This window comes from Microtus oregoni, unplaced genomic scaffold, assembly GCF_018167655.1.
Source record: "Microtus oregoni isolate MIOR12 unplaced genomic scaffold, Mior012 000002F_ref0000024, whole genome shotgun sequence".
Taxonomy (NCBI): Eukaryota; Metazoa; Chordata; class Mammalia; order Rodentia; family Cricetidae; genus Microtus; species Microtus oregoni.
The window spans coordinates 63,320,714-63,392,802 of NW_024543061.1; the positions used below are offsets into that span (position 1 = coordinate 63,320,714).

The following is a 72,089-nucleotide window of genomic DNA, read 5'->3' on the forward strand; positions in this document are numbered from 1 at the left end:
CCCTGTCTCGAAAAAAAAAAAAAACCAGTGCTGCCAGGAGCAGGGTCTCACGGAGTAGATGTTTTAACTTTGTCTTGATAAAATTAAGTAATTTTGGTTTTGTTTTTCCCATGAAGATTGAAAAGAAACTAAACAGCTGCATTGATGGAAATGTGGTAACTAACTTTTTCTTGCTAGTACATGTTGGTTGGTTGGGTGCCTGTTTTATTGTTTGGTTTGGAAAAGGTGTGTGTGTGGGGGGGGTGGGGGTGATCAACCCTAGGGTACTTAAACAGTAAAGGATTTATGTTTCTTTGGGTTGCAATATCCTGATTAACCTATTTCATTATTTCTTCCAGTTTAACAAAGCGCAACCATTCAAATGCATCTGCACTTTCTGCCTGTACAATGGCTGGGACCCTTCTGAGAATGCAAAAATTGGAAAAAAATAGGACCATCAATTCAGGGCTAAGTTGTGCGCTGCCCTTACGGCTGATAAGGCCATGCAGCCGATGTGAAAGGGTTTGCTGTTGTTTTTAAGATTAAACTGCAATAGTGAGTTCTGTGATCGTTTTATTCTTTTTCCTGGTGCTGGGTGACCTTTCCACACTTGTTACGGAAGTTTGAATGCATGTGAATGAATTTAATTTGACCTAAAGAATCAAGAGTGAGTCTCGGCTTGACTCAAGTCTGGGGTTAAGTTCAATAACTTGAAAGAATGTCAATAGAATTTGGGGGTGTTGTGGTTTAGAAGGTAATAATTGGTATAGATCTTTGGGTTTTCTTGTTCACAGAAATCTGTAATAAAGGCAATCTTGTTATCTTAATTTTTAGTAGTAAGTATAGCGAACAAATTAAAGTAGATCATTAGAGCTTACGTTGGAGTTCATTTTTCATGTATTCATTTACTGGATGTATGTGTGGGCATGTACATTCCACAGTGCGTGTCGAGGTCAGAATAACTGGTCAGTATTTTTCATACCTGGTATTAATCTCAGGTTGTCAGGTCACCAGGCTTCTTGGCGGCAAGCACCTATTCCCACTGAGTCATCTAGAAGGCCCCTTGTTTTATGTGTGTGTGTTTATGTTTCACAGTGACAATTGTCAGGGGTCAGTTCTCTCCTTGTGAATTCTGGGGATCAAACTCGTGTTACAGGAATATGGGCAACATGAGAGGTTTGAGACCTGTCTTAATATTCAGCCCTGGCTGGCACTCATTCTGTAGACAGGGAAGAAAAGGTGGGGAGCAAACTGAATAGAAATCTTTCCTGGTATATCTAAGGTCTTGGGGATTAGAAGTGTACTACCAACCCCTACTTATTAAGATAGGGTCTCCAGGAGAACTAGCTCACCTTTAACTACTGGTCTTGCCTCTAGTCCAAGTTTTCTAACACAGTAATGTGTCAGATCTGCAAAAAACGCCTTATCAATAAAATTTTTTCAAGACCAGGGTTTCTCTGTGTAGCCCTGACTGTCTTGGAACTTGCTCTGTAGACCAGACTGGCCTTGAACTCACAGATCACCTGCCTCTGCTGAGATTAAAAGCATTCACCACCACTTCCTGTTTACCAATAAATTCTCAGGTACAAGTATGTGGCGTTGTATTGTGACTGTCGCTAGATGACAACCAGAGCACAGTATTTTCATGCTTTGTCAAGAAAGGAGCTAGGAAGAGGGCCCCAGGAACTTGCTAGGCAATATGATATGTATACAAGATTTCTCTTTAAAGATCTAGGTGAGTCTTATAGCTAAGGCCAGCTAGGTTTCTTGATTATAAACTCCTAGAGATTAGCTCTGTCTTCGGGTTGAAGCTACCACTTCAGATGTTACAAGCCCAGGGTCGTGACCTGAGCACCCAGCTGAGCAGCTGTGTGTCACAATCTTCACAACCCCTCCTCTGGAGGAGAGCTGGTTGCCCGAGCAGATTCTTAAGGATGTTGCAAAGCTTGTAGATGAGCAGCCAGGTGGATAAGACGCACGGGGGCAAAAGTCCAGGAGAAGGGCTGGAGAGATGGCTCAGTGGTTAAGAGCATTGCCTGCTCTTCCAAAGGTCCTGAGTTCAATTCCCGGCAACCACATGGTGGCTCACAACCATCTGTAAAGAGGTCTGGTGCCCTCTTCTGGCCTGCAGACATACACACAGACAGAATATTGTATACTTAATAAATAAATAAATAAATATTTTAAAAAAAAAAAGAGTCCAGGAGAAGGCTGCACTAGTGACCCCTGGGTAATGTTCTGCAACTTCAGACAGGAGGTAGAGGACATCCTGCTGGAGTTGTCTCCTGGACCCTGTCAGGGTAGCAGGCTTGGTTAGCTCAAGCCCTTGGCCCACCAGCCAGCTCAGCCCAGAACTTACTCCTATTTCAGAGGAGCATTACAAAGAGGATGGATTTCATCCCTGACCATTAGTTGATAACCCTTGCAGCACCCAGAAGTGCATTTCCTAAACTGACCTTGAACTTCTGATCTTCCCGTGTCTAATTGGGATTACAGTTCCGGACTACTGTAGAGATGAGTTACTGGGAAGATTGCTCTATTTAACAGTGTCTTACTGCTGTGCCTATTTAAATGAGCTATCATAGGTTTGTACGTAAGCCTAGGAGTGAACAGTGTAAGAGTCAATGTTTCCGTGCATCCACTGGGGGCTAGACTAGCCATTGTTGGTAGGGAAGCTACTGCACACAAGAAATAGCATATCAGAGCCCAATACAGTCAACAGTGTCACAGGAGGGAGTGTAAAAGAGCATTTGTGGACAGAGCTATTAGCAATGGTAACCTCTGGGGAGTGACACCTGAATTCCCACAGCAGTCTAGACTTAGAGACAAGGTAGTGACTACACAGCCTCAGGCCAGCCTGAGCTATCTGCAGTTAAGTCACTGGAGTCTCACTGTAGCCCAGGCTGGCCTCCAATTAATTCAGGCTACAAACTTGCCCCTCATCCTTTTCCAGTGCCGGGATGACAGGGTCTGGGGCGACCTTGCCAGGCTAACTTAGACTGGATCTTAGAGCCACATAGTTGGACTGTTATGGTGTAGACCAAAAACTTGGGGGTGGTCCTCCTGTTTGTTTAACAGTGCTGCCAGGGCCGGGCAGTGGTGGTGTACGCCTTTAATCCCAGCACTTGGGAGGCAGAGGCAGGCGGATCTCTGTGAGACCCCATGTACACAGACTCAACTTGTATGTGTGTGTGTTGTCAAAACCAGGCTCGCAAGTGGTTCAGGCAGACATGCAGGCAGAACACCCTACACAAAGGCCATGCTGATGATGGCTAAGGAGCAGTTTTTGCCTGTTGGTATCCAGAAAGGAGGGCGGAACGATTAGCACTAGTTACAGACCCAACAGGTTGGTTCCAACAAATGACCAAAGCTCCACATGGAAAGACATGTTTTAGGAATACTGACATTGCCAGTTTCACCTGTAGGTGTTACTCTACCCAGAATAGTCACCATGGGCACCGTGTGGAGGAAAGCGGAGCCATCATGGATACCAAAAAGCCACCTTAAACTTTTTTTTCCTGTTTTTCCTGTGTTTTGTTTTGTTTTTGAGACAGGGTTTCTCTAGCTTTAGTGCCTGTCCGGGAGCTAGCTCTCGTAGACCAGGCTGGCCTCCAACTCACAGAGATCCACCTGCCTCTGCCTCCCAAGTGCTGGGATTAAAGATGTGTACTACCACCACCCGGCTTTTTTTCCTGTTTGGATTTAAGTTGCTGGCTAGTAGTACAAACAACCATCTTGTTTTGGCTACAATCACATTAAATTTATAGCTGGAATTTAATATTTGTGAGCAAGGTGCTTTCCACATTGCCTTGAAAGTTACAGGTAAGAACTGTCCATTAACAATTGTTGGCTTCAATTTGCATCATTATTAAAGCTCATAACAGGGGGCTGGAGAGATGGCTCAGAGGTTAAGAGCACGGCTGCTCTTCCAGAGGTCCTGAGTTCAATTCCCAGCAACCACATGGTGGCTCACAACCATCCGTAAGGAGATCTGGTGCCCTCTTCTGGGCTGCAGGGATACATGCTGGAAGAACACTGAATAATAAATCAATAAATAAATAAAAAAAAATTAAAAAAAATAAAGCTCGTAACAAACATAGACCACTTAACTCTAAAGAGTTAGCTGGAGATGGCCACTGTGATGCTCTGAGCCCGTGGCTTTCGTGCCTGAGTAAGCAACATTACTATGGTTCTTTGGGTTTTGAGACTACTCTGAGTACTCCAGGTTTCCAGCTCTCAGGATATGTCATCTATGCTGGGGGTGGGGGGCTTTTGGTAATGAAGCCATCTCTGAGTTGTTTCTGATGCTAAAGTAACCTTTCCCATACTCCTGTAAGTAACTCATTGATTTACCGAGTTTGGACTTCGGTCCACATGCAGTTCCTTAACTGCAGTGAGTAGACATTTGCTCATGTCATTTTTGGAATAATGTCTCAGAACACTGTAGCCCTGGCTTGCCTGGAACTCACTCTGTGGACCAGGCTGACCTCAAACGGAATCTGCTTGCTTCTATCTCCCAAGTGCTGTACTAAATGTGTGCCACAGGGGGCTGGAGAGGTGCTGAGTAGTGGCTACTTACTTCTTTCCATAGGACCCAGATTTGATCCCTAGCACCTAGGTATGTGGCAGGCTCACACCTTTAATCCCAGCACTTGGAAGGCAGAGGCAGGCACATCTCTAGCCAGTCTAGTCTATATGTGTGTTTCTGGACAGCCAGGGCTATGTAGAGAGAACCTGTCTCAAAAAAAAATTTTGATAAACTCGTTCCAAGTTATGTTTGACCTGGAAGTCAACTGAGCCAAGTCACTGTTCTTGGCAGGTTATTTTCTTCGTGAACTCCCTTAATTGTGTGTAGAAGAATTTCCATTTCATTTTTAACAGGTTATATAACGCAGGAGCTGTAGGATTCTATTCTTCAATACTCAACATTTTTCGTTTTTGAGACTGGATGGGTCTCTAGCTCTGTCTGGCCTAGAATTCACTACGTAGACTCGGCTGGCTTTGAAGTCAGATCCAGCTGGGACCAAAGGTGTGTGCCAGTGTGCCACCACCTCTCCACCCCAAACTCACATGACTTTTTGTTTGGTTGGTTTCTTTTTTTTTTAAAGATTATATTTATTATGTATACAACATTCTGCCTCCATGTATGCCTGCATGCCAGAAGAGGTCGCCAGATATCATTACAGATGGTTGTGAGCCACCATGTGGTTGCTGGGAATTGAACTCAAGACCTCTGGAAGAGTAGCCAGTGCTCTTAACCTCCGAGTCATCTCTCCAGCCCTTGTTTGGTTTTCTGAGAAAGGGTTTCTCTGTGTAACAGTCCTGGCAGTCCTGGAACTCACTCTGTAGACCAGATTGGCCTCAAACTCATATCCACCTGCCTTTGCCTCTCAAGTACTGTGATTAAAGGTGTGCTCCACTACCGCCTGGCTTTTTTTTTTTTCTCATGACTTTTTAACCTCTAAAAAGTATTTTAGCTTATAAAGCTGCAAGACTAGGCCAATGAGTTTCTGGGTACCTTTTACTTAGAGACATGGATCTATGGCCATTGTCCATTTCCTCAAAGATGTTCTAGGGGGTTCACAAGAAAGGAAGCTGAGGAATTAATCTGAAGAGTGATGTGATTTTGTTTTGATCCCTATCATCCAGATGGGAGGGAGGGGCCTGATTACTTCAGGGTATCATCTGACGTCCATATGTGTATGCATACACAAACAAACGCATGCACACACAATGAAGGGAAAGTTTTATTAGATTTGGAACATCGTGCACAGGGGCAGCGCCACGGCATCCTGAGAGGGGGAAAAGAAGCCTTCAGTTTCAAATTTCTCCTACAGTGTGTGTGTGTGTAAGGGGTGTTTCTGTATGTAACCTAGTCTACGGGCTCAGTCAAGTCAGGAAGAGAACAGATAAAAGCGGGTGTGTCCTGCCAGCACCCCGTGGCATGTGTGCCTGTGGAGGTCAGAGAACAATTTGAGGAGTTGGTCTCTCTTGGATCTCACTTTCAAGGGACTATTTCCAATGGTTAAATGTGGGCAATGGCCATAGACATTTCTTTGGCTGTAGTTTTCCCCACATACTGGCTTGCTGAAACCTATGGGTTTTGGTGATGTCTTCAGGAAGAATTTGGTCAGAGTGGCTGGCCTGTGTGTTTGTGGCACCAAACACCTCCCTTTAGCTTACAAATATTATTTCTTTTTTTTTTTTTAAATATTTATTTATTTATTTATTATGTATACAATATTCTGTCTGTGTGTATGTCTGCAGGCCAGAAGAGGGCACCAGATCTCATTACAGATGGTTGTGAGCCACCATGTGGTTGCTGGGAATTGAACTCAGGACCTCTGGAAGAGCAGGCAATGCTCTTAACCGCTGAGCCATCTCTCCAGCCCACAAATATTATTTCAATACTCTCCCCCAAGCATGCCTTGAATGTTGCTCTATCTGGTGCTCTGTGGCTTTAAAATTTAATTACTCACTTTTGCATAGTGGATAAGGAACCCAGAGTCTTGTACACACTAGGCTAGCGCAGTCCACCACTGAAGGAATCCCAGAACAGATTCTCTTGTAGTCCAAGCTGGCCTATGTAGCTGAGGATGATCTTGAACTCCAATCTTCCTGCCTCCACCTCCACATGCTGGGTCCACTGGCATGCCATCACACACCAGAAGTAGTTCTGTTTTCTCCTTAGGATCCAAACAAGTTCCTTCCGTTGGGTCCCTTTCATTCCCTTGCATTTTTATTGAAGTAACCAAGCCAGTTGTTTGACAAAACTCCCTATACTCCGAATTAGGCCAATTTTATCTGTTACATAATTGAGGCTGTCTAGAGGTGCTAGTTAAACAATTAAAAGGCAGGAAAGAATTACCAGGTGGTGGTGCACGCCTTTCATCCCAGCACAGAGGCAGGCGGATCTCTGAGACGGAGAGGTCAGCCTGGTCTACAGAGGGAGTTTCCTGGACAGCCAGGGCTATGAATGGTCAAAACAGCAGCTTCAGGACAACTAGAGTTTCAAAGGTAAAACAGAACAAAACCCAGATTAGACAGGCTGTAAATCCCGCAGGCACCTGGAAGACAAAGCAAGAGCCATGCAGCTGAGGCAGGGCGCCCCCAGGTGTCTTCCCGAGTCAGGTTTCAGAAAGATAAGCTGACCAGCCGAACCTCAGGGTGGCTGGGTGGGCTAGGGTGGGGTGAGGGGGCCCGGAATTCTGAAAATAAATGAAGACCCCGCCTTCCTAGGGGTGGTCCTCTTTAGACCGGCACAGTGCCTCTCCAGGTAGAGTTCCTTCTTGCTAGTCCCCTGTGTTTTTTGTAAACAGATTGTTAAAAGCCTGGGACTCGCCTTTAATTCCAGCACAGAGGCGGGAGGATCTCTGAGTTTGAGGCCGGCCTGGTCTACAAAGAGTTCCAGTAGAGCTAGAGCTACACAGAGAAACCCTGTCTCGAATAATAAAAACTGGCCGGGCGGTGATGGCACATGCCTTTAATCCCAGCACTTGGGAGGCAGAGGCAGGAGGATTTCTGTGAGTTCCAGGCCAACCTGGTCTACAAGAGCTAGTTCCAGGACAGGCTCCAAAGCTACAGAGAAACCCTGTCTCGAAAAACAACAAAATTAAAAAAAAAATTAAAAAAATAAACCAAACAAAACTGAGCTGATGACTGTTTTGTTATTTGTGGGTATGGAGGGGCAAAATTTCTGACAATGGTGCTTCCTGTGACATCACGGGGCAACACATGGACAACGTCGGTCATTGAGATCCCAGGTAGGCAGTGATGGAGTTTGGTTGTCTGCATGTATGTCTGCAGGCCAGAATGGGGCGCCAGATCTCATTACAGATGACTGTGAAACACCGTGGTTGCTGGTCAGGACCTTTGGGAGAGCCGCCAGTGTTCTTAAACGTTGAACCATCTCTCCAGACCCGAAGTTTGGTATTCTAAGGCCCCAGATAAGACACTTTAGCATTTGAGAGAAAGTAGGACCGTTTGCATTTTTCTTGCCTATTTTAAGCTGAAGATCAGGGCTTTTAGGGATTCTCTGCAGTTGGGTGAAGATGTCCCCACTATGCCGAGAAGAAGAGAACAAAGACACACAGAAGACACTGTGAGCCAACGGGGCTCACCGAGCTGTTGATTGCCATTTGATCATGTGTCTTTCCTGTCATCCTGCAGTCATACTTGGGTCGGTTTGTGTTTTAAACAGTCCACCTGCCTCTGCCTCCAGAGTGTGCAGGGAATAAAGGTGTGAGACACCACACCTGGATGGTTCTTTGGGATAGTGTCTTGGTTAGGGTTTCTATTGTTGTGAAAAGACAACATGACCATGGCAACTTGCTCTGTAGACCAGGTTGGCCTCGAAATCACAGAGATCTGCCTGCCTCTGCCTCCCGCATGCTGGGGTTAAAGGCATGCACCACCACTGCCCGGTGACCATGGCAACTCTATTTTTATTTTTATTATTTTATATCTATTTTTATTTTGTGTGCATTGATGTTTGGCCTGCACATTTGTTTGTGAGAGCGTGTCGGATCCACTGGAACTGGAGTTACAGCCAGCTGGGAACTGCCAAGTGGGTGCTCGGAATTGAACCTGGGTCCTCTGAAAGAGCAGCCAGGACTCTTAAGCACTGAGCCATCTCCCTAGCCCCCATAAGTAAAGGTTAGTTCCTGGCCGGGTGGTGGCACACTTCTTTAATTCCAAACCTCTAAAGGCAGAGGCAGGCGGATCTCTGAGTTTGAGGCCAGCCTGGTCAGGGTAGTCAAAGCTGTTACACAGTAAAACCTTGTCTCAAAAATTCAATAAATAAATAAAAATTATTATAAAAACAAAGCAAAAGATGTCATCTGGGAAACAAGATATGATCCTCTGTGCAATAATGGCTTCACTGTTGAGGCTGTAACCAGTCCTCTGAATGGATTTAAGACATGTTTCATAGGGGCCTGGAGCGGTAAGCATGGTTGACCATCTAGGCTGTGGAGGTGGTAGACCCATGCTGGGAGCATATTTATGGTGGGTAAATAGACTGATGAGAAGCAACCTGCCTTCTAAATGTCTTATGCTGATGTCCACAGACAAAAGCCCTTAGCCTTAACCAAAGAAGCCACCCCCCTACAAAAAAGCAGAAACTCAGGCCAGGCGATGGTGGCGCACGCCTTTAATCCCAGCACTTGGGAGGCAGAGGCAGGTGGATCTCTGGGAGTTCGAGACCAGCCTGGTCTACAGAGCTAGTTCCAGGATAGGCTCCAAAGCCACAGAGAAACCCTGTCTCGAAAAACCAAAAAAAAAAAAAAAAAAAAAAAAAAAAAAAGCAGAAACTTGTGGCTACCCAAGATGTAGAAAAATATGTCCAACCCTAACCAAGTCACTTCTACCACCCCTTTCAAGGCTTAGGGGACATTTCAAAAGAGGAAGTTGGACGTATATAAGAGCTAGAAGAAGAGTGGGTGCTGAAGGGCAGTGAACACCATTCGCAGAGACTCTACCTCTGTCGTGCACCTACCTGCACAGGGGGCTGATGGAGGTGGGTCTTGTATCTTATCTGCTGCTTTCATTGGTTAATTCTTATTCTTTATGAAAACTGCTTGGCCTGATAGGACAGAAAATTAGGTAGGTGGAGTAAACAGAACAGAATGCTGGGAGAAAGAAGCCGAGTCAGGCAGTCGCCATGATTCTCCTACTCCAGACAGACGCAGGTTAAGATCTTCCCTAGTAAGCCACCTTGTGGGGCTACACACATTATTAGAAATGGGTTAGATCAATATGTAAGAGCTAGCCAATAAGAGGCTGGAACTAATGGGCCAGGCAGTGTTTAAAAGAATATAGTTTCCATGTAATTATTTCTGGCATAAGCTAGCCATGCGGGAGCCGGGGCGGCCGGAATGCAGGCTCACCGCTCTTATTACAACAGAGGGCACTTGAGACCAATCCTATCCATAGTCAAGGAAGGGGGAGAGGCCCGAAGGGCTCTATACTCCTTATCTATGGCTGTCAGTAGATTCTGTGAGAGGGGAAACTGCCATCTTTGCTCACGACCCTCTGCTGAGCCCACGGGGCTCCAAAGATAAGCTCCAAACCCACAGTCACACAGACAACCATGGTTAATCTTGGAGGGTCACAGAATTCAGTGAACAGATGTGACTATTAGAGATTGGTGGTGAGGACAGACAGGAGGTGAGATGGTCAGTATCAAGGCATTCGCATGTGAAATTTGTAGAAAAAAAATATTTTTATTACGTGTGTGTGTGTGCGCATATGCCATCCTATTCATGTGGTGGTCAGAGCACGGCTTGCAACAGTTGGTTCTCTGCTTTCATCTTATGACTCCCAAGGGTTGAAGTCAGGTCATCAGGCCTGGTGGCAAGTACGCCTGTGGAGCCAGTTTTTTGTTTGGTTTTGGTTTTTTGAGACAGGGTTTCTCTGTAGCTTTGGAGCCTGTCCTGGAACTAGCTCTTGTAGACCAGGCTGGCCTCGAACTCACAGAGATCCGCCTGCCTCTGCCTCCCGAGTGCTGGGATTAAAGCTGTGTGCTCCCACCGCCTGACACTATTGATTTCTTTTTATTACACTGAGATCTGATGATGGATAAGACTTGACTTGCTGGGGGGCTGGAGAGATCGCTCAGGGGTTAAGAGCACTGATTGCTCTTCCAAAGGTCCTGAGTTCAATTCCCAGCAACCACATACATGGTGGCTCACAACCATCTATAATGAGATCTGGTGCCCTCTTCTGGCATACAAACATGCATGGAAGGAATGTTGTATACAAAATAAATAAATAAATCTTAAAAAAAAAAAAAAGACTTGACTTGCTGTGTCAAATGTGGTCTGTTTAGGGGACTATTCTGTGGGCTTCTGGAAAGAAAGGACAGTCTGTGTATCTTGGAGATACTATTCTACACTTAGCTCCTATTTCTGTTCGCATTGTGCTGCAGTTTAAGATTTTCTTTGTTGGTTTTTATTTTGGATGATTACCTAAATATGACAGTGGACCCTTAGCTCACTCGTTATTATGGTGCCATGCCGTGTATGACCTGTTCTGTCCACGAGGGGCTTGTTCTATGACTGCATGACCTTTGACCTTCATGGCTGATACAATTCTTGTCTAAGTCCACCTTCCTCATCTGAGTTGGCAGAAGGCAGTAAAGCAGGCTGTAGACCCCACATCCGCTGCAGAACAGATGGTATTGGCCAATACTGTAACATTCTTTATAGTATTGGCCAATACTGTAACATTCTTTATCATAGTTTTTTAACTATTGTATTTTTATTCAGTTGAATTTATGATAGGTGGGTTTTTCCTTTTCTTTTCCTTTCTTTTTTCTTTCTTCTTCTTCTTCTTTTTTTTTTTAGCCTGGGTCTCATCCCTGGCTGGCCTATAATTTGATATGTAGATCAGGCCTGCCTCTGCCCCGAGGGCTGGCATTAGAGGAGAGCACCTCCACTGCAGGCTAGACTAGTACTTTTCAAAGGGAGCAGAGTTGGGGCTGGCGAGAGCATAACTGAAAAGCCAGACACAGTGATGAGCACCTGTGAGAAGCCAAAGCAGGAGAACTGCCATGAGTTCAAGGCCAAGCTGGGTACAGAATGAGCTCCAGGTTAGCCTGAGCTATGGCAATGAGATCCTGTCTTTGAGGAGGAGGGAAGAGACAGAAGAATTTGAACTTCAAAGCAGGCCCAACACAGCTCAGCCAACTGGACAGAAGTGGGGGACAATGATTGACTGACTGAACAATAAGTTGTCCTTAGAGCCCCCAAAATAAAAAAAAAAAATGAATGGCCAGAACCATAGAAATCTTGAAAAACACCTGAGGGGGAAGGGCACCCCACCTTGCCTGTGACCAAAGGAGAGAAGTGCCCGCTACCTTTCTTTGTAGCCAGATCACACTGGTATTCAAGGCAGCTGCAGATCAATAAAAAACCCCAAGTAAGCAGACAAGCCGTTCTCCAATAGAAAGGAACCAAGTGTTGATCTGGCCACGGCTTCATCAAACATTAATTTGCTGCTGACTTGGGATGATCCTAACCCATCTAGCCTACCCATCTCAAGTACTTGCCAGAAGGAAGAAAGAGAGGTTCACCTTTAAGGGCTGATAGCCAGGTACCCATGGCAGTTCTACGACAGTTGGAACCCACAGTTGGTTGGCACGGCTTGTTTGGCACAGGTTGGTACGGAGACTCGAAAGAGGAGTGAACGGCCCAGAGAATCTGTGACAGAGGAAACAGGATGCAGAGCTGGGCAGAGGGTTTAAGAAATAACCTGTCGGGGAGGGGCTTGGGAAAGGACTCAGTAGAGAAGCAACTGATAGGAGCAGGGCCAGAGAGAGGGAGCCGGGAAGGGGGCACCTTCCTCTGCTGCTCTCTCTTTCGTAGACATTCTCTTCTTCCCTGGGACAATCAAGCCCCCAGGGACAGTACATTTTCCTCCCTCCTGTTACTACTATTTTCTCTTCCTAGGTTCCAAGATGTCTAACAGGATAAATACAGGGGGTGTCGTGCCCACAATCCTGCAGCTGGGCAGAAATTCCACGAATTTCTACAAGGGGCAGACAACGTGGCTTGTCATCTCTTTCCTCTTCCTTTCTGTCCTGTATATATCGCAAATGCCCTGGTTTAATAGGAAGAAAGACTTCCAGTGCCACGGGAACATCTCTGACGCCTGCTTAGCCGAGTGCTACAATAAACACTTCTCCGTGTCCGTGGTAGGAGTCTGGAACACTTTTGGCTTGACTGTCTATTCCATCTTTTTTATGATGGAGTTTTCAGTCTCCCAGAGTTTAAACGTAAACTCACCACATCTGCAGCAGTCCTTAGAGGAAGAATCATCCAGCGGCATGCTCTATCGGGACAAGGAGGCAGAGAGGGAGGAGATGATTTCGATCTTGTCCAAGGAGAAGCTCCTGCTGTCCGTGTTCCTGTTCTATTATCTGGTTCAGATGTCCATACAAGGGATCTTCCTGATCATCCTATGGCACTATCAGCGATCTCTGATGAAGGAAGATATCTTGTGCCACACAACCGTGTGTCGCGGGCCATTCTTGTGCGTGTTTCTGGGGACACGGGAGAAGTTAATGTCTATGGCGCTTATGACGATGTTCTCTGTGATCATCATAATCTTCTGCTTTATATTCTTCCTCTACACCATTAGTCTGTATGCTCTCACCAGCGTCATTCTGAGGGACATGGAAGCTAGATCCTAGCAGCTGTTTGGATGAGCACTGGCCCAACCTGGAATGGAAAGAAAACTGGACTGTTTTTCACTGTTCCCTAAGGGTCTTGTCTGGGGAAAACTGCCACTGCAACGTGACAAACTTGACTCTTCTTACACAAGTAACTGTTTCTGTTCATTAATTTTGAACTGTATGCGTGTTTTACCTACGTATGTATCTGTGCTTCATGTATGTGCACTGCCTGCAGAGGCCAGAAGAGGGTGTCAGATCCTCTAGGACTGGAGTCACGGACAGTTTGGGGCTGGGAATTGGGTGGAGTCTGTGAATTAAACCCAGATCCTCTGAAAGAGCAACTAGTACCGAGCCATCTCTCCCATTCCAAGCAATTATTTCTTGCTCTTTCCTTTCTGTTGTTGTTGTTTTGTTTTTTTTTTTTTCAAGACAGCCCTAGCTGGCCTTGAACTCACAGAGATCCACCTGCCTCCATTTCCCAAGTGCTGGAATTAAAGGCATGTGCCACCACCGCCTGGCTTCTAATTGATTTATAGTTTAAGAGTAGCTGCAAGTGGTGGCTTTAAGCCTGTAATACTAACATTTGGGAGAAAGAGGCAGGATTGTCATAAGTTCAACCCGGCCTAGTCCATTCTCTGTCTCTCTGTCGTCTCTCTGTCTCTCTGTCTGTGTGTGTGTGTGTGTGTGTGTGTCTACCTGCCTGTCTCTCTGAATGAAAATAAACTTAAGTACAATCTTTAAAAATCAAGCATTGTCTGTCTTTGAACAATGATTCTTTGAAAAATCACGAGTATGGGGCGGGGCTGGAGAGATAGCTCAGTGGTTAAGAGCACTGGCTGTTCTTCCAGAGGACCCAGGTTCAATTCCCAGCACCCACATGGCAGCTCACAACTGTCTGAAGATCCAGTTGCAGGGGATCTGACACCTTCACACCAATGCACACAAAATAAAGTTAAATAAACTATAAAAAATATTTTAAAAACAAAGAAAATTATGAGTATGTATATGAAAGTGGCTGTGTATGTGCTTTGGAAGCCACAAGCATCCGATCCCCTGAATGCCAGAAACTGAACGCTGGTCCTCTGCAAGAGTAGCAATTGCTCATAACAAGTCTCTCCAGTCCAGCCTGTGTTTTACAAAGAATATCAATAATGTCTGGGTGTGGCAGCACAAGCCTGTAATCATAACACTCAGGAGGTGGAGGAAGGAGGATCTGAAGTTCAGGGTCATCCTCTACTACACAGCAAGTGTGAAGCTAGCCTGAGGTACACGAGACTCTGTCCAAAAAGGTGGAGGGCACTGAAGAGTGGGCTCAGCACCTCAGCGCCCCGGCTGCTTTTGCACAGGATGTGAATTTGGTTCCCAGCATCCACTTGGAGGCTCACAACCATCTGTAACTCCAGCTCCAAAGAACCCAAGGCCCTCTTCTGGCCTGTATACTCCGGCACACATATAATATACCCTCATGCAAGTGCATACACACACACTTTAGCTTTACAAAAATATAAAGTGTTTGAAATGTCAACATATATATTGTGTATGTCGATAACCGGATGGATTAAGAAAAGAGAAAAGAGGAAAGTGGTATGTTCTCAGAGCTTCAATGATAATGACTAAGTTTGCATATATTTTAATTATTTGTAGTACATTTATTTGTTGTTTATTTAGGGTGTATGTGTGTGTGTTTGGACACACTCTTGTCACACCTGTGTGGAGGCAGGAGTAAATTCTTGTTTTCTACTGTGTAAATCCTGGGGATTGAACTCAGGTCTTCAGGGTTAGCTGTCAGCACATTTGCCAACTGAGTCATCTCACTGCCCTTTTCTTCATATGCGTGTGTGTGTAGATATATATACACTCATGTGTATGTATGTATGTATATATATATATAGTTAATAATATAACTATAACATTTCTCCCTTCCCTTTCATCACCTCACATACACCCCTCCTTGAGCTCTTACAAATTCATGGCCTCTCTTTTTACTATAATATATTAGGATTATATAGAGTCCTAAGTATAATCTGCTCGGTCTTTATGTTACTTGTATACATGTTTTTAGGGATGATCACATGGTATTGGGTAACTAGTTGGTGTGCTCTTCCCTGGGGAAAATTGTTTTTCCTGATCTCAGAATCCCTTAGTTGCCTGTAGATCTTTGTGTAGTGTTGAGGCCTCGTGGGACGTGCGCGTGTGTACGTGTGTGCATGTGTGCGTGTGTGTGTGTGTCTATTTAAACAGTTTCACATAGTCCAGGCTGGCCTTCAGTCTTTTAGGTAGCCAAGGAAGACTTTGAATTTGCAATGCTTGAACCTCCACTCCCTGAATGCCTCCCCGGCACGGTTGTACCACCATGCCCCCCCCCTTTAACTAGTGCTGGGATCCACCCTCGGGCTTCCCACACTAGGCAGGTGCTCTGCCAACTGGTCCACAGCTGCCGCACGCATGTGTATTCAAGGGGGGCAAGAAGAAAACAGAAAGGGCAACTATAGGCTGGTCCTTGGACCAACTTCTAGCTTAACTTTAGCAGTCAATCGTAGAAACTATTAGAATTTGAGACCCGGGTCTTCCATGGTACAGTTGAAGCTCCTTCAGTCAGAGCCCTTATTGTTCGTTTGGAGGACTGAGGAAGTGCCCTTTCATCATGAAAGAACAGCAATTTAGTAGATGCAATCAGGTGATGGTGTGGATAGCTTTAAAAACATTTATTTTTATAGACTTAAAATCACATATAGGTAGCATGCTTTAACTGAAATTTAATTTAAACTTTCTTTTCTTTTTTTTCTTTCTTTCTTTCTTTCTTTTTTTTTTTTTTTTTAGACAGGGTTTCTCTGTAGCTTTGGAGGCTGTCCTGGCACTCGCTCTGTAAACCAGGCTGGCCTCGAACTCACAGAGATCCGCCTGTGTCTGCCTCCCAAGTGCTGGGATTAAAGGTGTATGCCACCACTGTCCAGCTAATTTAAACTTTTAAGGTTTTTTTTTCTTGTCTGTACGTATGTATGTATGTGCACCATGTGTGAGCCTGGTGCCTGAGGAAGCCAGAAGAGGGGGTTGGATCCCCTGGAACTAGAGTTACAGACCATTGTGAACCACCATGTGGGTGCTGGGAACCAAACCCCTGTCCTCTTGAGGAGCCACTGGGATGGATGTTAGCGTCGAGGGTATCGGGTACTGATATGTGCTACTAGCAGGGCAGCCCGAGAATCCTTCTGACGTATCTGGTGTTCAACTGTGTCCAGAGTTGAAAGACAAATTGGTGAGAATGTGCCCACCTCCGGGTAACCGGCATACTTAAACCCCATTTGGAAACCTATAGATCACATCTTCTCAGTAGAAACAAAACACGTATCGTGCTGTGGCCTCGCCGTTTGAGGATAACTTTGTCTCCATCTAACGTCTGTGTGGCTGTGTGCATCATCACGTGTCCTTATGTGTCACTGAAATCTCCGCAGCTGTCTAACGTCGGCCCTGTTCTTGGTCTTTGAGCTCTTGTCATTTTCCACAGTGAAACTTATGTTGATACTTCTGCATTGGGTTCCACCTTGACAGTTTAAAACTTTTTTTAAAGCATAATTCACAACGCCCTATTTAGCAGTCTAGTCCTTCTTTTTCTTCTTTCTTTTTACTTTTTTGGAGCTAGGGTCTCATGTAGCCCAGAGTACTCTTGAATCCACCAGAGGATGACCTTGAACTTCTCATTCTTCTGCCTCATCCTTCCTCACACACTGAGATCTCCAGCGTAAGTCTTTCCGTCTCCATCCCCTCCATACTTCCCGATCCTTCCGGTCTCAGCCTGACACAGCTTCCCTCTTCTCTTCCAAGTCCTGTAATGATCACGTTCAAGGCAGCCTTACCGCCGCTCTCTTTACCCGTAACTCCCACTAAATGCCTGGTTCACAGTGCAGACACTGAATGCTCTCCTTCTCTCCCTAATCTATCAAGAGGCTTCATGCTGTGATTTTACCTCAACTAAGAACCTACAGCAAACCCCTTAATCCCAGCACTGCACTTGGGAGGTGGAAGCAGGTGGATCTCTGTGAATTCCAGGACAGCCAGAGAGCTATATGGTGAAACCCTGTCTCAAACACACAAACACCGAAAGCAGGACGACATCTGGATAATCCCAATGAACTCTGTTTTTACCTTCTCTAAACTTGAGCTCCATCAGGGGTAAAGTGAGACGAGTCAAACATCCCCGAGATACATCTAGCCAAGCTTTAGGCTGCATGTGTCTGTTCCTCGCACCTCGGCTGCTGGCAAGGCTCCAAGAACGACTTAGCTTTCATGACTCACTCATCTGTACTCTTGCTCTTACTCTGGTTTATGGGGAAAGCTAGATGCACATGATAATTTTCTTCTCTTGTTTTTGTTCTGCTGTTCAGTGTAGTGATGAGGCGGCGGGCTGCTTCCTGCCACCTGGCTAGCTTTACCTGAAATAATTACACGGAAACTGTATTCTTTTAAACACTTTTAAATGCCTGGCCCATTAGTTCTAGCCTCTTATTGGCTAATTCTCACATCTTGATTAACCCATTTCTAATAATCTGTGTAGCACCACGAGGTGGTGGCTTACCAGGGCGGTGGGGGGGGGGGGGGGGAATTCTAGCCTACATCCGTCTCAGGTCAAAGAATCATGGCGTCTGACTCATTGTCTTCCTCCCAGCATTCTGTTCTGTCTACTCCGCCTATCTAAGCTGCTGTCCTATCAAAGGCCAAGGCAGTCTCTTTATTTGACCAATGAAAGTAACACATAGACAGAAGACCCACCTACATCATTTCCCCCTTTTCTGTTTAAACAGAAAAGAAAGGCTTTCACTTTAACATAGCAAAATTACATATAACAAAACAGTTATCAAGCAAGAATTACAGTTACAGTATTTGTATCTATTTTATCTTTTATCAAAACTAAGGAAAACTATATCTATTTATTATTCAACTCCATCAAAGACTCCAGAAAGATATAATATTACCTAAGTAAACAAGAAGTAAGCAACTTCCAAAACTCTAGAAATGACAGAGACATCTCGCTGCCTGGACAGTCATCCAAAGTTCCTCTGTACTGTTGGGGCATCTATCTTTGGCCTTCAGGCCCATAGTATCCAGCAGACTCTTCCATGAAGCAGGAAATTTCAAAGACAGTTCAGTCACTTTCTGCTGTGTCCTGCAGAATGTCTCACAGACTCTTTCATGAATCAGGAACCCCAAAAGACCATCTCACTCTTAGGCAAGTTCAGCAGTCCTCTCTCTGTGGGTTCTCTGTGTCCAGTTTATGCATCAGTCCAGGCAAGAGCAGTTTCTTGCCCAAATGGCTAACCAACTCCATAAGGAGCCTCTTCGATGCCCACCTTCCTCTTGAAGTAGCTGGTGCTGCCAGGAGCAGATGTGTCTCATTGTCATAAAAAGCCTTAAGTTATTAAAACATTTAAAATGCCATATTCTGTAGTCTTTTGTGTAATATGAGTGGCGGGGCTGCATCCCCAGCACCCCAGCCGCCTGGCTAGCTTATTCCCCGAAATAACAACACACAAACTGTATTCTTTTAAACACTGCTTGGCCCATTAACTCTAGCCCTTACAGGCTAATTCTCATATCCCGATCAACCCATCTCTTATAATCTGTGTAGCATCAGTCTTACCGGGAAGATTCTAGCCTACGTCCATGCTGGGTCGGAGTTCATTGCATCTGCCTCAGAGAGCAGAGCTATCACGTCTGCCCAGGAGAGGGGGGCATGGCGTCTCTGAGCTCACTTCCTCTTCCTCCCAGCATTCTGTTCTGTTTACTCCTCCCACCTATGTTTTAACCTATCAGGGCCAAGCAGTTTCTTTATTGCTTAACCAATGAAATCAACAGATTGATATATGACACTCCCACATCAGTCTTTGAAAGATGTGAAGAATGCCTATCTGAAATATATCCATGCACATCTAGAAAATCTAACTAACATGACTACAAACTTGACTATTATTGATGATTATCCATTAACCTATATTTCCTAATTATACATTACATTTTTAAATGAACTACACAATCACAATACCTTAATCAAGAGCAGAAATACATATACATATAACAAAATTGACCTTAAATTTATATCAATAGAGTAAAATTTATACCAATGTAAATTATTCATTCAGAAGACAGGCTTTTATACTCACCCCCACTAGGGAGTATGCGACAGACCAAAATCCCCTTTGTGAGCCAGTGATTTTTTTTTTTTCGAGACAAGGTTTCTCTGTAGCTTTGATGCCTGTCCTGGAACTAGCTCTTGTAGACCAAACTGGCCTTGAGCTCACAGAGATCCACCTGCCTCTGTCTCCCGAGTGCTGGGACTAAAGATGTGCGCCACCCGTGCCCACCAAGCCAATGATTTTTATTGACGTTACTTACAGGAGCAGAAATGATCTGAAGACAGCTGCATCACCAAACTCCACCCCTGCGTGGGTGACAGCTCACAAAGCTGGGAACCTGAAGCACACCGCACAGCCTGCAGGCAGCTCCGTGGACTGGAAAGTGTCCTTTGCTGGTGATTCAGTTAGTCTGAGCTTTTCCCAGGCATCTCAGCTGGTTTCTGCCTCTTTCGGGCTTCTGGTCTTGTCTCGGTAGTCTTTGCAGCTTGGCTCATCTAAAAGCAACTCACCACAGTCTTTTCTATTTATTTCTTTGGGAGGGAGGAGCCTACTGAATCTGGTCAATTTCAGGGACTTCCTGAAGTTATTTTGAGCTTCCCTGCCAGCTGGAATGTTTCAATCACTGTAGAAACAGCCACACAATGTGTTTATTTCTTGGTGTGGTTGGTTTCTCAAGACAGAATCTCAGTACGTAGACCAGGCTTGCTTCTCACACACAGAGGTCTTGCGCACCTTGTCACCTGAGTGCTGGAATTAAAGACCTACACCACCATGTCTGGCTTGAATTTGGTGGGCTTTTTCTTTTGGACTTTTTCCATGTTGTATTTAAATTTCCCTTGGGGCTAGAGAATGGCTTGGCAGTTAAGGTCACCTTTACTCTCTTCCGGAGGATCTGGGCCCAGCACCTTGCCAGGGAGCTCACAGTGCCTCTAACTCCAGACCCAGGGAGATCCCATGTCCCTGGCCTCTGTAAGTATGAGCACACATGAGCACGTGCCCATTCCACGTGCACATACACGTTTAAAACTCCTACTTCCTTTCTCTGGGCACCCTCTTGCTAAATTAACATTCTACTATACAGTCTTAGAATGCCGAGCAGATCTGCCCTTTCTACACACTCAGTGTGTGCTCCCGAGGGGTGGGGGCGTGAAAATCATAAGAGAAGCTTACACACCCTGTGTCTTAAAGAAACATTCTGCTGTGTTTCTTTCTATAGAAAATCCATACTGTGGTATTGATCTCTGTCTGAATTCTCCTCGTTTCCTGGAACCTAGCATTACTAGCTTGTGGAAGGGCTGTACAATTAGAAGTTGTAATAACAATAAGGGATAAGAGATGACACATTTTAACGTGGCTGATGTGGATATAACTTAACTGTTTGTTTGTTTGTTTTGAGACAGGGTTTCTTTGTGCAACAGCCCTCGCTGTCCTGGGCTAACCAGCTCTGTAGCCTAGGCCTGCCTCTACCTCCCTATGTTGGGATTGAAGGTGTGCTTCACCACTGCCTGGCTAACTTAATAACTTTTGTAAAATGGTTTGTTTTACTTCTGTGTGAGTCTGTATATGTGCCATGTGGAGGGGGGCTACCGCTGGAGGCCAGAAGAGGGCGCCAGAGCTGGAGTTACAGGTGACTGAGCCACATGACATGGATACTGGAAACAGAATTCTCATTTTCTAGAAGAACATCGGTCACTCTTAACTGCTAACCCATCTCTCCAGTCCCATAAGTTAATATGTTTTACCCACAGGAGGAAAAAAATCTATTTGGAATCAGAAATATATTCATTTGTTAAAAAAAAAAAAAAAATCAGAGCCGGGCGGTGGTGGCGCACGCCTTCAATCCCAGCACTTGGGAGGCAGAGGCAGGCGGATCTCTGTGAGTTTGAGACCAGCCTGGTCTACAAGAGCTAGTTCCAGGACAGGCTCCAAAGCCACAGAGAAATCCTGTCTTGAGAAACAAACAAACAAAAAAAAAATCAGTTTATTTACATCCCATGGTTCATGGGGAGGACGCTTCAGATGAGGCAGTGGACACAGGCTTGGCAGGGCCTCAGTGTGCCCCCACTAGGCTCTGATGAAGGCTCATACAGTGATGTGGGGGGCTAGCGTATGGAGGGTGCCCCCCCCCCAAAGCAGGGCCTGCACATCCGTGAGGCGCGGAAAGGCAGAGAGCAGACTTAGAGTGTCTCCCCTAGGCCGGGAGAACAGCTTCTCACAAACAAGGGAGCTTGGCACCATGATGCAAACTGAAGCAAACTCAGACTTCATCACTGCGCCCCGGGCTGGGCCTCTCTGAGGAGCGACCCTGTCACAGCAAACTGACGCAAGCCGCACTACCTCAGGGCCTGCGGCTTCACTGTCACCGAGAAAACTTTTAATTGCTTTGTTTTCTTACTCTCGCTTTCTCTCCTTCCCAGCAGCAAATGAAAATTACAGTCTTTAAAAAGTTTGTGTCCTGTGCTCTCCACCCACCTCCAATTAGAACGAAACTTTGAAAGACAAATATGTTTGGAATATTCCAAAGCTCTCTGGGAGGCGCAGCCTCTAGCGGAAGGCCTTCGGAGAGCCCTGGTTGGGGAATTGGGCCTCTTCCCCAGCTGCCCTCCTGAAGTTTCAGGTTGCTGCTTGGAAGCCCTTGCTGAGCGGGGTCAGGAGGTCACAAAGTACCAGGGAAAGCCAGAAACTTTCCAAAGCCAAGGACTCCTTCCGAAAGTTCAGTCAGGCTGCAGTCAGCAGAAAATAAAAAGTAAACTAAACCAGGCACGCCCTGTTCAGACTGTTTGACTGTAACCAGTTGGTGACTTGCGCCAAGTAGAAAAGCATTTAGGAACTATCTAGTCTATCTGTTCTGTAAATACACGTGCGTACAAATGCCAGTTGTCTTCCTCTGAACAAGAACGGAACTACGACGTGAGCAGTGTGTTTCCCCTCCTCCTCCAGAACATAAGGAGAATCTTAGTGACCACAGTTACTAGTTAGCTACCTACCACAAACCTGGCAACACCATGTCCTCACAGCACACCTCCCGCCCCAGGCTTAGATGTTGTTCACAATAGCAGGCCGAAGTGCTCGTGACTGCGCGTGCGGCCTCTGGTGTGTGGGTGAGGACATCTAGGAAACAGGAGTTCTCCAAGGCCAAAAGACCAAAGCTGCACTTTGAGGAAAGGGAATTCTGTGGGGAAAATCAGTCTCTGAGGAAACACGACGGCAGTCATCTATTTTTGCGATTAAAAAAGTCAAGGCAAGGCCATCCTGTGGCGCACACCTTTAATCTCAGCGCTTGAGAGGCAGAAGCAGGCAGATCTCTTGCGGGTTCAGGGCTAGCCTGGTCTATAGAGCAAGTTCCAAGCCAGCCAGAGCTATGTAGTAAGACCCTGTCTCAAACAACAACCAAAGAAATCAGGACACTACACAGTAACTCCAGAGCACTGGACCCTTTACTGTGGACAAAGGCTGAGGTCTCTGGGCCTGACAGAGGAAGTTAGCATCAGAAGAAATGCTGCTTCCTGTTGCTTTGTGGACAGAACTGTAGCATCTCAGAATATCATTATTCTCACGTTATTCATTTCTAATGGCAGCAGAATAATGTGGAAGGAAGACAAGAAGGCAAGACAGGAGGGAAGGAAAACCAAGAAGGGCGGGTGAGGAGACGCTACATGTGCTCTTTTTATAAGAGATAAAATATGAAGAGGCCACTGGGAAAGATGGAGGGAAAAAGTGTGGACCTGTGGTTTAGGGTGGTGGTGGAAAATTCAGAAGGTATTCTAAAGGTCAAGCAGACCTTGGTAGGGAGAAGGATGGACCAAGGAGATAAGACAAGCAGAGCTGAGGAAAAATTAAATTTTTCTTTACTGCCAGCAGTGGCGGCTCACGCCTTTAAACCCCAGCACTCAGGAGGCAGAAGCAGGTGGATCTCTGAGTTGGAGGTCAGTCTGGACTACAGAGTGAGTTCCAGGATAGCCAGGGCTACCCAGGGAAACCCTATCTCAAAAAAAAAAAAAACCAACAACAAAAATTCTTAGCTCAAGAAGGACATCCACTAGAGAGACAAAGATCTCTGTGAGAGCTACCATCTAGCATTTCATTCCATAGAGCCCTGGAGATAGAAAATTCAGTGTGCGCTGAGGACGCCTCATAGGGGAGAAGCAATGGATGATGTGGGTTGTGTACACACCACTTTGCATTGTAGCAAATTGCCAGGAACTTCCCACCCTAAAACAAACCAATGATCTTGCAGTTCTAGAGGGCAGAGGCTGGCATGGATCTTGTTAGAACAAAATCAATGCGTTCACAGAATCCCTTTCCTGAACAACTGGGGCTCTCGGATAAATCTCTAGCCCTCTTCTAGAGCCGTGCCCTCATTGGCTCTCATGCCTCCACTTTCACAGCAGAGTGTGCTCAGGTATCTCTTTGCCTCCTTCTTCTGCTCCTCTACTTTTAAGGCCCCTGTGAGTCATTGGCCTATGGGGCAATCCCGAAACCCCCTACCTGAAGGTAATCTGAAGGTCATTGCATCTGCAGCTGTCATTCTTCTTCGTTATGTGACATGACATTTTCCCAGTTCCTGTGGGTCTGGATGTGAATCTCTTTGGAGGAGTGGCATCATTCTGCATCCCAGAGAGGGAACTACGTGTGTTACAGTTGGCACTAGCCTAGCTATGAAAGAGTAACATGTGAGAGACTATACCACAGACATCAGTGATACACAGAGGAGGATAATCGTGGCTTGTGGCTAAGCTGGGCCTCCAGCCTAGAGAAAGGCTGACCTCTCAAATCCTGCCAACCTATCTTCTCTTCCATGCTCTAACTAAGAGCAGTGTGGAGAAACGAATCCTGTAGCTCTACCTCCAGGGTGCCCAGGTGGGTCCAGGGTGGTCCCAGCAGCATCGCTAGCTGGGAGCAAACTCCCCAATTCTCCTCGGAGAGAATTGACTGTGGACAGGTGAATGTTCACTTCCCTGGGTCTCCAGGTTGAGAAGAATCTGGGGAGCCTTTGTTCTAACAGAGCACTAGGAGGTTAGGATCCCCCCACAGGTGAAGAGTGGGTCAGAGAGCAACAGTAGGATTTATTATTATTATTTCTTTTTTTTTTCTTTTTTTGGTTTTTTGAGACAGGGTTTCTCTGTAGCTTTGGAGCCCATTCTGGAACCAGCTCTTGTAGATCAGGCTGGCCTTGAACTCACAGAGGTTCGCCCACCTGTACCTCCCTCCCTAGTGCTGGGATTAAAGGCATATGCCACCACCGCCCGGCTAATTGTTATACTCTTTCTAAGATGAAGAAATCAAAGCCTGCAGAGATTAAGAACTTGTCTACCATTCCCTGATCAGTAAACTGAACTTGGCTAGAATCCAGTTCTCTCTACCTCTTAACACTTAGTTGTTTATTCAATAAATCTTTCAGTTTATTGATTCAAGGTCTTTAATACTTTTTTTACATTATTTGTGTGGGAGTGGGGGTGCCACCTTTACATGTAGAAGTCAGAGGACAACTTGCAGGAGTCGGCCACTGTGTAAGTCCTGGGAATCTAACTCAGATTGTCCGTCTCAGTAGAAGACACTTTCGTCTTCTGAACCATCTTACCAACCTGAAATGCCTAGTGTGGCTCTGCCATTGTGTTGGGTTATATAGATTTAAATCTCCATAGCAAGTTTTAGTGACTTTAGTTTGAGGGATATGGCATGCCTTCAGCCAGTTCACTGTAGCAACAAAGGTGTGGATTTTAAGTGTGGCAGAGGCCAGATAGGAGTCAGTGGCAATGTGGAAAGTTCCTAACATGTGAGTCTTAGATGTTGAACACGAGGAAGGTGGAAACCATCCGAGATAAAATGTACTTTTGGCTTGGATGGAAGGAGGTGCCAGTCATAGATACTGAAGACAAGGCATCTTGGGAGCGCTAGAAGATGATTTCAATAAAAGGTCATTGTAGGCACAATCGGGACCACATTCCACTTGCCCTGGCCCTGCTCGTTTCCTCCTTCCTGAAACAGAAACAAGTGATACCCTCCGGAGTTCTTGGGAGGTTGAAACAAAATGTCCAACGAGAACTCATTCCATTGACCCCAGAGTAACCAGGGCGAGGTTATAAGGAGAAATTGCCCATTCAGTTCAGGTAACTAAATACTAAATGGGACGGATGTCTGGTCAGTCTTTCTCCCTTGGGGAAGAATTCCTTATCAAGTACTGCACTATAAAAATCAGCACTTTGGAGAGCGACAGTGACAGCTGGCTGGTCCTACGATAGACTCAAAGTAAGCCTTGCACCGAAGTCCAACTTGATGAACCAATGATTTTGTTTACTGGGCTTACTAACAGGAGTATGGATAAAGGGACCGTGTGCAGGAACATGAATGACTCCAAAGCAGCTGCATTGTGGAAAAGCCCATCCCAACACCTCAGAAGACATGCAAAAGCTGCAGCCCTGAAGCTCTCTGTACAGCTTGCAGGCAACTCCACAGTCCAAGAACCTCTTCTCACAGATTAACGTCCTCTCAGCTTGGGTAATCAGAGCTGCTTCCTCCTTTTATAAACTGGGGAGGGAGCTGGGCGGTGGTGGCGCACGCCTTTAATCCCAGCACTCAGGAGGCAGAGGCAGGTGGATCTCTGTGAGTTCGAGACCAGCCTGGTCTACAGAGCTAGTTCCAGGACAGGCTCCAAAGCCATAGAGAAACCCTGTCTCGAAAAACCAAAAAAAAAAAAAAAACCAAAAAAAATTAAAATTAAATAAATAAACTGGGGAGGGGCCTTTGAGAATCCTCCAAATGTCTGCTTTCTCGGATATATGACCTCGTGATTGCCTCCTGAGTCCCACAAGTTGTCGTCGCCCCCCCCCCCCCCCCCCCCGCCCAGGTTTCAGTTACAGGAAAACGGCTCTACAACAGAGCCACCTGGCAGGACAGTTATTACTTCTCAGTCCTGTGAGCACCGTTTGAGGAACTGGGTCCTTCCCTTGGATGGGACTCGGTGTTTAAGTAGCCGAGACTCATCTTGCCCAGCCCCACTCAAGGCTCTAAACTTGAACCAACAGCTGTGGCTGATAGACCTCAGGATCTCCGAGTCCAGGGCTCAAGGTAAAGTCAACAAAGTGAAGAATAAAGGCAGAAGTCATTATAGAGGCAGGCTGAGAAGGTTCAGGTGCATTTTCTAGCCTAGCCCAGCAGGTGGCAGAGGAGAGCAAGGGGAGCCAGCATTGCAGCTAGCTGGAAAGCCCGTGCCTGGGTACAGGTTCAGGCAGAAGGACATGCATCTGCCACCACAGGAAAGTCCTAGACATTGAGATACAGACTGAGAGAAGGTGCTAGACACCCCCAAACATGACTCCCACACCAATTATTCTTAGAACCTCCCCTCCTCTTGGCAGAAGTTTGGTATAAAACTGGCCTGCAGAATGTGGAGTGTGGGTCCACCCAACAGATGGGAGCGTTGAGATGAGATCATCACAGAGGCTCGTGACTGACCACCCCCACCCCCATGGGGGCAGCTGGGCCTTCCTGGATGCTTGCTTGGCGGGATGAGGCCCCAGGATCCTACTCCCTGCCAAGGGCTTCCCCCTGAATCTTGAGGGTTTGTGATGATCACACCTTCAGAGGCCTGTCCCAACTGTCCTATCCTCTCTACATTCTGCAATACTACCTGGAAAAGAACGGCTAGGGCAGGAGGTCTAGGCGGGTCAAGAGGCCCACGCTGGGAATGCCAGTCCCTGCCCACGCTCAGGCAGCTTGAGCTATGGATGAAATGGGCGGTGCACAAACCCAGGGCACCAAAATTCTAAGGAACTGATGTCTGGGGCGAATGCAAATTTGACAATGGAGGGGGACAAGAAGAGAAGGACTGGGGGCACACTGATCTGTGGCTTTAGGACCACCATGTTCAGAGACTTCATGCAGCAGGAGCTGGCCCATCCCTGTCTCGGAGAGTGGTAGAACAGAGAGCCCTGCAGCTGTATAGCTGCAACATTTCCTGGCTGGATTCTGCCTGGAACTTGGAAGGACTTAGAGCCTTGAGGTCATGGAAATGAAGATAAGTGGTCGTGGATTTGTCTTTCTGTAATTATTGCTTTAGTGCTGGGATGGAACCCAGGGCCTCACGTATGCTAGGGAAGCATTCTTAGAGAGCTGCGCCTACAAGCATCCATTCTGAGAGAGAGTCTCGCAATGCCCAGGCTAGACTTGAAATCCTGTGCTCAAGTAATCCTCTTGCCTCACCCTAAGCCACATCCCACCACAAGTGTGTCCTAGGCACCCAGCCAGACTGTTTCTTCTAGACAACACCCCACCCCTTCATCAGGTTAGGAGGCCCAAGCATGGGTCTTCTGCCGGAGATGGCAAAGCATAGCCCCACTCTACATGTGGTTTCTGAGATGCAGGAAGCAATTCCCTCCAGGCAACCCAGTGGCAGCTAAATGAGCATGTTGCTTGAGGGCCAAGGAAAAAACACCTACGTGCCCCAAGGACCGCTTCTATGGCGTCTGCATACGCATTTGGCAATGTTACAGATGATTCTGGTTATAGCAATTCTATTAGTGTACTTATTCTTCATGTTCTTTTTCTCTTTCCACACCAGTGGCTTCTGAAAATATGGATGTGCTGTATGATAATATGAGTCTTTCTGATCTGATAGAGCAGGCAAGCACTGAAGCTGTAAAGCAGGTTGCAGGGGGAAAACCTGACTGATGAAAGAATTGGGGAAAATTGTTTTTAACCTGATTATAAAACTTGGAAAAAGAATTATACTGAAACAGAAAAGAACTTGCTTATGATGGATAAAGTTTCTGAAGAACCTAGGGCTTTAGGGCTGACTGCCTATGGCCTTATAAATCAAAACTGGAATTGTGGAGACAAACAATGGGAAAGGCACGACAATGGAGTAAAGCCCACTAAACTGTAACTGCAAGTAGTTAGCCGCTGAGGTGAAAGCCTCACAAATTGTTTTATGATTAACTCAGCTAAGAATTAAGAATATAGTGGCTGGCATGGGGCTTGGGAACTGGGAAAATGTCATAATGAATAATGATGTTCTGATTTCAAAGAATCCTTATGTTTCTTGTGAACTGCTTTGCCCTATGGCAAGAAAAAAGAATCATTTTCCTTGTGTAAAATTTGCAATAAAAGACTGAGGTTTGAAACTCAGGGCAGAAGTAGCATCAGCACAAGAAGAGGAAGAAGAAGAGGAGGAGGAAGAACCTCCCTTGTAGCTGATACACAGCTTGCATCAGAATCCTGTGTTTGAGTACTCATTTTGCCTTCCAGACATCCCAGATTCGAGACCCAGTTCTCTGCTGAGGCTGGACCCCAGCAGTCTCCTCCGCTGTGTCTTAGGTGTCTTTGGAACAGACTAAGACACATAAAGAAAGCCCTTTCTTGTCTGTGCTGGACCCCATCTCCGAATTTACCACGCCCGTTAGAACCCTGCCGGAAAGCACGCATTTGCTGTTCTGATCGCACGGATGCCGATAGCGTCTGTCTTTGCTTGCGTCAGTCATGCTCGCCCAGCCAGGTCCATGCAGCTTCAGCTCAAGTTCCCGCCTAGCGAGCACTCACCGGAGACGTCCTCTCCTGGGAAGAGGATCAGAGCGCAGCTGACCCAAGCCAGGAAGATCTTCAGGTGAGGCACCATGGTGCTCAGCTGTCTTCTGTGTCAGATTAGGTTTGAGTGCCACACGAGGTCACTCCCCTTTTCTGTCTTCTACCCTTCTAGCCAGTGCCTTTGCACTGAGATCACGTGGAGCACGGGGCCAGGTGATTAGTGAATGGCTTACAGGACAGAGCTCTATGACAGCGTAGTTTTACAGCTATCAACTAAGACACGTGTTAGTGGATAAGCTTGGCTGTGGCCTGAGGCCTGCAGTGAGGGGCTTTGGCTCCCCTGTGTGGGAGGCTGAGGGTAGAGAGGAAGATGGGGGAAACCTTCAGAAAAGGAACCAGGAGAGCAAGCCCAAAGGCCTGAGAGGAACTGCGCTCAGTGTGGGCCTTGGTCTCCTGCTGCAGAGTCAATGCATCTCACCTGCCCACACTCCTGAGGGCCTTCCAGTCTCATACCTGAGTTTCCGTGCGCTCTTCCTTCCTCTCTCCCAGGACAAGCGCACTGACAATGCTGGGGGTGCCGCCCCAGTCACAGATGAAGTATGTCCTTACTTACTGTCTGCATTAGACATTTCTTATCATTCCTGTGGCCGAAGATCTGGCAAGAAGAGACTCGGCGAAGAAGGATTTCCTTTGCACCACGCTGTTAGGGTATGGTCCACAGTGGCGGGAATGGCGCTCAGCTGGGGATGCTGCTCGCTCTCGTTCAGCCAATCAGGATGTGCAGACAGGGAACACCTGGCACTCTTCCGCCTTTCCCCTTTCTCCCTTTTTATTCCACCCGGAATACCCAGCCCATGCGATGGCGTCCTCACATTCAGGCAGCTTTCTGCCCAGTTAATCCTTTCTGGAAAGATCCTCAAACCCGCTCCAAGGTGTGCCACTTTAAACGCCCTACTTGTCTCTCAATCTGAACAAGTCAACAATGCAAATTAACCCCATACCATCCCACTGATCCCGCAGGGCCCTAATGAAGCAAAGCTTCTCAAACTCATTTTCCAGGCCCCCCAAAAGGAAACTGATAGTACACGGAAGGAGAGGTGCCAGCCCCAGCTCTGCGCCCAGATATGTCTGCTCTTACACGCCCTTCAGGTGCCTAGGTAGGCTGGGTGTAAATTGTGATCTAAACAGTCTCTGATTTAGACCCAGGTGCCGACAGGACAGCCTCAGAGTGACCCTGCTTTGATTCCACACATGTCCTTTCTCCCCTTTTCTGGAAAGTTCCTGTCACATAGGAAGTGCTTGACGGTGGCGTGTGATAGCAAACACCTGTATTGTCAGCACTTGAGAGGTGGAGGCAGGGGAAAAGCATGAGTTTGAGGCCAGCCTGGGCTATATGGTGCATCAGGGAAGTGCCGCTCCTGAGGTGAGGTGGGCAGGAAGCCTTGTGTGCACCCCATCTGCACCCCTCCCCCGCCCTTGCTGGGTCTCTCAGGTGCTGTCTCGGGGGTGATAAACTGGAGTCTTTCCCATTGTGCTTCCCGGCCTCCTGAATTCAGCTTCTGGAGACAATCAGCTCACGAGGGACAACTGAGCTCTTTGCAGGGTCCAAATCATCCTTAGTCACAGTTCATTCTCGGCCCTCATTCAGCCCAAATCAACTGGTCTGCCCCTTACCTCCCAGAAAAGGGACGGCCCTTCCAAGCCCAAGGTGAGAATGTTATCCGTTAGGGAATAACAGCCCATTTGCTTTGGATCGCTGAGTTCCTGAAAAAACGAGGTAAGTCTGATCCCCTCTGCAGGCTTTCTCCCCAAGCAACCCTGGTTCTTGCTAAGCAGGGGTTGCATATGTCCCAGGGATCCACCGAGACACCGCTCCACCCCCAGGCCTGTGACCCCGTTAGTGACTGAGTTTTCCACAGACTTGGTGCTAACCATACAGCTGGCAGGGCAGTGTCAGGGAGATGGAGTTGGGACACTGGGAGAAAAGGCGCGTTCACAGAAGCGGCTTAGACTTCCAAACCAGGGCCTCTCATCCAGCAATCCTTGAATCACGGTTGCTTCTTAGTTAAAAATGAACCCAAGGAGCAGCTGGGGCCTTACCCTGGCCCCAAAGCTCCAGGGTAAACTGATGACAGTAAACATAATTAGCTGGTCCTTCCTGTCCCAAAGCTAACAGAAGCTTAAAGATAATAAATTCAGTCAGATAGCCGCTATCTCCGATGCCCCTCCTGAGCTCGGGGCCAGCCTTAACTCCTGTAAAGTTAAATCCACAGTACTAGGGTGCAGATAATGATTTCTCCCTTAGTTGGCTCACAGAGAGGGAGGATGGAGCCGAGAGACGAGGCTCCGGTCAGTCCCAGCAGGATGGTTTTCGTGCCCTCCTCAGAAAAGCCTCAGCAGACAGGGACCGGAAGAAACTGGGCTTTTGTTTTGTTCTGACAGGTCACCCTTGCCCTTTGGAGAGATGCTCTCTCCCACGCTTGGTCTGATTTCATTAAAAGCTCCGCTAACCTTCCTTCTGGACTTTCTCTTTGGTCCTTTGTCTGAGAAGGTTCTGTAGGGGAGTTGTCCCTGATCTTGGTTCACCTCATCTGAGGACCGAGCTTGACTGTCCAGTAACAGAATTGCTCTTCACTGTGGGTACACCTGAACCCAGGCCTGACTCTAAGCTCAGCATGACTGCTCCCCATTGCCCGGTACAGCCTACACCCCAGCCCACACATCTGTACCCTTGCAGTGTGAACATCTGGCACAAGAACATCAAATATGGCCGAACTTGGTGGCGCACGCCTTTAATCTCAGCACTCAGGAGGCAGAGGCAGGCAGATCTCTGTGAGTTCGAGACCAGCCTGGTCTACAGAGCTAGTTCCAGGACAGGCTCCAAAGCCACAAAGAAACCCTGTCTCGAAAAAACAAAAACAAAACAAACAAACAAAAAAAAAAGTATGTGACTATAGGTCTAACCATTCGCTCATTCTTTAGGCCTGTGGGTGTTTTCCTGAATGCATGTAAGTGTACCCAAGAAGCACCTGGGACCCACAAAAGAGGGCATTGGATCTCTAGGAACTGGAGTTACAGATGTTTGTGAGCCACCATGTCGCCACCTGGGTGCTTGAAATAGAGCCTTGGTCCCCTGCAAATGCAACCAGTGCTCTTAACCACTGAGTCATCTCTCCAGCCTCATTATTTGTTTAGGTGTTTTGTTGTTGTTTACTTGTTTTGTTTGAGAGGGAGTCTCACTCTGTGTCCCTGGCTGGTATCGAACTTTCTGCTTAGACCAGGCTGGCCTTGAACTCACAGAGATTTCCCGTGTCACCGCCTCCCAAGTGCTGAGATTAAAGGCAGGCGTAACAATACACAACTTGGTTTATATATACAGAGTTGGGTTCTTTTTTTTTCTTTTTTGAAATTATAATATAAATACATTTCACATTTTTTTCTTCCTCCCTCCAAACTCTCCCATATATGCCTCTTTGCTATCTTTCAAATTCATGACTTTTTTTTCATTAACTGTTATTGTATACATACAGGCATATACATATATAGTCTTATATATAAAACCCACTCGGTCTGTATGATGTCACTTGTATGTATGGTATTGGATTGTGCTCTTGCCTGGTGAAGGCTACTTCTCCTGGTCTCGGCTTTCCTCACTTGCCTGCAGGTCTTCGTGTAAGGTTCAGCATGGGCTTGACTTCATCTACCTTGGCACGTCTGTTGGTGCCATCCTTGGTCAGTTCATGCTTGAGTGAAGGGGTTAAACTCCCCCACTCTCACAACTGAGTTTAGGTTTCAGTTCTCTGAGAAGGGAAAGGCCGGTATCTCTCTCACGAAGGACTGTTTATCCACACTACCTTACAGTCAGGGACGAGAGAAAACAAGCCCACAGCCTAAGTCAGGTCAGCCTCACAGTGTCTCAGGGTCAAATCCAGCAATCCCCTTCTGAGTCACATCCTACCTTGCCCTGGCTTGTGCAAGTATGTCCAAAAATGATAAGACTAAACCTCAGTCAATTAAAAGTATACTAGTGTAACTGCTCCTTGCATAACCAATTATGTACGAGATGACCTAACTGTCCCTGAAATTCCCCTTGACTGTGCTTAAAAGAAGCCAGCTTGCTCTTCTCGGGATCATTGCAATTTTGTACAGAAGAACCACCACGCATATGCTGGAGTAGTGATAAAAAAAAAAAAAGCTCTTTGCTTTTGCATGCTATTGGTATGAGTCTGGGGTCTCCTTCAGCGTCTCCTCGGACCCTTACGTGGGCAGTCATGGTGGGCAGACTTTATGAGTATAGTTTCTTTGGTTGTTTTATGTGACTTCTTTTCTATTGGATTTTTGTGCAGTTAGACACTCAGTGGATTTTATCTGTAGTGAGGCTTTCTCCATAGCGTTTGGTTCCTGTCCTGGAACTAGCTCTTGTAGACCAGGCTGGCCTCAAACTCACAGAGATCCTCCTGCCTCTGCGTCCTGAGTGCTGGGATTAAAGGTGTGCGCCACCACCGCCCGGCTTTTTTTTTTCTTTATTTCTTTATTTATTTTTTGGTTTTTCGAGACAGGGTTTCTCTGCAGGTTTGGAGCCTGTCCTGGAACTAGCTCTTGTAGACCAGGCTGGTCTCAAACTCACAGAGATCCGCCTGCCTCTGCCTCCCGAGTGCTGGGATTAAAGGCATGCTCCACCACCGCCCAGCCAGGAGGCTTTAAATAAATTTCCTACTCCTGATTTTATTTTTTGTTAGATTCTGTGTAAAGTATCAGCTTTGAATTTGATATTTACATGTATTTAGTAGACAGAGCACCCGAGCATAGGAAGATAAACATCTGATAGCATCAAGGACAGGTACAGTGAATGCCCACAGACTCACAGAAAGTCATTATGGGGCGGATAATGCTGAGATCTGTCTGAAAGGATCAGCTGCAGCCAGAGACATTCCAGCGTCCTCTTGGCTAAGGGAGAACAACGTGCTGACCACAGAGTCCCACGGGCTGTATAATGTCAAAAGGGAAGCTTCCTGCTTATCTCGAGTTTGAGAATTCTTCCAGACACACAGTCCCCAAACTCCGGACCTCTGCTAACCCCTGACAGCAAGATATGTGCAGAGTAATCTTATCTCGCCGAAGCCCGTGAAGGCCTGTGCTGATCAGACAGATGTTCAGGCCAAGCGACGATGACAGGAGCAAAACAATGCTGAGAAATAAATAGCCCGGGCATTCTGGAATCCTAATCCTACCCAGGTTGGGCTGTACCACTTACCTAGTAGGTTTGAAGTCCTGAGTTCCATCCCCAATACATGCACACATGTCTGCATGCACACACAAAACAACAACAACAAAACCAAATGAGGTTTAGTGGGGGAAGGGGCGTTTTTGAAGCCATCCACTGAGATGCATGAGGAATCAGAGCAAAGGGAGAAGATCTCTTCCCGAGCTGCCTTCATGCTAGGCAAGCCCTGCTTCATATCCCGCTTCTCTCCCATGTGTCGCCTAAGACCCCTCTGGCCCAGCCCCTTGGGCGTCTCCCCGTTTTCATTTCTTTGCTCTGTGTGCAGTGCTGTAAGTGATGAGGCTGCTCATTCGACTATATGACGTAGCAGAAACGAGGAATCAGAAGTACAGCAGAGCAAACAGCAGAGGAGCTCCCAGTGGTGCGCAGCCTCAGTCCCAGCATGAGGGAGACAGGCACAGGCAGACCTGCAAGAATTGGAATCCTACCTGCTCTGCATAGCGAGACCCAAGACAGCCTGGGCTACATAGTCAGACCACGTGTTTGGGTTTTTGTTTGGTTTTTTTTGTTTTGTTTTAAAGCAGAAAGATGGCAGATCTGGACAGAACGGGAGAGCTGTAACTAAACTGCCTCACCAGAGGTAACTTTCATGGGTCAGATGACTTCTGGATTGACAGTGAGCTGCTCCCCGCTGACTAGTAAAGTCTCCTCTGCCTACAAGACAACCTTGTGGAGGAGACTGCCCTGGCCGGCAGTGCTCCGAATGCCCTCCACACAAGGCAGGTGACACCATCTGAGCTGCTCTTTCCAGCCCACACAGTCCCCGCAGGTGACTACGAACCTATGAACTATAGCGTCCTTCAGCGGGAACGCCACAGATTACCGGCTGCAAGTCATACCCTGTAACAGGAAAACCAGCTACATGTTGGGCCCTGTGTCTATCACTCTGCCTACTCCCTATGCCTATGCTTTGGCTGTCGACTTATCCCAAGTGTCCGTCCAGTTCCTCTTCAAGGGCATGAGTGTGTAGATGGCCAGCTCCCCTCCTGTTCCCATGAGAGCTACAGGGCAGAGCTCCTGAAAATGTACTCGTCCCTCCCCTCCAGCAGACAGGTGCTCAAACAGGACAAGGAAGGGGCAACTGCCAGTGCGCCATCTTGATCCGGAAGTGACTCCCAAGCCAAATACATGGGCTTACGTGTACTGGAAGACAACCACCGCGCCTGTCTCTCTTGCCCATGTTTGGATCCACAGGAGAAGCTCAAGTATTTGCTTATGCACAGGCCCGGGTGCCTGTTGAGCCTGGGAACTTCCAGAAGCACCCAGGATCCCCTGGGGGTACAGCAGGCTAAGCACCTGGGATGGAGAGGCTGCCCGCACAGTCTAGCCGTAGAGGTGCCAGCTGGAGCTGGATGCTAGCAACACCGGCTAGCCTCCTGCTTCTTCACCACACTGCCTAAAGAGAAGCCGGGGCAATGAGAGATTTGTGTGGCCATCCCCGACATCGGCAGCACCCGCTCCAGGCCCCTAGTGCCCGTCCATGTTAAGGTGAGGTCTCTACCTTAGGCTGCACCCAAGACGCTCAGCAGAAGTTAAACTGCTCCTTCAGTTTTGGATGATTCAAGAAGGCGCACCTTTAATCCCAGCACTCCGGATACAGAGGAAGGCGAATCTCAGCGAGTTTGAGACCAGCATGGTCTTCAGAGTTCCAGGACAGCCAGAGCTACAGAGAGAAACCCTGTATCAAAAAACCAAAATTAATAATAATAATAATAATAATGAAGAAGAAGAAGAAGAAGAAGAAGGGAAGGGAAGAAGGAAGGAAGGAAAAGAAGGAAAGAAAGCCAATGTATGTGACAAAGACACCATTTGCGCTGTTGGCCGCTCCATTCTCAGACTCCAGCTTTCACCCGGGTGCATTCGCTGCTGGGGAGTCCACCTTGGAAACATCACCTGGTTCTCGTGCCATCCACCTGCAGGTCTCGCTGGTAAACTGCAGGCATCAAGGATCCTCTCTGTCCCGAAAGGACAAAGATGCCTGACAGGCATTGGGAAGAGCCCCTGTTCATCCCCAATGCCCGTGCATCCTCAGGTCCCGAGAGAGGAGGGCACTGTGCTCCAAAGAGCCAGAGAGGGACCTCTGGCCTCCCTGGGACCAGACACAGATGCGGTGACAGACACACATGCAGTGACAGACAGACACACGTGCAGTGACAGACACACGTACAGTGACAGACACACGTGCAGTGACGGGCACACGTGCAGTGACGGGCACACGTGCGGGCTAAACACCTGTCTACATGAAATAAAATGAAAATGAAAAAAATCTGCAGCCATGTGGTAGTGACACACACCTTTAATCCCAGCACTTGGGAGGCAGAGGCAGGCAAATCTCAGTGAGTTCCAGGTCTGCCTTCAAGGTAGAATTGCTCAGGCTGGATGTGTTAGAGCCGAGGAAATAGGATTTCCTTTGTCCCAGGGGGGTTCAGAGTGGGATCCCAGCCTGGGGAATGGTGTACCACCCACACGCCATGTGGTTGCCATGGTATTCTGCGTCAGCTCAGGTCCAATATAATGATTCAGTCGGTCTGCATTCTAAATCCATGAGCCAATGTAACTCTTTCCTTTCTTCCAGTTGTTTTTCTTGAGCATTTGTCACAGGGACAACAAACCAGCACATAGGCTGCAGGGTGAGGGGCATGCATGCCGCGGTGCCCATGTGGGAGTCGGAACTCCCTCCTTCCACCATGTTGTCGGGATGGAATTCAAGGCGCAGGGTTTGGTAGCAGATGTCATCATCTCTTCAGTCCCAAACTTGAAAATGTTTTAGAAACATAAAAACCTTCCCGGGAAATCACACTTCAATGCCATAAAAGTGGGCGTCTGTAACGCCGCGTGTGCGTTGAAAATTCGTCCTATAATTAAAACCTATCGTAAGGGATAGGAAAACTGGGAGTGTCCTTAATGTTGAGGCCTATATAAATCAGGGAGCAGCAAACGCTACTTCTGGAGGATTCGTGTAAGAAAGCTTCCCACCAGGGGCGCTGTTTCCCAAGCCTCACAAAGCTTTGCGAAGTCCCGATAAGGGCGATGGGCTGTTCCTCATCTCAGCAGCAGATGGCGCCATGGGAACGCTAACAAGTTCCTAGACGAAGGGGCTGGAGGGGAGCCGAAGGGCATCTCGGTCACTCCGAATTTTCTGACTGCTGGAAAAAATGGTTATAGGGCACTGGGAGTTTGAGGCTAGCCTGATCTACATAGCGAGTTCCAGGACAGCCAGTCTTACACAGCGAGACCCTATTTTGGAAGAAGAGAAAAAAGGAGAAGAAAGAGTGGGGGCTCTACTGAAAACATGACGTCACCAGCTGCGGCTGTCAAGAATCTTCCCTCTCAGAAATTAAAAAGAGACAGGCCTGGTGGCTCATGCTCATAATCCGATTACTTAGGAAGCGGAAGTAGGAGAAGCTCTTCAAGTTCGAGGCCAAATGAGCTAGAGCGAAACCCTGCCACCAATCCCCCCACCCCCAAATATCCATTTATATATATGCAGTTGATACGCGCTGAGAAGTACCGCTGGACCCTAGCAGCAGTGGCTGGCAGTCAGGCCAGTTTCCCCGGGCACATTCTGCCTTTGTTGATTCTGCCATTGCCTTCTGTGTGGTCTGGGAAGGACTGGGAGAAGGAAGCGGCAAAGCTAATGGAGGGAGCACTGAAATCCACCACCCCCACCCAGCCCCTTAAGGCACAGTCAGCCGAAGTCCATTGGCTGGAGCCATACCTCAATGGTTAAGAGCACTTGCTGCTCCTGCACAGGACCCACGCTTCATTCCCAGCACCTACATGGCAGCTCACAACCATCTGTAACCCCAGTTCCCAAGGATCCAATGTCCTCTTGTAGCCTTCACAGCCACCAAGCACGCACAGGGTACACACACACACACACACACACACACACACACACACACACACACATCTATGCAGGGAAAACACTAGTACACATAAAATAATATATAAATGTTTAGAAAATTATTTTAACTTTTTTTAATTTTTATTTTTATATTTTATTTATTTATTTATTTTTGGTTTTTTCGAGACAGGGTTTCTCTGTGGTTTTGGAGCCTGTCTTGGAACTAGTTCTGTAGACCAGGCTGGTCTCGAACTCACAGAGATTCGCCTGCCTCTACCTCCCGAGTGCTGGGATTAAAGGCATGCGCCACCACCGCCCGGCTATTTTTATTATTTTTTATTTGTATTTTATTTCATTTGGTTTATTGAAACAGGGTTTCTCTGTGTAACAGTCCTAGCTATCCTGGAACTCACTTTGTAAATCAGGCTGGCCTCAAAATCACAGAGATTTGCCTGCCTCTGCCTCTGTGACCAGCTGTATTTTTTTTTATTTTTATACAAGAGCTCACTTTGTAGCCCAGACTTGCCTGCCTTGAACTCCAATTGTAGCCCAGGATAGCCCTTTTCAGTCTGTCTGTCCGCCTCTACTCCCTGAGTAAAAGAAAACTTTTTAGAGCCGCAGGTTCGAGACCTCCCAAAGACCCCCACCCCCACCCCACCCCTTGTTTCGAGAGTGGAGACTCGTGACCTAAACACCTCCCAAAGACCCCCACCCCCACCCCACCCCTTGTTTCGAGAGTGGAGACTCGTGACCTCAACACCTCCCAAAGACCTCGCCCCTACCCCACCCCTCGCCGCGAGGGCAAGGATTTCACCAGTTGAGCTTTTAGAGCGAGCGGACAACACAACCACAAAGAGTGCTATGGAAGCCAAAGGAAAACCTGAAATCTTAGAATTTAGGAGGTTGAAGCAGGATAATCTCAAGTTCAAGTCTAGCCAGGATAATTTAATGAAATCCTGAAAGAAAAGAAACAAGGAAAAGAAGGAGGGAAAAGGTGAGGTGTGGTACTTTAATCTCAGCGCCTTGGAGACAGAGCAGAAGGATCTCTGTGAGTTCAAGGAGAGCATTGTCTACACGGAGAGCTTTAGGTCAGCCAGAGCTACATAGAGAGATTCCATCTCAACAACAACAACAAAAAAAAAAAAGGAAGAAAGAAAAAAAGGAAAGGAGATATAACTTATAAATAAGGTGGCCATATTGAAATATAGCAATATTTTTCAATGGGTAACGGATAAACTTTTCCATTTGCAGGGTTATACTAAATAAATCAATATTTTGTGTGTTATAAAGAACCAAGGGCATACAACCTCTGCAGCCCTAAAAATATCCCCGCAGACAAAGCTTTATAGTTTATTTAATGAAAGTAAAATTTGACAGTCTGATGACATTAGCCTCCTAGGCCCCCACTTATTATCTCAGGCCTGACAAGGATTAATTAATAATGTCTTAATGGTCCTGACAGGAAGCATGCTGGTCAGGGGGTTTTCTGGGAAGATAATTAAAACCATGGGAAAAAAGAAAAAAAAAAGCAGAAACCAACTTTATCTGTCTCAGTATTAAGCGCCAGTCCTTGGGACTGCAGACGTGGCTCGGTGACAGAGAGCTTGCCTGGCATTCTCGAGGCCCTGGGTAATGCCCAGGACTGCAGACTCCGTCTCCAGGAGAGACAGGCATGTCTTCAGTACTGGATATAATAGACTTCGCAGGTTTTCTTTTGTGTGACACAGTCCCGTGTAGCCCAGGCTGGCCTATAATCCTCTTCCGCGGCTTCCCACGTGCTGTAATTTACAAGCCTGCACCACCAGGCCCAGCTAGACGGCATGTATTCAGTCTGTACTGTACATGCAGTGGTCAGTGTTGGTGGGGGACGGGGCTGCAGTGTGGCTGAACAACAACATAAAACGATAAAGACGAGGGTCCAGGAAGAGTTCCGTGTATCTGGAAAAGTTAAAGCACTCTTGTCTCCTTCCAGCTAAGAACCTGATGCCCGAAATACTCTGTTATCGCCACCTCCGCTGGAATTTTCCATGGAGCCAGTGACAGCTCGCCCTGGAATGCTACCTCGTGAACAGAACAAGTCTCCCCTGCTTTCCTTTCCCCAAGAGTTTCTGCTTCTTCCTACTTGGGGTTTCTCAGCTACCAGCCACCGACTGAACCATCAAGCTTGACAAGACTAGGAAACTTGTCGGACTTGGCTGAGTGGTCGGAGGCTAGCCCAGCATTCGTGAGACCCTAGGGTTCATTCTCCCGCACCATAGGTAACAAAATCTCCTACTGAGTGGAGATTCAGCAAGAGACGTGGAGGGAGACAAGATGAGATCCCTACAGAACCCTGGCAACAGTGCTGTTATCTGGGAGAAAAATATGACGACTGGATTGTGGGCTCTCATCCAGGAAGCCTGGAAGTGACCTTTCTCTGGGGCTGTGTGTGACCCGTGGAAGAAAGGTCATCTCAGCAGACGTGGGACTTTTGCTGAGGAAGTTTCCTTCCTTTTAATTTTGTGTTAGAAATATTTTCTAACAGAGCCTCTCCGCCGGGGCAAAGGAATCCAATCAGACCAGATTAAACCAAATTAAACGCCTGTGTTGAATAGATATCGGTCCTGGGTACAAGACAGGAGGAAGACAGAAGGAGCGCGCCTGCGGACCCAAAACCACTTCCTTGTTCCGGCAAGATGTTAAATACCCTGTGGGAGTGGTACGGCAGGCTGGAAATTGGAGTCCAAGTGCTTGGCAGGCTGGGGTGACACTTCCAACTCAATATTACACTTGTTTGTTTGTTTGTTTGTTTGTTTATCGAAATAGGGTTTCTCTGGTAGCCCCGACCGTCCTGGAACACACAATATAGACCAGTCTGGCCTCGAACTCACAAAGATCCGCCTGCTTCTGCCTCCCTAGTGCTGGGATTAAAGGCGTGAGCCACCAGTTGTGCAAGAGTTTCCTTTGAGAAGCAATAGTGTTTGTATACAGGTTCTACATTCCCGGTTCTACCGGGAATGCTAGGCAGTCTCTACCTCTGCACCACATCCTGTACAGACCTTTTCTGGAGGATCTCGTCCAGTAATTTCTCCCTCTCTGAACAGTCCACGACTACAAAGTAAGGGAAACTGTCAAACTTAGATAATATTGAAGAACTATCCTTCTAGCATACTTCCTAAATAGGAAAAGAGGTTTGAAGCCAACCTGAGCTACACAGCAAGACCCTTTCTGTGGGGGAAAGAAAGGAAAAATACATTTCCAGATTTTTCCTGATCAGCTGGTCTCAGAAAACTATGCCAAAAGAATTTTTAAAAATACTTTCCCGCTGGGCGGCTTGAAAGGCAGGGGTAAGTGAATCTCCGCGAGTTCAAGGCCAGCCTGGACTACTGCGGTCCAGGACAGCCAGGGCTACACAGAGAGACCCTGTCTGACAACAACAATAAAAAACCTCAGCAAATGTTAACTGAATGGAAAGAAAATGAAATAAAAAGGAAGGAAGGCTAGGTGTGGTGGAGGAGAAGGCTTATCATGGATGAAATGGAGGGCAGAGGCAGAGACATCTGGGAGAGCACAGTGTGGACGGAACCCTGAGTCGTGAGAGGAGAGCCAGGAGGGCAGACGGTAGAAAGGAACCAGGTAACCAAAATGGCAGGATCATACAGGGACCAGCCTCTGGGGGAAGGGCGGCCCAGGCCCTGGGTTCAAGAGGTGGGGTTGAAAGACCCCAGTGCTGGGCAGTCTTTCAGGCTGAGGAGACCCTCCCAAGGAACAGCGAGTCACTCTTCGGATGCAAATAGCAAGAGGCTTTATTTAATACACAGGTACCTGGGGCGGCTTAGTCTCTCGGAAGACAAGCGCGCCTGCAGACTGGGGGAAGGTCTTTTTATAGGAAAGAGGGCAGCAGAAGCAGATTACAGAAGCAAATGCATCGTTAGTGGTCAGTTGGAATGGGGCAAGGGGCACAGGGGGTTTTTCCTTTCCCAGCACAGATGTATGGGAACAGACATCCTGTTAATTGATGTCCTGTCCTAATCTATGGATATAAAGATCCTGTTTTGCAGCCAGGGACCCTGACCTTACTCTGCACTTACAGTCGTACGTCAAAAGCTTTGTGAAATGACGTTACAGCAGATAAGCTGGGATCTTTCATAGGGGGAGTTGTCTCTTCTGTGAATTACTGATATTCTAAATTGGGCACGTATACTGACTATAGGCATCCTGTTTCCCTAAGCAACCGGGATGTTCTCATTAGAGCAGGCCAGCTGCGGGTTCCTTATCGCTTGAGGCCAGATGGCTGACCGGCTGACCGCGGATATCTTGCCTGGCTTCTCCGCCCTCATTTTCAAGTCGAACTTCCCTGCTCTAATTACTTGCGTTGCTGCAAAGTTTAAGCCTTGCAAAATGGCGTTACTGCTGCTTAGTGAGTGGGGGTCTTTCAGGGTCACACCCTGGAACAGGTAGAGGCAAGGACACTGAGAAAACCTGAAGCCAGGTCCTATTTGATAAGTTAAATAGGCACCTTCGAGGCTTGTCCCAAGGGTTTTTGTTTGTTTGTTGTTTGTTTGGGGTTTTTGTTTTGTTTAGTTTGTTTATTTTTTGAGACAAGATTTCTCTGCCTAACAGTCCTGGCCTCAAACTCACAGAAATTCACTCGCCTCTGCCTCCCAAGTCCTGGGACTAAAGGCATGTGCCGCCACTGCCCAACTGTCCCAGGATTTTAACAGTAGCTAATATTATAACATTCAGCAAATTGAATATGTTATTGATCAAATCCTTAAATGTCATGAAGGAAATAAAAATTTTGCCAGATAAAATATGATTTTTTTTATCAAGCATGGTAGTATATACCTCAGATCTCTGTGAATTTGAGGCTAGCCTGTCCTACAAAGTAAATTCCAAGCCAGCCAGGGTTGCATAGTGCTACAAAGTGAGACTCTGTCAAAAAAACAATAATAATGAAAGTCTATATTATAGCCTGTGTGCCTGTTGCCACGTTTGTTTTGGGTTTTTTTTGTTTTTTGTTTTGTTTTGGAGCCTGTCCTGGAACTAGCTCTTGTAGACCAGGCTGGTCTGGAACTCACAGAGATCCACCTGCCTCTGCCTCCCGAGTGCTGGGATTAAAGGCGTGCACCACCACCGCCCTGCTTCTCTGTGTAGCTTTGGCCTGTCCTGGAACTCACTCTGTAGACCAGGCTGGCCTCGAACTCACAGAGATCCACCTGCCTCTGCCTCCCGAGTACTATGATTAAATGTGTGCACCACCACCACTTGGTGCCAGTTTTGCTCTTTAAACATTTTTATTATACTTATTAGTTTGTTGGACAGAGATCATAATCACGTGTGTAAAAGCATGCATGTCAAAGGACAGGTTGTGGGAGTCGATTTTCTTCTTCTACCTTGTAGGTCTCCAGGTTCAAACCCAAGTAACCAGGCCTGGCAGCAAGTCCTTTTACCTGCTGAGCCATCTTGCCTGCTAAGAACTGAACCAAGGGCCTTGCGTGTGTTAGTAAAGTGCTCTACCCTGAACTCTATCTCAACCCTTGATCTTTAGAGACAGAATCTCACGATATAGACAAGGCTAAGGTCTTTTTTTAAGCTTCTATTTTATGTGCATGGGAGTTTTGTCTGCATGTATTTCTGTGCACCTGGAGAATGTCTGGTACTTACAGAGGCTAGAAGAAGGGATTGAATGGCCTGGAAATAGAGTTCCAGACAATCGTGAGGCAGCCAGTGTTTCCTAGGAATTAAACCCAGGTCCTCTAGAAGAGCAGCCACTGATCTTAACCATTAAACTATCTCTCCACACTCACCCCAAATTATTTTTTCCCAATTATTATTTTATTTTATTTTCTGTGCTTGAATATTTTGCTTGTATATCGGATCCCTAGAACTGTGTTAGGGACAGCTGTGAACTGTCTTGTAGGAGATGGGAACTGAACCCGGGTCCTCTGAAGGAGGAACAAGTACTTCTAACCACTGAACCATCTTTCTAGGCCAAAAGTAAATTCCTTTATTTACTTATTTTAGGACAGATAGGGAGATACGAAGAAACCTAAGACAATGTGATGGAGAGTCTCCATAGACCACATGCCCAGTTGCTCATGTTAGTGACACCATACATATGGCCACAGTTAAGGAACAAATATATTAACATTGTAGAAAATCAATACTTTATTTAAATGCCCTTAATTTTTAACCTAATGTTCTTTTTTGCATTGTAGCATTTACATAAGATTCCTCGGCCAGACAGTGGTAGCACATGCCTTTAATCCCAGAGGCAGAGGCAGGCAGATCTCTGTGAGTTCAAGGCCAACCTGGTCACTAGAGCTAGTTCTGGAACAGGCTCCAAAGCCACATAGAAACTCTGTCTCGAAAAAATCAACAGCAACAACAACAAAAATACAACAACAAAAAAAAAGATTCCTCTATACACTTAGAGGTCAGATTTCCTTAGACTTCCATTGTCTGGGACTTACTCATGTGCAATAATCTTGGAAAGAAGATTACTGGTTATATATGGATACATGTATAAATTGTTGCTCATGTGTATATGCATGTGTGTATGAATTACTGTTATGAGTGTATGTCCCTCTCTAGAATTTGTCTGATATTTTTCTCATAATGAGTTGGCCTTTGAGCTTGTATACAAAGCCGCAGGTGTTGACAGGTTTCTGTCTGGCCCAGTCCCACAGCTGTTCAGCCCCAAAAAAACACACAGAGGTTTACATTAATTATAATCCTTTTTTTTTTTTTTTTCGAGACAGGGTTTCTCTGTGGTTTTGGAGCCTGTCCTGGAACTAGCTCTTGTAGACCAGGCTGGTCTCGAACTCAGAGATCCACCTGCCTCTGCCTCCCAAGTGCTGGGATTAAAGGTGTGCGCCACCACTGCCCGACCGTTAGTTACAATCTGGTTGGCCTATTAGCACAGGCTTCTTATTAACTCTTACATCTTTTTTTTTTTTGGTAACTCTTACATCTTAAATTAGCCCATAATTCTTGTCTGTGTTGGTGCCTTTTATCAGTGAGGCATTCTCATCTTGCTTCCTCTGTGTCTGGCTCCCTTTGTGATGATTGAAAACTAAATCTTTCCTCTTCCCAGAATGCTCCTGTTCTCATCACCCTGCCTCTACTTCCTGCCTGGCTATTGTCCAACCAACATTTGATTAAAATGATACAAGTGACAGGGTACAAGGCCATTGCCCCACAGCACAAAGGCATAAAGTTCTACCTTTATCACTTCATTTCAAGGGGGCAGACATATGAATTTATGAACATATGAATCATAATGGACTGCTATCTCCATTAACCTGAACCCCGTGGCCATGGTTTTTACATCTCTGTAGTCTTGTTTGAAGGAAAGATTCTGAAAGCAATTGTCACTCAGAGGTGAGTTCAATTGTGTCATTTTTAGCTTTGTAAAGATTTACTCATTACTCTTTTTTTTTTTTTTTTTTTTTTTTTTAAATATTTATTTATTTATTTATTATGTATATAATATTCTGTCTGTGTATATGCCTGCAGGCTAGAAGAGGGCACAGATCTCATTACAGATGGTTGTGAGCCACCATATGGTTGCTGGGAATTGAACTCAGGACCTTTGGAAGAGCAGGCAATGCTCTTAACCACTGAGCCATCTCTCCAGCCCCATTACTCTTATTTATATATATGTGTGTGCACTTTCATGAGTGATACGTGTATCACACACATGCTGGATCTGGAGTTATGCTTTTGTGAGTCACTTGATGTGGATGCTGGGAACTGAACGTGGGTCCTCTGCTAGATCAGCAAGTGTGCACCTGACCTCTGAGCCATTGCCCCAACTCTGCGTCAAGTTTTTAATATAATATCTGGTACTCAGCTGATGATAATTAGACAGTAACAAGACAGGATCTGGGTCCAGCAGTGGTTCAGGGGTAAAGAAAGGCCCTTATTGCCAACAGAGAGAGAGAGAGAGAGAGAGAGAGAGAGAGAGCAATAAGATCTGAGTAGGGTAAATTGCACCTCTGAAAGCTTCTGAAATGACTTAACACTCCATATCTCCTGAGAACACCCCCCAAACCTACAGCCTTTGCTGCCTGTATCCCTTCAAAGAATGTACCTGCCCACTGCCCAGGATGAACTCAGTGGTCCTAGAGGCTCTTGCTCTCATCATTGAAAGAACTCAAAAGCAGACTTATGGGGCAGAATCAATTGATTGTCCAAGGGGGAGGAACTGACTAAGTAGCAGATTTCCCAGATGCTCTTGAGCAAGACATAAAGGTTGTAGGTAAATGTGCTAATCTATGAACATAATTATGGAATTTTTGTGGAATTGGGAGAAAGGTCAGAGGTACCCAGGGAGAACCAGTAGTTTGACCTAACATGGATTTTTCAGAACCAAGTTAGGGAGTTGGAGAGAGATCAGGACATAAAACCACACTACTAATGAGATGTAGTTAGATGTGTTGACAGAGGTTTCAGTCCCACTGGGTCTCACAGCCATTCGGTCCCAAAGAAACACACAGAGGTCTACATTAATCATAAACTGGTTGGCCTGTTAATTCAGGCTTCTCATGAACTCTTATAACGTGTCTGTGTTAGCCATGTGGCTTGGTCCCTTTTATCAGCCAGGCATTCTTATCTTGCTTCCTCTGTGTCTGGGTGATGACCACAGACTGAGCCTTTCCTCTTCCCAAGTTCTCCTGTTCTGGTCACCCTGCCTCTACTTCCTGCCTGACTACTAGCCAATCAGCGTATTATTAAAATACGAGTAACAAATCTTTATAGGGTACAAGATCATTGTCCCACAGCACCACTGGCTGAATTTCAAGATCTGGGAGTTCCCAGCAAAGTGCTGCTGAAGACGATGGCAGAACTTCATGCACCCTGTGTCTGAAGAAGACCCTGGCCAGACAAGTTAAATTGGTGTCTCAAGTGTTTCTGTCTACTTGCCCACCAATGTTTCTTTCAGTCCTGTCGTGGGATATTTGATCACACTGTGAACCCCGAGATTGCATTACTTAAAAAAAAAAAATCAACCATCGGGTTAGAGGCAGAGCAGGCAACCAGCTGACTAGAAGTAACCATAGAGTGAGGGAAAGTCCGGAGGTTGGGGAGAGGAACAGGAAGTAGAAGGCAGGAACATCTGATTGGAGAAGTTGTGTTTCAGACAACATAGGAGAGATCTCTTTTTCTGGGACAACAGGAGAGAAGGAAGGTCAGCCTGCTTTCTCTGCCTTTCTGAGCTAGCTGGTTTTGAAAGACCTGGATAAATCCAGACCCCTCTAACAGGAAGAGAAGAGCCAAAAATCTAGGATTAGCCAGTTCAGGGTTCAGTGACTCTGTTTCAGGAACTAGCTGAAGATAAAGTTAGATTGTAGTCTTGAGAATAAATCTTGAGAAACAGGGAGTTACCCCCTTGTGATTATCACTGGTATTTTCAGAATTTTCAATGATCACTGGTATTTCTGGAATTTTCCAGTGATGCCCTCCCTACACTCTTCGGATCACTAGGTTGAGGTTTCTTCCCTTAAATACCTCTTCTCCCAGCTACTCGGGGTCAAAATCCTCCCCTGCATGGGTTATAAGTCTTGGCCCCAGTGCACTGGTTCCTGTCCTGTCAAATAAACCTCATGTAATTGCAGCAAGGACGGTCTCTCATGAGCTACTGGGGGGTGTCGTGCTATCCCGAGACTTGAGTGAGAGTCTCCCCATACTGGGGGTCTTTCAGTTTCACCCTAGCTTTTGGCTCACAAGTGTTGTAATCTACTGGCCTGGCCTGGCCTGTCACCTGGGTACACTTATCCTGTCTCTTTAGGAGACAAGCCCCATACACTCCCAACCTCCCCCACCTCCCCAACCCCCCCACTCCCTGCTGAGTCAAGCCAATCTCCAGCCTCTCTTGCTCTCTGTCTGAGTGGGTGCTCTCTCTCTCTCCTTCTTCTACTGAGGCAGCTTCTGCCTCTCTCTCCTTTCCCCCTCTCCTTCCCTTCCCCCTCCATAACCCACTAAATAAACTCTATACCCAAACTCTCTCTGAGTGGCTTGTCTGTCTGTCTCTCACCTGTAGCGGTCTCCCACCTGCATGGAGATCTGTCACAGCCTCTGTCACCCCCTTTTATAAATGATAACACCAAGTTTTTATTGGTATAATAAAAAGACAGAGACTTAGTCACAAACAACATCTGTGGAGGTGGCTGAGGCAGCAGCAGAGGCAGCAGCAGAGGCGGAGGTGGCTGCAGAGCTGTAAGCAGCAGCTGATGGCTGTAGGTTCCGGGGCAGCTGCTGTGCATCAGACAAACAAGGCACCTCTCAGGACCAAATCCATGGCTCCTGGCCCCAAGAAGGCTCTTCCAGCTCTCTGGGGCAGTTCTAGTAGCCTCTCAGAGCTGTGAAGTTTGGGATCATGGAGCTGCCTGCCCCAAGCTTTCAGGTTTTGGGGGGTAAGTGGAGCAATGGTCAGGAGAAGGCTTTAGGGATGGGGGTCCAAGGAAGGGAGAGTGGACAGGATGTCAGGCTGCCTGGACTTGTCTGGCACCCTACCAAATTTCAATGACTTCCTCAATGATGGGACAGCCCTCCATTCTGTACTCATACTAAACTTAAAATGACATTAAACCCCATCAACTTGCCAATAATGACAAAAACAAAATATCAACAGAACTAGAACTATCATACAATACTAGTACTGAAAAACAAAATAAGAACTTCGCTATATGTGAGCCTATGAGATACCTCAGTAGGTCAAGGGACTTGCCACCAAGCCTGACAACCTGAGTTCAATCTAGTCAACCTGCCTGGCGCACGTGACTCCCTAAGTTGTCTCCCGTAAGTGTGTTCCCTGCACAACATCTCTCTCTCTCTCTCTCTCTCTCTCTCTCTCTCTCTCTCTCTCACACACACACACACACACACACACACAATTAATTAAGCTCTTGTTTATTTATATATTTTTTGCATGTGGGTATTTTGTCTGCGTGTATGCACACCACCAGAAGAGGGCATCAGATTCTATGAGACTACAGTTACAGATGTTTGTGAGCTGCCATGGTTGCTGGAAATTGAACTCAAAAGCCCTGGAGAAGCAGCCAGTTTTCCTTGCCTCCCTAGTTAAAATCTTTAGATGGGGTTTAGACTACATGTGGTAAGCTGTAGTAATAGGAGTGGCGGGGCTGCATCCCCAGCACCCCGGCCGCCTGCTAGCTTATGCCCCGAAATAACAACACACAAACTGTATTCATTTAAACACTGCTTGGCCCATTAACTCTAGCCCTTACAGGCTAATTCTCATATCCCGATCAACCCATCTCTAATAATCTGTGTAGCATCAGTCTTACCGGGAAAGATTCTAGCCTATGTCCATCCTGGATCTGAACTTCATGCCTCTGCCCAGGAGAGGGGAGCATGGCGTCTACTCCAGAGAGCAGAGCTGTCGAGTCTGAGCTCACTTCCTCTTCCTCCCAGCATTCTGTTCTGTTTACTCCACCCACCTATGTTTTAACCTATGAGAGCCAAGCAGGGTAGGATAATTCTAAGAAAGTTCCTTGCATTTGATAATGGTATGTCAGTTATGTTAGGCCTTAGCCAAAGTTGGTTGACTCAACATTGCAAACGAGACTTTGGGTGATTGCCCAGGTAGTCAGTTGTCTCTGTCAATTGTTGCACATTTTAGATATATCTCGTTTGTTAAGTAATATTTATTCCCTTCTCAGATCTTTGACGGAGTTGAAGATTATATATTTGTAGTTACTCTCTACATTATTTAGACTCCTTGAGATAGAATGTTTAGCAAAACTTTTGTTCTCAATATTGTTTGTTATATTTATTATTTGTTATTATTGTATATAGTTGTATTTGGTTTAGTTCTGTCTTATTTAGACAAAAGGGGGAGATGTAGGGATAAGTCCCGCCCCTTAGGGGGCGTGTTTGCCTCAGGCTAATGTTTACCTATAAATCTGGCGAGCGTGCTCGCAGTGCTTGCTTCTGCTTTCCTGGTCTCCGCAGGAACGGTGGTTCTGTAAGTCTATTTCTCCATTAAAGATATATATATATATATATATATATATATATATATATATATTTACAATCTGTCTTCATTAGTTTACACTGTTACAGTAAGCCAGCTGTTGGGGTGGGAGGGTGGGAGCTGGAGATCAGCAAAGACTACAGGTCAGATTCTATGGGTGGGGGGGTGGAAGTGGATGAGTGAATATAGAAAATTAGAAAGATTTGAGGAACTGGGCACAGTGGGTGGGGACACCTGTCATCTCAGCACTGGAACTCTGGAGGCTGAGGCAGGAGGATCACAGGTTCTAGTGGCCAGTCTGAGCTTCACTGTGGGATCCTGTCTCAAAAAAGTAAAAAAGGAGGAGGAAAGAAAGCACACAGGACTCTTGAGATTGGAGGGAAGTGTGTGACCCCGGGGGGCCTTGGAGCTGTAATGAGAGTTTTGTGCCTGAGCCATTGAACACTTATTGTCCATTATGACTTAGGAGCAGCTATTTCTGGGGACATAAGCACTCTGATGTGAGACCTTTGCCCACAACCATTTTTCATGATTGTTCAAAACCTTTTACAGATATGTTGATGTAACTCTCTTATGGTGGGTTTTGGGAATTTCCCAGAAAAACAATGAGGAGAAATTGTGCAGATGGTTAAGCTATTAAAAATGCTTTTCTTACTGGACAGTGGTGGCACACTTTTTTTTAAATTGATATTTATTGAGCTCTACATTTTTCTCTATTCCCCTCCCTGCCTCTCCCCTCCCTCTTCAACCCTCCCCCAAGGTCCCCATGCTCCCAGTTTACTCAGGAGATCTTGTCTTTTTCTACTTTCTACTTCCCATGTAGATTAGATCTATGTAAAGTCTCTCTCTTTTTTTAAAAAAATATTTATTTATTTATTATGTATGCAATGTTCTGTCTGTGTGTATATGCCTGCAGGCCATAAGAGAGCACCAGACCTCATCACAGATGGCTGTGAGCCACCATGTGGTTGCTGGGAATTGAACTCATGACCTTTGGAAGAGCAGGCAATGCTCTTAACCGCTGAGCCATCTCTCCAGCCCTCCTGTAAAGTCTCTCTTAGTGTCCACATTGTTGTCTAAGTTCTCTGGGATTGTGGTTTGTAGGCTGGCTTTCTTTGCTTTATGTTTAAAAACCACCTATGAGTGAGCACATGTGATAATTGTCTTTCTGTGTCTGGGTTACCTCACTCAAAATAATGTTTTCTAGCTCCATCCATTTTCCTACAAAATTCAAGCTGTCATTATTTTTTTCTGCTGTGTAGTACTCCATTTTGTAAATGTACCACATTTTTCTTATCCATTCTTCGATGGAGGGGCATTTAGGTTGTTTCCAGGTTCAGGCTATGACAAACAAAGCTGCTATGAACATAGTGAGCACATGTCCTTGTGGCACAATTGTGGCACATGTCCTTTGGATATATACCTAAAAGTGGTATCACTTTTAATCCCAGCACTTGCGAGGTAGAGGCAGGTGGATCTCTGAATTCAGGGCCAACCTGGTCAACAAAGCAAGTTATTAGGACAGCCAGGGCTATACAGAGAAATCCTGACTGTAAAAGCCAACCAACCAACCAAACAAACAAACAAACAAACAGAAAGCTTTTCTTTTTTCTTTTTAAGTTGGCAGCTTTTTTTATAATTAATTAATTAATTTTTTAAGAATAGGAGTGCTCTACCTGCATGCATGGCTTTATTCCAGAAGAGGGCATCAGATCCCACTATAGATGGTTATGAGCCACCATATAGTTGCTGGAAATTAAACTCAGGACTTCTGGACGAACAGGCAGTGCTTTAGGCCATCTCTCCAGCCTCCTCTTTTTTCTTTTTTGAGACAGAGTCTCACTATATAACTCTGGTTTGTTGGAAATCATCTTGTGGACCAGGCTGTCCTGGAATGCAGAGATTCACCCACTTCTGCCTTCAAAGTGCTGGGTTCAGTTCCAGGATAGCCAGAGCTGCATAGTGAGTCCCTCTCTCAAAAAATACAATAATATTAATAATGTTGATGATGATGGTGATGATGGTGGTGGTGGTGATGATGATGATGGGACTGGGGAGATGGGTTAGCAGGAAGGGGTACTTGGCACCAATCTGATGAGTGAAGTTCAAGCCTCAGAACCTACATGAAGGAAAGAAACAAATCCCACAAGTTGTCTCTGATTCCATATACACTATGCATGTGCGTGTGTGTGTGTGTGTGTGTGTGTGTGTGTGTGTGTGTGTGTGTGAAAGCAAACTCAGAACCCAGGAGATGAAAGCAGAAAGGTTACCTTTGGCTACTAGCAAGTTTGAGGTCAGTATGTATATATGAAATTCTGTCTCAAGCCAAACACAGAGTTAAGATGACTCATCTATATAAAAATGTCTTAATGACACCTATCCCTATGTTTGCTAACTAAAAATTAATGGTTTTTGAATTTTATTTATTTTTATTTTGTGTGTGTTGGTGTTACCTGCATGTATGTCTGTATGAGGGTGCCAGATCCCCTGGAACTGGAGTTACAGACAGTTGTGAGCTGCCATGTGGTTGCTGGGAATTGAAACCAGGTCCTCTGGAAGGGCAGCCAGAGCTCTCAACCATTAAGCCATCTCTCCAGCCCCTAATAAGTATTTTAAAATTAAAGAATATTCTTGTTGGGGCTGGAGAGATGGCTCAGAGGTTAAGAGCATTGCCTGCTCTTCCAAAGGTCCTGAGTTCAATTCCCATCAACCACATGGTGGCTCACAACCATCTGTAATGGGGTCTGGTGCCCTCTTCTGGCCTTCAGGCATACACACAGACAGAATATTGTATACATAATAAATAAATATTTTGAAAAAAAAAAAGAGCATTGCCTGCTTTTCCAAAGGTCCTGAGTTCAATTCCCGGCAACCACATGGTGGCTCACAACCATCTGTAATGAGATCTGGTGTCCTCTTCTGGCCTGCAGACATACACACAGACAGAATATTGTATACATAACAAATAAATAAATAAATATTTAGGGCTGGAGAGATGGCTCAGCGGTTAAGAGCGTTGCCTGCTCTTCCAAAGGTCCTGAGTTCAATTCCCAGCAACCACATGGTGGCTCACAACCATCTGTAATGGCGTCTGGTGCCCTCTTCTGGCCTTCAGGCATACATGCAGAAAGAATATTGTATACATAATAAATAAATAAATAAATAAATAAGTTAAAAAAAAGGAATATTCTTGTTGAAATTTGTCTCCAGCTTAATATCACCCAATGCCCCATAACAATGGCTGGCCTTTCTAAGAAGCTAATGGCAAACTTGGCACGTGAACATGACTTCTACTCTCCAGCAGTCTCTGCACCAGTCACTCTTTCGTCTTCTTTTACAAACTGCTCCCATCAGCCTCAAAACTATTCTAGCCAGGTGGTGGTGGTGTACTCCTTTCACCCCAGCGCTCAGGAGGCAGAGGCAGGTGGATCTCTGTGAGTGTGAGGCCAGCCTCACCTACAGAGTGAGTTCCAAGGTGGCCAGGGCTACACAGAGAAAGCCTGTCTTGAAAAACCAAAATCGCACTAACAACAAAAACTAAACAAAGAAACAAAAAACCTATTCTAACGCCTCCCATTCTAAACAAACATTCCTTTAAAATTGTCCTCATTACCAAACCACATCTTTGATTCTCTCTGTAGTGAATGCCTCAGATGATTCCCACTGTAAGCTTCCTAGGCTAGGCAGTTTTCCACATGACCAACGCAGACTTCTGTCTCCTATGCCAATATTTTCTAGCAGTTCCATACAAGATTGCATTTGCTTTGAACTTTAGTTTATCAGATTGAAATAAACAAACTCTGCCCATCCACCAAAAGAAAGAGATCATGGTTGACAGTCCTGAGGAACTGTATAGACCCGAGAGAACCTCTGCATTGATCTGGGTTTGGTCCACAACCAAGGAGTGTTTCAGTGTTTTGAAAGCTTTAAGAATATATTTTAAAGAGTCAGGTTTGGTAGCAGATGACTTTAATCCCAGCACTCTGGAGGCAGAAGCAGGTGGCTCTCCGTGAGTTTCAGTACACTTGGGTGAAATTACCTGGTGTGAATGAGAAGGAAACACAACACAAATCCACTAAGGTGTTTATTGGGGGGTGTACAAGCCTGGTGAAGGTTGGTGTGCAGAGAAAGAGAGAGGGGGGATGAAGATGGCATGTGTCTAGCTTTTAAGGGCTGCCTAGTGTAGTGCAGGGGGATGACATACGTAGTTACGTCATACACAGAGACGGAGCTCACACATGTGTGCAAGGACTCACGCAGCTTGTCATACATGGGTGATGCAGCCATGCCCCCCGTGGGTCACATGAGGTCCTTTAAGATTCCCGGGGCCATTAGGCACTTCTGCCTGAGGGCTTGTCCACACATGCGTGGCCCTGGAACCCAGAAGTGTCAGTCATATTGTGGCTGAATCATAACATTCCACCCTTTTGTTTATTATAAAAATTTGGGGAGCTTGGGGTCTTTAATGGGTGGGAATGGGCTTCATAAGGTCTCTCTTGACTGCTTCCTGCTCAAACTCGTTTTTGGGTCTTACCACCTGGGCTTTTGGCAATTCTTGTACCTCTGGCTCTAGGTTTAATGATGGTCCCTGTAATAACAGCTGAGTGGTTAACTGGAAATTTAAGCATTGGAGATAGAGAGAAGTTGGTAAAACACGTAGGAGAAAAAGGAAGAGGGAGAGTATATGGAGTTTTTGGCACAGGAGAGTTGAGTACGGTGATGAAACTTTTATTTTTCTGGACCTGGAGAAAAAGTGACTGATCTTGGTGTCCTCTGGATCAGGGCCCTGTTTGAGTTACCGTATACGAGGGGGTATCTTGAGCTGGAAGAGTCAAAGGTTTAAGGTGAGACAGGTGTGTCCAATGAGAGTCCCTGGAGCTTGGCAGCTGTGAGAGTCACAAGAATTACTTTAAAGGGGCCCTGCCATTTAGGGGGAAGGGGGGAGAGGTGTTGGTTTGGAGGGGAGAATAGCACCTGATCTCCTATTTTAATCAGGGGTGGGTATAAATTAGCACATGGTTGAGGTAATGAGTAGTCGGTAAAATCCCATAATAGGGAGCAAAGATGGGTTAACAGCAGAGTAAGCAGGTGATCAGGAAGGGGAGAGGTTTTAGGTGAGAGGCCGTGGGATAAAACCGGCTGCCCATACACAAGTTCAAAGGGCAAGATAGAAGCGGGGTGGTGGTGGCGCACGCCTTTAATCCCAGCACTCGGGAGGCAGAGGCTGGTGGATCTCTGTGAGTTCGAGACCAGCCTGGTCTACAAGAGCTAGTTCCAGGACAGGCTCCAAAACCACAGAGAAACCCTGTCTCGAAAAAAAAAAGGGGGGGGGGGGCAAGATAGAAAAGGGACTTTGGGGGAGAGCCCTAAACCTAAGAAGGGCCAGAGGTAAAAGTTTTACCCAGTCAAGGTGAAGCTCCTGTGACATCTTAACAAGGACATTTTTAAAGGAATGGTTAGTTTGTTCTACCTTCACTGAAGACTGAGGATGTTATGGGATATGAAAATGCCAGGGAATGTTAAGAGCTTTAGATAAAGTTTGAGAGATCTGGGAGGTAAACTCTGGGCTGTTATCTGACTGAAGAGAGGTTGGGGTTCCAACCAGGGGATAATTTCTCGGAGAAGAACATAGGAAACTGTCTGGGCCCTCTTGTTAGTGGTGGGAAACGCTTCAATTCACCCAGACATGGTGTCCACAAAACCAGGATATATCTCATCTGACTATGGGATATGCATAAAATCAAGCTGCCAGTCAGTTCCTCAAAGGGAACCCCTGGCCTGGTGGGTGGGAAAAGGGAAGCTACAATATTTGGTCTTGGGATCTGACTTTTGACAGATTTTACAAGAGGCAGTGATAGTTTTTTTAAGAACTCTAAGTCTGGAATGCTCTGGAATGCTGCTGTTCTAGCTGCTTGGTCAGTCCGGTTATTTCCTCTGGAAATAGTGGAACTGTCGGTCTGATGAGACTGACAGTGAATAATTCCTATAGTTTTGGGAAGATGGGAGGCTTTTTACAAGTCCATAATGTAACCTGAGTTAGTTATGGATCCTACTTTCGTCATAAGAAGCCCACACTCCTTCCAAATAGCCGTGTGTGACAGGAGGATATGAAAGGTGTATTTGGAGTCTGTGTAAACATATGAAGATTGTTCCTTTGCTAACTGGAAGTCATGGGTAAGGGCTATTAACTCAGCCTGCTGATTAGTGGTATGGGCAGGGAGTGCCTGTGCCTCCACCACCCCAGTATCTGACACGATGGCATAGCCTGCTCTGTGGGTCCCTTCACATAAAAGGAGCTGCCATCTGTGTACCAGGTATAAGTTGCCTGGGGCAGTTTGCCCTCCTGTATATGTGAGGGGTGGGACAACAGATCCTTTAAGGTTTCTATGCAGGAATGAGATGGGGAATAATTAGTGTTAGATTGAGGTAGGAGATTTGAGATATTAAGGGGTGGGCAGGATTGAAAAGTGAGTATGGCATCTTCCACTAGCGCCACCTGGAGGGAAAGAACTCAGGAAGGGGTTAAGGTTTGTAAGCCTTTGTAAAATAAGAGGTGGGACAGATTGTGGTTGGAGAAGACAGTGGTGGGCGACCCAAAGGTTAGTTTCTTTGACTCACAAATACGAAGCTCAGCGGCCGCTAAAGCAGGTGTCGCCCGGCCCTATCACAGTTTTTAAGGACTGTCTTCAATGGTTCTCACCCTCCTGGCTGTGGGCTGAAATGAGCAGGAGCATAATAGGAGGCTGGAGTGGCCAAGGTAGCGCAAAAAAGGCGCAGTTGGGGCCAAAAGCATAACAGCTACGCCAAAAGAGTGACAGTTAGAAAAAGGCGCGAAACTCAAAACAGGTGACGTTGCAAAGCCTGTGAAGAATACTCCCAGCCAAGATGGCGCTGAAGGGGAGCAAGTGCGGGGAGGAGATCTGACTTATTCACAAGATGGATGATTGGAACCGGACGGTGGTGGCACACGCCTTTAATCCCAGCACTCGGGAGGCAGAGGAAGGCGGATCTCTGGGAGTTCGAGGCCAGCCTGGTCTACAAGAGCTAGTTCCGGGACAGGCACCAAAGCTACAGAGAAACCCTGTATTGGAGTTAGAGATGGGGTAACATGACATAAAGTGCCTGATGCCGGCGTGAACCCCATTAGGGGATATAGGAGCCGAGACTCATGCAGACGTGAGTGCTGACGTGATTGGTTAATTTCCCTTCTGCTTCTTCTGGGATTCGTGGAATTTTGCTTTATAAGTTGCATGTTATAAGGAAATAAACGAGTTCCTGCTTGACTCGGCTCCCTGCTGCGTCTGCTTGTCTCCGGGACCCTAGGGGCTGGGTGGTAAAGGGGGCACACTTCTCAGTCAGGGCCAGTCGGGAGCAGCTGGTTCAATTCCCAGGCGGGCTCTACAGAGGGACCCTGCACCTGCCTCCACCTCCTAAAGTGCTGGGGTGTCAGGCTTGAACCCCCACACGTGGTGCGCCATCCCCACACTTGGTGTGCCATCCAGTACTTTTATGCGAACACCACAGAGTTCACAACTTCATCCGTAGGCTCCAGTTTGTTCCGGCTCTTACAACCCACGGTACTGGGAGGGAAACACGCACTTGTCCAAGGCTTGGCAGCTTGCAGAATGCCCGGTGCCAGGCCAGTGGGGGTGGGAAGGACTTTGGCACAACTTGGAAAGCAGTGTTCTTGGGACCTTTTCCAGTAGGCAAGCTTTTCAGGTTATGGTATACCCAAACCCGCGTGTACCAGAGCTTGGGCACTGCCTAGGAATACTGCCAAAATACAGACTGAGTGGGCGCTGGTAGGTCTGTTTTAAAACGGTTAGTCATGCTATTCCATTGCATCTCGAAGTTTAGTTCTGGCTGGGGGTGTCGCTCAGCTGTAGAGTGCTTGCCTGGCCTGGGTTCCCTCCCCAGCGCTGTATAAACCAGCTGTGGCAATGTAACCTATAAACCGAGCCCTGAGGGGGACATGCAGAAATAAAGTCCTCATCCTCTGTACAAGGAGTTCAAAGCTAACATAAAACCCTGCCTAAAAACAAAAAAGAAAAACAAACAACAAAACAAAACAAAAACAAAATCTGGCCTTGCTGGCTCACACCTTAAAGCCCAGCACACGGTACACAAACGTGTGATCTCTGTGAGTCGGAAGCAAGCCTGATCTGTGTTGCCAGTTGCAGGCCAGTCAAGACTAAAATCCTGTCTTAAAAAGAAGCGGTGGCAGCTGGGTGGGATGGTGCCATGTCTTCAATCCCAGCACCAAGGAGGCAGAGGTGGGTGGATCTCTGTGAGTTTGAGGCCAGCAGGGTCTCCAGAGCGAGTTCCAGGCTCCAAAAAGCTGTACAGAAAAACCCTGTCTCAACAACAAAAACAAAAACAAAAGTGGTGGCAACGTGGTGGGGTGATAAAACATGCCATTAATCCCAGTACTCAGGAGGCAGAGGCAGTGAGTTTAAGGCTAACTTAGTCTGTAGAGCAAGTTCCAGGACAGGCTACAAAACTACACGGAGAAACCTTGTCACAAAATAACACAAACAGAAGTGGTAGCACACAGAGCAAGTTCCAGCCTTGGGCGTGTTGAAAAAAATCCTGCCTTGGCATGAACTGTCCATATTCCAGCCATTCTTCAGTACTGGGGTGTGCATGTGTGCTGCGATTATTTCATTTTCAGTTTTTTGAAATGTGCTCTCTTAATTTTTTAAACTCAACAAGTATGGAAGGCTGTCCTTGATTTTTTTTCTGCTATTGCCTCCCAAGTTCTGGGATTGCAGGTAGGATTGGACTCCATGTTTCTGGGTTTTGTGTGTGTGTGTGAGTGTGTGTGTGTGTGTGAGAGAGAGAGAGAGAGAGAGAGAGAGAGAGAGAGCTCTTTTTGTTTCATTTTGACTTTATGTGTGTGTGTTATTGGTTTGTTTGTTTATTTGTTCATTTGTTTTGGTTTTCTTTTCACAAGGTTTCTCTGTGTAACAGCCCTGGCTGTCTTGGAACTTACTTTGTAGACCAGGCTGAACTCGAACTCAGAGATATCTGCCTGTTGTGTGCCACCTCCAAGTTTTGTGTTTTTATTATTGTTTTTTGCTTTTTTGAGAGAGAGAAAGAACATGAAGTTGGGTGGTAGAGAGGTGGATAGGACCTGGGAGGAGTTGTGGGAGGAGGAAATATGATCAAAATATATTGTATGAAAAAAAAGTCAGGGCCGGGCTGTGGTGGCGCACGCCTTTAATCCCAGCACTCGGGAGGCAGAGGCAGGCGGATCTCTGTGAGTTCGAGTCCAGCCTGGTCTACAAAGGGAGTTCCAGGACAGGCTCCAAAGCTACAGAGAAACCCTGTCTCGAAAAACCAAAAGAAAAAAAAGAAAAAAAAGTCAGGTGTGGTGTTCCACATCCTTGATCTTAGCACTCAGGAGGCAGAGGCAGCTGCATCTCTATGAGTTCCAGGACAACCAGGGATATATAGTGAAATCATTCTTAATTTAAAAGGAGGTGGGAGCTGAGAGATGGCTCAGTGGTTAAGAACACTGGCTGCTCTTCCAGAGGTCCTGAGTTCAATTCCCAGCAGCCACATGGTGGTTCACAACCGTCTATAACGAGATCTGATGCCCTTCTCTTGCCTGTAGGCATACATGCAGGCAGAATGCTGTATACATAATAAATAAATGAAAACATAATAAATAATAGAGGATTTACTCTGAATCGTGGTTTCAGAGGTTCGAGTCTATGGTCACTGGTGCCGTTGCTTAATAGCCCTGTGACAGGCAGAAACATCACTTTAGAAGATTGTAAGGGGAAAGTTGGTCATCTTTTGGGGATCCAAGCAGCAAAGATCATGAATGAGAGGGGAACTAGGACAAGGGGCCCAGAGTACCCTACTTCATCGACCTAGACCCCACCCCTAGCTTGTACTGTCTACCAATGATGCCGTCAGATTCTGAGTACTTCAACAGATTAACACATCAATTGAGCCAGGCCTCCATGATCCAATCACTTCCTTAAGGCCTACTCTGAACTCTGCACTGGCGACAAACACCTTCATTTTGGAGTGTGTTATCCAAGCCACAGAACTAACCTGTTTGTTCATCCAGTCGTCTTTCAGACACAAGACAGGTTCCATGTGGCTAGAGTCAGCACATGTTAGCACACCATTTTGTTGGTGGTGGTTGCTTGTTCGTTCCTGGCCACCCAGATCCAAAATAGTCACACAGAAACTGTATTATTACACCGCTCAGACTATTAGCTTATGCATATTTCTAGCTAGCTCTTATATCTTAAATTAGCCCATTTCTATTAATCTATGTATATCCATCCATGTGGCTGTGGCCTCCACTAAGGTTTTGTCAGGCGTCCAGCGTCTGTCTCCTGGTGCAGCTACCTGGCATCTCTCCTTGACTCCGCCTACTCTCTCTATATATCTTTTTTAGCCTGGCTATATTTTGTTAAGCCACTGGCCAAAAGTAGCTTTTTTGTTAACCAATGAAAGCAACACATACACAGAAGGGTTCCCACACCAGAAAACTATACTCTAAGAACCCCGAGGAATACAGACAAGCTCATGTGTGCGCGCAGGTACATGCACAGATGTGTGCATGTGCGCAAAGGCCAGAGGTCAACATTTGTCTAACATCTTCCTTTTTGAGACACGGTCGCTCACTGAACTTGAAGCATGCTGATTGGGTACACTTTCTACCCGATAGCTCCAGGTTTCCGTCTCTAACCCCTCAGTGTTGGGCTTGCACATGGATCCACTCAGCCTGGCTCTTCTATAGGTACTGGAGATCTGAACTCTGGTTCTTACGGCCAGCCTTGTACGGACCAACCCACCTCACTAGCTTCACCTACTTTTTCCTAACTTGCCCAAAGTCTGTTATTTATTAGCAGAGGCGTCCTGCAGTAGATGCCTCAGTTTCTCCTTCTGTCAGCCTGGTGACATGTTCTCTCTGTCGCCTGTATCCTCACCTTCCAACACAGATCATCTTCATTCCACCGTCATCAGGTGTTCCGTGCAACACAGGTCAGTCGAAGGAAGAGGGTCGCTCCAGAATGTCGTTTAGAATCTCTGGCAGCAGGGAGGAACAGTCTGTACGAACTGAACCTTGAACTGCTGTGCAAAAATACACTTAATTGATTGTTACACAAAAGTTAAGTGAAGTGTTAATCTAATTAATCTTTACCAATACAAAATCAGCTGTCAAATATTGAGGTAAGAACCTGAAAGATCAGAAAACAGAGCAGCCGCCAGTGGCTTCCTACCTCTTCATCCCCTCCATCCGAAAGAGCCAAGATCCTCTCTCAGCCCTGCCTTCCTACCTCCTGTCTCCTTTCTCTACAATTCTCCAAACCTCTGTGTTCAGCTATTAGCTAGCTCTGCCCTGTGCCTCCAGGCAAGCTTTGTCAAAACACAATCAAAATATCACACAACACCTGTTTTGTGGGTAAAACTAGTTCCTCATACCAAAGCCCCTGATCTAATCTATGTGTTTTCTGAAGGAAAACATCACACTTTTGCCAGTTTAGTCCTTACTGTGCACCGTGTGCAGTACCCAAAAATTCAAGTCCTGGAACTAGCTCTTGTAGACCAGGCTGGCCTCAAACTCAAAAGATTCGCCTGCCTCTGCCTCTTGAGTGCTGGGATTAAAGGCGTGTGCCACCACCACCCGGCTTTCCACAATGATTTCTTCAAGCTCTAAGTCCTTCTAGAAAGCACCTATTCATCTTGATATTTACCCTAGATAGAATGAAGACAGCCGTTTCATTCTCCAGTGACTCTGCTAGATTCCCATAGCACACCTTGTGGAGAACATTTGAAGGGCCATGGGAAGTCTCTCCATTCCTTGAAGTGCGTCTCAATGGGCCAGATCTCCTGATTCAGGTCCTCTGTATAGATACTGTCATATTTACTACAAGATCCCATCGGGGGAGATCTGGTAAGGCAATTCACTTCTTACTGAGCTTGTGATGGTCACCCCTGGTAATTACACTATTAACTTCAGGTTAGAGCACCTCCAGGCCATGTGTGCAGGTATCATTGTCCTTGTTCTGTGTCCATCACCCCTCCCCCAGCATGTGGAACATCACAAAGGGGCCATGAAGATCCAGCAAAGATGAGGAAGTTGCAACTAGAATACCTCTGGCTCTGATGACAGAAACTGACTGAGTTCTACAGGTTCCTCTTGAGAAATAAGCAGAGGGTGGTTCTTTATTTCACACTAAATAGCGAAGAAAGAGATAGTGAGGCCAGCCTGGTCTATAGAGCAAGTTCCAGGACAGCCAGTGCTACACAGAGAAACTGTTTTGAAACAAAAAATAAAAATGCAAAAAGGCCAGGCCATGGTGGCACACACCTTTAACCCCAGCACACAGGAGGCAGAGGCAGGTGGATCTCTGTGAGTTCGAGGCCAGCCTGGTCTACAAGAGCTAGTTCCAGGATAGGCTCTAAAGCCACAGAGAAACGCTGTCTTGAAAAACCAAAAAAGGAAAAAAAAAAAAAGAAAAAGAAAAAATGAAAAAAGAAGCAGCTAGACACCTTGCTCTCAGAAACTACTGGACACTGCTCAGTGCCCCTCTGCCAGCACCGGCACCAGCCAGGTGACAGAGCATTCCTGCCTGGAACCGACACGCAGCCAGTGCCTGTCTGTTTATGGTTTGCTTCTCAGATAAACAACAGCACTTTTCCCAATGGTTTTTCTGGGAAGATAACTCCAAATTACCATGTCCTAAATGCAATTTATATAAATTTATTAAACATAACATTTTTAAGACAATAAAACATAAAATAACAGCAGCCAGGAACAGAGAGTCGGCGGGGAGGCCAGAAATATTAATTCCATTCTTGCACCTTCTTGTTCGAGAGTCACTCTGTCAGCTCCTTGTTATGCTACTCATTGGGAAGAAATAAACTTTCTACACGCATACACACACACAAAATAGATGACAGACAGATACATACATACATACATATTTGTAATAAAAAGTTTTAATTAAAGGTGAGTGAATGCCACCGTACCCGGCACTTAGGTTTTAATTAATCAGGAAATAGTTTTTATCCCCACCAAACTGCAAACATCATCCGTGAGCCGGCTTCCATCACGACCACATTTTCCTAAGGCGCCAGGCGGGCTTTCCCAGTCCATGACTGGAAAAAGACACCCTGCAACAGCCCAGATCTAACAGTGCCAAGCTAGGCAAGCGTTGTGCTCCTGAACCGTGAGGGGCCTTCTCACATATCTTCCACTAACATAACCACCCCTCACTTACCATCTGCCATTTTCCCATTCCCCCAAGCTTTGCCGATTTTGTCTTCCAGATATTTCTCTGTTTGAGTCAGGTGTCATCATTCACCGCCATTCCCAAGGACCTTTTCTTTCTTGTCAATCTCCGCATGGTTGCTATGGTTGCCTACAGGTTGAGTGCCCTCAAAGCCTTCAAGTATGGTTCTCAATCTTTCTAATGTCTTGACCCTTTAATACAGTCCCTCATGTTGCGGTGACACACTATAAATTATTTAGTTGCTACTTCATAACTGTAATTTTGCTACAGTTATAAATTGTAATGTAAATATCTGGTGAGCAGGATGTCTATATGGGCCGCCTGTGAAGGGGATGCGACCCACAGGTTGAGAATCGCTGGTTTAGGGTTTGGCAGCACATACCAAGTTATCCCAGTCGCCAAGAGGTTGATGCTGATGGATCACTTGAAACCAGTTTATTTTTATTTTTATCTTTTATTTTTTTTGGTTTTTCGAGGCAGGGTTTCTCTGTGGCTTTGGAGCCTGTCCTGGAACTCGCTCTGTAGACCAGCCTGGTCTCGAACTCAGAGATCCGCCTGCCTCTGCCTCCCGAGTGCTGGGATTAAAGGCGTGCGCCACCATCGCCCGGCTTTGAAACCAGTTTAAAGCCACGTGGGACAGCAGAATAGGGCGGGTCTCAAACAAACGACAAATAACCTATTAAATACTACTGTAAGGTATTCTGTGGGTGGAGAGATCTTGGTGTTTGTGGTGGGACCTTTGGAGATTGGTAGGATTAGATACGTCATCATTAAGGTGTGGCCTCTGCGGCTTCTATAAGAAGAGCTAAACAGCCGACACCGTGACAGTCCAGTCACGCAAGGCTTCGGTGCTCTCCAGAGACAAGGACGTCCTTTGGGAGCCTTCTGATCTTTGCCTTCCAGAACCGTGAGCTGAAACAATCTTTTTCTTGGTAATTCAGAACTCAGTGATATTGTGTAATTAGTAACATAAGGTCCCTTCTGGGAACTGGAGATGGGGTTTGGTAGGAAGAGTGCTTACCACTTACTTACCATATAGAAGGTTCTGGGCTCAATCTCGACAACTTAAAGAAAAAAAATCAGAAATTTTACTGTCTGGTAGGTACACTGTGTGCTTAGCTTGTGAGAAACTCTTGGCTAAATCACCAGCACCAAACTTAAAAAGAGCCTGGCGGTGGTGGCGCACGCCTTTAATTTCAGCACTCTCCCAGGGTTTCTCTGTAGCTTTGGAGCCTGTCCTGGAACTCACTCTGTAGATCAGGAGGGCCTCAAATTCACAGAGATCCGCCTGTCTTTGCCTCCTGAGTGCTGGGATTAAAGGCGTCCGCCATCACTGGGTGTGCTGCCACCACCCAGCACCCTGGATGTAGTTTTGAACTTTATCCTAAACTGATCTAAAACTCACCTAGATCCTCTGCCTGGGGTGGGGATACTGGGATTAAGGTGTGAACCATTACACCCAGCTAGGGTGGTGTTTTGTTTTTGCTTTGTTTTCTTTTTTTTTTTTTTTTTATTTATTACATACACAATATTCTGTCTGTGTATATGCCTGCAGGCCAGAAGAGGGCACCAGACCTCATTACAGATGGTTGTGAGCCACCATGTGGTTGCTGGGAATTGAACTCAGGACCTTTGGAAGAGCAGGCAATGCTCTTAACCACTGAGCCATCTCTCCAGCCCTTTGCTTTGTTTTCTTATTAAAAGAAATATCTTCCTATTTGTGTGCTCACAGAAGCTAGCACAGCTGTGGAGGTCAGAGGACAGTTTTAGGAAGTGTCTTCTTTTCACCCACCTTGGCCTTGGGGACTGAACTAGGCTCACCAGTCTTGTGAGACAGTCTGTTTTATTCACTGAGTCACTTTCCAGGCTCTGTCATCTGTTTTCCTTTTTATTTTGGGGGTTGTTTTGGAGACAGGCTCTCACTGTGTAGCCCTGACTGTCCTGAAACTCACTATATATATATATATATATATACATATATATATATATATATGTATATATATATATAAATCATCAGGTCTGCCTCTGTCTTTCGAGTGCTGGGATTAACGGTGTGCGCCACCACCGCCTGGCTCAAACCCACATCTGAGCCAGCCGACTTTCTGAGACCCGCCTTTGCTGTGCAGGATCTGGGATCCATTGTAAGGTTTTTGATGCCTTAGGTGAGCAAATGTAGATTTGCTAGTCCCAAGCACTCTGTCACTGTAGCTCTGTGGTGTAATTTGAAGTCAGAAGCTGTGATGCCCCCAGCTGTGTTCTTTCTGCTTTTGGGGTCTTTCTGTATTCTCTTAAGAATTTAAAGTTTGCTGGGTGCGGTGGCACGTGCTTTTAATTCCCAGCACTCTAGGGGGTTAAGGCTAGCTAATTTCTGTGAGTTCAAGGCCAACCTGATCTACAGAGTAAGTTCGGAATCCAGCAAGTTTAATAATTTCTCTTTAATGTTAGAGATGTTCTTTCCTAAAAATGTTCTTTAAGATGTTCTTTTAAAAATTTATGCCGGGGCCGGGCGGTGGTGGCGCACGCCTTTAATCCCAGCACTCGGGGAGGCAGAGGTAAGTGGATCTCTGTGAGTTCGAGGCCAGTCTGGTCTACAAAGCAAGTTCCAGGACAGTGAGAACTACATGGAAAACCCCTGTCTCAAAAAACAAAAACAAAAATTCATTGTGTGTGATTTCTGTTACTGTTTTTCCTTTTTTTGTCTGTATGTTTGTGAACCACTTATGAGGGAGCATACCCCCAGGACTGGAGTTTCAGATGGTTGTGAGCTGTCATGTAGGTACTGCAAACTGAACCTAGCTTCTCTGGAAGAGCAGCCAGCGAGCGCTCTTAACTGCTGAACCATCTCTCCAAATCCGTTCTAAGAAACAGAAAACTCATTTCTTCTAAGTACTTTAAATATGCTTCATCAGTAACAATATACTTTTTTTTTCTTTCAGGACTTTGCTTTGTTAAAACCTAGTAATTCTGAAGATTTTTTTTTTCTTTAAATCTCTTAAGATTCAGAGCCTAGAGGATCTGATCTGAAAGTGTACTCACATCATGAGCAAAAGTCTGGCCATCAAGAAGATCACAAAATTGAAAAGTTGGAGTAAGTAAAAATTGAATCAAAAGTAAACACTAGGAAAAATTAAAAATAGTTTGGGTAGTACCCGGGACTGAACCCAGAATTCAGAACCCTGTTCTCCCGCTAGCCAAACTGTAAATTAGTTTCCTCCGCCTCCTCCTTTTTCCATAGAAGGGTATCACTACGTAGACCTGTTTAAAGTCAGGCCTGATGATGCCTCCAGCTGCATCAAACCTCTTGGGTACCAGGATTAGAAGCAGGTACCTACGACATCGGGTTGCATCTTTCTTCTTTCGTTTGCCTTGGTTTTCTGTAACAAGGTCTCATGCAGCTGTCCTGTCTCCTATGTCTTGAACTTTTAATCCTCACTCCAGTCTCTGCTTCTCAGTAAATAAAAGCACAGAACTTTAAACTGGGCTGGAAAGAGCACTTGAGGCTATTGTAGAGGACCCAGGTTTGATTCCCACATGGCGGCTCATAGCCTTCTGTCACTCCAGTTTGAGCTCCTCAAATACCCTGTCTGGACTCCATTGACATGGTGCATGTAAACTCAGAAAGGCAAATAACACATTATGAGAGCCAAAGTTACATCTGAACTTTTCAACACTATGCCTAAGAGATCCATGAATCAAATGCCTCTGTTCTGCGAGCCCCTTGCCCAAGGACAGACAGTTCCTAAAATGCTAAAGGCTATTGTTTATGGGAGAATATGTCAGGATGTACCCTTGCCTCTGATTGGATGTAGGCCAGAGGTGCATAGTCAAGATGTATGCTTGCTCCTGATTGGACCTGATAGGAAATGCCCTGAATTGTGGGTTTTTCTTTGCAAAATGTGACTTGGGGCCATTTCCTGGGAACCTGGGTATGAACTGGCCAGAGCCATTCACCTGGTTAGTATTCAATTAAAATTTGCTTCAAATTTGACTTTAAACTCTGGTAGTGTTCTTATTCTTTTTTTAAAGTTTTATTTATTATGTGTACAATGTTCTGCCTGCATGTGTCCCTGCAGGCCAGAAGTTGGCATCAGATTTTATTACAGGTGGTTGTGAGCCACCATGTGATTGCTGGGAATTGAACTCAGGAAGGACCTCTGGAAAAAGAACAATCTTAACTGCTGAGCCATCTCTCCATCCCCTGTGTTCTTATTCTTGACCAGTGAGATTAACACCATAAAAATGAATAAATAAAGCTTTTTTTAAAGATTTATTTATTTATACCAGATCTCATTATAGGTGGTTGTAAGCCACCATGTGGTTGCTGGGAATTGAACTCAGGACCTCTGGAAGAGTAGTCAGTGCTCTTAACCACTGAGCCATCTCTCCAGCCTGAATAAGTAAAACTTTAAATGGAGAAAGGGAAATCAAAATAAATGATTTTAAATCTATTTCTTTTCAGGTTGAGAATTTTTTTTAAGTTTTTTTTTTTTAAAGGTTTATTTATTAAGTATACAGTGTTCTGCCTGCAGGCCAGAAGAGAGCATCAGATCTCATTACAGATGGTTGTGAGCCACCATGTGGTTGTTGGGAATTGAAATCAGGACCTCTGGAAGAGCAGCCAGGGCTCTTAACTGCTGAGCCATCTCTCCAGCCCTGGGGTTGAGAATTTAGCTCTGTTAGTAGAGTACTTCTCTGACCTTCAGCACTGGGGGCACCAAGCTGCTGCCATTCCTGTGATCTCAGAGATGGAGGCAAGAAGGGAAAACATTCAAACATTACCCAAAAATGATGGTAGTAATAATAATAAGAAAAGTTTTGAAGCAGATTCTCTACATAGCCCAGGCTGTCCTGGAACCTGAAAGCCTTCTGCCTCGGCCTCCAGAGTGCTGTAATCCCCCTCACACTGAAAACCAAATAGATTGTAACGTGGAAGATGCTCCCTCCCATGATCTGAAGGCCTACTCACAGCTTGTCTGTATCCTCCAGATCCCATGAAAAGAAGCCAACAAGTCACACACCTCCTGCGACAGCAATGGGAACGATTCCGCAGGAGCAAAGTGAAAGGACAGAGAAAAACAAAATGGAACAGAGAACAGAGAAAGAGGCAGAAAGTGAAACCAAAAAAACAAGGCCAGCAGGAAAACGAAGGCACGAGTCCCAAGAAACCAGTCAGCAAGCCGCTCCTGGACACTCTGTGGGCAAAATTTAAATTAAGAAAAGGTCCCACAGTGCAAGACTATTTTTCTCTGTCATTTGAATTTAGCTTGACAGATAAGCAGGTACATGCCCTCTCCCTTTTCCGATAGGTCACTCTCGAGGTGCTGTTAACTGTCGTTATTTGGTTGGTTGGTCTGGTTTTTTGAGACAGGGTTTCTCTATAGTTTTGGAGCCTGTCCTGGAACTCACTCTGTAAAGTAGGTTGGCCTTGAACTCACAGAGATCTGCCTGCCTCTACCTCCCAAGTGCTAGGATTAAAGGTGTGCACCACCACTGCCAGGCTGTTATGTTTTTAGTCATCCATTTTATTAATGTAGGTATTTTATTATGAGTGTTCTGTCTGCATCAGATCCCACTATAAATGGTTCTGAGATGCCATATGGGTGCTGGGAACTGTACTCAGGACCTCCAGACAGGCAGAAAGTGCTCTTAACTGCTGAGCCATTTTTTCAGCTCCCAGGGGTTTAAATTAAGAATGAAAGAAATGTCCAGTCCACGCCCTGATTCAAGTCTTGGAGGTTCAATTGGATAGTGACTGGATCCTGGGGGTTTTAACCTAATCAATTAAAGCCCTCAACTCAAGACTCTTAAAGGAAGAGGGGTTGTGTGTCTGGTGCCTTTTCGTATTGCTTGAGACAGAGATGTCTACTGTCCACCACAAGGCGACCAGTCTTGTGGTCCATGTATTCCCACTTTCATGATGGTGACGCTCATCCCAGGCCCCAGCTAATGGGAAGAGTGACCAGGGGTGTGACACTCTGAAACCAGGAGCCAACAGCTCTTTCCCTCCTTTCTCTAGCATGCTTTACTTGGTTGTAATAACACGGAAGTAGCTCACAGAGACCGCTCTCCTTTTTCCTCTTTTAATCTCGTTTTTTTCAGGTCTACCTTTGGTTTCGTGAAAAGAAGAAGAAATACAAGGAAGAGATGGCGAAGCAGAAGAACAGAAGAAACAGCTGGAGTGAGGTGCTGCAGACCTGCTGTGCAGACCCGAGGGACGAGGATGTGGCCGACCCGAGGGACGAGGATGTGGCCGACCAGAGGGATGAGGACACGGCCGACCCGAGGGACAGGGACACGGCCAACCCGAGGGACGAGGACACGGCCGACCCGAGGGACAGGGACACGGCCAACCCGAGGGACGAGGACACGGCCGACCCGAGGGACAGGGACACGGCCGACCCGAGGGACGAGGATGTGGCCGACCCGAGGGACGAGGACACGGCCGATCTGAGGGATGAGGACGTGGCCAGCCCGGGGGACGAGGACATGGCTGACCTGAGGGATGAGGACACGGCTGATCTGAGGGATGAGGACATGGTCGACCCGAGGGATGAGGACATGGTCGACCCGAGGGATGAGGACATGGTCGACCCGAGGGATGAGGACGTGGCCACCCGGAGGGACGAGGATGTGGCCAACCTGAGGGACGAGGATGTGGCCGACCTGAAGGACGAGGATGTGGCTGAAGGAATGAATTCATAACTGAGACCATACAGACCAGTGAGCGTACTTGGAAATCATTAATTTACACAAAAGTAACTTTAAGCTGAAGGGCCGGGCAATGGTGGCACACGCCTTTAATCCCAGCAGAGGGATTAAAGGCAGAGGCAGGCGGATCTCTGAATTCGAGGCCAGCCTGGTCTACAAAGCGAGTTTCAGGACGGACTTCAAAGCTACAAAGAAACTCTGTCTGGGGAGAGGGGGGAGAAGAAAGAAAATTTGACCCTGGCCTCATTTGGTGAAGATTAAGCAATCACTATGCTCCAGTTACCAATTCAGCAAACTGAGGGACTATTCCTAGGGGCTGCCTTTCCCAGCATTCATTGCTCTAAACATGGACATTGAACTTCTGGGAAATAACGTGATTTAACCACCAAGGAGCAAGTCCCAAATGACTGAGTCTGACTTGGTACTATCCTGTCTCAACTCCAAAAGCTTTCTGCTTGTAATTACAGCATGAATAATATTCTACCAATTTGTATGTTATGTGGAGTGCTTATTTGTTTCAGACTCTTGTGTGGCTGGGCATGGAGGCATGGGTAAGAGGATCTCTTTGAATTCAAAGCCAGCCTGTTCTACATAGACGGCTCCAGGCCAGGCAAGGCTACACAGAGAAGTCCTGTCACAAAAAAATGGGGTGTGTGTAGGGGGCAGAATTCCAGAGTAATAATATAGGTAGTGTTCTTATTCTTGTACCTTTTCTTGGTAAGAAACATCCTTAGCTTTTTAACTTTTGGGGTGTAGGGAGAATGCTAAGGATTGAACCGCAGGACGTCATAAGGCGCTTTCTACCCCTGAGCTACACTTAGCCCGTGTCATTGATTTTTCCAAAATGCATTTTAGCAGTCAGATGTCATGGTTACACTTTTGTACTCAAGAAGCAGAGGCAGGAGGATTGCCCAAATTCAAAGCTACCCTGTGGAGATGTCTCCAAAGTTTTACTTTAGGATGAGTCTCTTGTTCTTCAGTAGAAATTGTTCTCCAGTTTTTTTGCTTGTGTTTTTTTTTTTTCATACTAGGATTTATCTGTGCAGCCCCGGCTGTCCTGGAACTCGACTGTGGAAATCCACGCTTCCACCTCCTGAGTGCTGCTTTGGGTGTCACCACCGCCCACACCCTTTTTCCGATTTGTTTTATTATTTTTATGATTTATTTATTAACTTATTTTTTATTATGTATGCAGTGTTTTACCTGCATGTATGCCTGCAAGTCAGAAGAGGGCACCAGATCTCATTACGGATGGTTGCTGGGAATTGATCTCAGGTCCTCTGGTAGAGCAGCCAGTGCTCTTAACCACTGAGCCATCTCTCCAGCCCTGTAGTTATTTTCTAAAAACTAAGTTAGTACTTCTTTAGCATGCCTTTAATCCCAGCACTCAGGAGGCAGAGGCAGGCGGATCTCTGTATTCAAGGCCAGCCTGGTCTACAACAGCTAGTTCCAGGACAGGCTCCAAAACTAGAGAGAAACCCTGTCTCAAAAAAAAAAAAAAAAAAAAAAAAAACAAGAACAGGAACTACAACTTCCAGCATTTCAGGAAGTTACCTGGTCCTTGGGCAGGTAAAGGTATTACAATGGAACTACAGCACTGCTGCCAGGGATGGCAGAGTGAATGTATCTTGGTGTGTGTCAACTATAGAACAGTACTGTGAAACATTCTATGTGTAAGTGGGCTCCCAGAAGGATAAGAAAGTCCCTTAACTCTGGCCTAGAACTGGATGTAGGGTGTAAGCAAACTTCTATTTTTTTTAACCCTTGTGTAGATTTTTTTTTTTTTTTTTTTTTGGTTTTTCGAGACGGGGTTTCTCTGTGGCTTTGGAGCCTGTCCTGGAACTCGCTCTGTAGACCAGGCTGGTCTCGAACTCCCAGAGATCTGCCTGTTTCTGCCTCCCGAGTGCTGGGATTAAGGGCGTGCGCCACCACCGCCCGGCCACTGTGTAGATTTTCTTAATGCATATTTTTTTTTTTTTTTTTTTTTTTTGGTTTTTCGAGACAGGGTTTCTCTGTGGCTTTGGAGCCTGTCCTGGAACTAGCTCTTGTAGACCAGGCTGGTCTCGAACTCACAGAGATCCGCCTGCCTCTGCCTCCCGAGTGCTGGGACTTAATGCATATTTTATGTAAGGAAAAAATCAATAAAGAAATGACCATGCAAATTTTAAGAGTTCTTTATTTTATGTGTATGAGTATTCTGCC

At 46.2% G+C, this 72,089-nt stretch overlaps 1 protein-coding gene across 1 annotated transcript in view; it reads left to right on the forward strand.

Annotated features, from left to right (window-relative positions):
- Dppa3 (developmental pluripotency associated 3) overlaps positions 1 to 431 on the forward strand; it is a 3,095-nt gene extending 2,664 nt beyond the window's left edge. Inside the window, exons 3-4 of the mRNA XM_041636021.1 lie at positions 117 to 152; positions 339 to 431. Of these exons, the coding sequence (XP_041491955.1) occupies positions 117 to 152; positions 339 to 431 (129 nt within the window). The remainder of the gene's footprint in view (positions 1 to 116; positions 153 to 338) is intronic.
- The last annotated feature ends 71,658 nt before the right edge of the window (positions 432 to 72,089 follow it).